The 72,089-nt window shown below is 42.7% G+C and overlaps 1 long non-coding RNA gene across 1 annotated transcript; it reads left to right on the forward strand.

Moving 5' to 3' along the window:
• The first annotated feature begins 2,643 nt into the window (after positions 1–2,643).
• On the forward strand, positions 2,644–39,757 carry LOC141133573 (uncharacterized). Its single transcript, XR_012243096.1, has 3 exons — positions 2,644–2,889; positions 32,907–33,038; positions 39,575–39,757. It is a non-coding gene; the product is annotated as an uncharacterized lncRNA (long non-coding RNA).
• Positions 39,758–72,089: the final 32,332 nt, after the last annotated feature.

Raw genomic sequence — 72,089 nt, forward strand, 5'->3', positions numbered from 1 at the left:
GGTATAGTGTCCTATCACTGGTGTCAGTGGGAGGAATAGTGCCCCATGACTGGTGTACTATTCCTCCAAATTACACTGATGGGGCACTATTCCTCCTACTGATACCAGTGACGGGACACTATACCTCCCACTGACACCAAAGATGGGGTACTATTCCTCCCAATGACACCAACGGTGGGACGCCATTCCTCCCACTGACACAAAAAATGGGGCACAATTTCTCCCAACGACACCAATGATGGAGCACTATTCCTCCCACTGACACCAGTGATGGGGACCATTATCGGCTCTCCTCTCATGCGTGTGAGGAAAGGAATGCCTATAACTGGCACGTTTGTTTATATTTGATCAGCTGTGATTCGACACAGCTGATCACATGGTAAAGGGCCACTGTGATTGGCCCTTCACCCTGATCTGTAACCAGCTGTGTCCAAAGGACACAGCGATCACAGAGTGTGCTGGATACGTGCCCCAGGAGGTGCACGGGGAGCGTGGTTTTGGAAGGTTGTCCATGGATGCCCTCCCAGAACACGAGAGCCATGCTGTAGTCATCTTTCGGCTGTAGAGTTGGTCTGAGCCCAGCCCAACCAAATATTTACTGAGCCCGATCTGGATCCAGCACTGTGCCCATAAGCAGCAGCTCTGATCTATCCCTCTCCCTCCTCAGTGGAGCCATTGGCTCCTGCTGCTGTCAATCAAATACAGTGATCAGGGAGCAGGGGGCAGGGCCAAAGTGTGGCTTGGGAGCAAGCCCACAGGTATGCCACTAGAGGAAGCAGATTACTATGGTGACACATGGAGAAGAGATGGAGACCAGAGCACTGGCAGGGAACCCAGAAGAGGAGGATCAGGGTTGCTCTGTGCAAAGCCATTGCACTGAGCAATGTTGCTAAAAAAAAACAAAAAAAACCTTACAATCACTTTAAAGTATATTTCCATCACACTGCAATCAAATTTGAAAAAGAAAACACTATTTGTTTGATATGTGTTCCCATTTACACAGCATACCTATTTTTTTTTTACAGTGAGGGAAAAAAGTATTTGTATTTGATTTAATTTTTTTGGTAGGTTTATTTTAACAGAGAGAGAATAACAACAAAAATATCTAGAAAAACGCATTTCAAAAAAGTTATAAATTGATTTGCATTTTAATGAATTAAATAAGTATTTGACCCCTTCGCAAAACATGACTTGGTACTTGGTGGCAAAACCCTTGTTGGCAATCACAGAGGTCAGACATTTCTTGTAGTTGGCCACCAGGTTTGCACACATCTCAGGAGGGATTTTGGTCCACTCCTCTTTGCAGATCCTCTCCAAGTCAGTTTGGAGGCTGACGTTTGGTAACTCGAACCTTCAGCTTCCTCCACATAGTACAGCGTTGTATGATCACGCAATTGTTAGTTAAAGTAACATAGTGCTGTATAGCAAAAAAGTCTCTGGCTATAAAGGGTGGTAAATTTTTTGGAAGTCAATTGGATAACATACATTTTACTGTGCAGGCAAGTGTGAAAGTAGCATTAAAGGGTTAGTGGTGTTTAATTAATACATAACTGCATTCATGAGTAGTTTTTATATCTGCGTGTTTATCTTTAACTTCCGAAGATGCCTTATAGAATGGTGATATGTGTACATTAAATAAACTACTCTATGTAAAAAATGTCATAAACATCTGCCAAGGGATTCCATGCCGCATGATCCATGTATAACATTCCAGGCTGGGAATTCTATCCTGTGTTAAAAACAGGAAAACATCATCTTGACAACATATGTGCACAGCACCAAAGAGAAGGGACTCCACAGCTGATATAGTGGGTGTTGCTTATTCTCTGTTTTCAGGAAAACATGCCTCTGGAGAAAAAAACATCCTTTTACTTTCATGTGGGTGTTAATTAAAGGATGACCCAGCATAATCTTGTAGGGAAGTTTATCTGAATAGGGAGAGAGCTAGGAAAACAGAGGTTGGTTCCTGCTTTCAGATCAATTCAATAATAACTTTCACATTGACGCCTCCATTCCATTTTAGCAAGAGATCCATAGACGGATCTCTTGTTGGGTCAGATCAGAATGGAAATGGATGTCACTTATTATCTTGGGATGGAGGAAAAGCAGACCCATGTAATCCCTATGGCTGCCGGATATAAACACATCTGGCCAGGTCCACAAAAGCAGACATGGACCAAACTTATTGCATCCGTTTGTGATCTGTCTAATCACAGGTCAAAAATGGACTGACAGAACACCTTTTAGTTCACCTTTACCACAAAACTGCCTATGCGGATAAGGGGCATCTGCAGGGCCGTCTTTAGCGCAGGGCAAACGGGGCACTTGCCCTGGGCCCAATCTTTGTTGGGGGGCCCGCGCTAGCCGTGAATTGGGGCCCCGATGACAGCTTTGCAGAGTGCGCAGAGGACACGGGAGGATGTATTCCGTGCTAACCAGCTGAGAGGGGGTGGGGCCGGGAGCTCCACTGACGCTCTGACCCCGCCTACGTGACGGCTTGTAGTGAGAGCCAGTGATCGGAGTGGGAGTGTCATTGGAGTTCCCGGCCCCGCCTCCTCTATACTGGCTGGTGAATACAGAGGTCCGGGGGCGGGGCCGGGAGCTCCAATGACACTCCCACTCCGATCACTGGCTCTCACTACAGATGCGAGTACACAGGCTGCACGTGGGCGGCGTCAGTGGAGCTCCCAGCCCCGCACCTCTCAGCTGACTAGCGCGGGAATACATCCTCCTGTATCCTCTGTGCGCTCTGCAAAGCTGTCATCGGGGCCCCAATTCATAGGTGATGCAGCCCCCAACACAAAGCATCAGTGGAACTGTTGTAGTGAGAGCAGAGAGTGGAAGCCCCGCCCACACACCTGAATGTATGTAGTGAGTTTGGCTGGCCAGGTATGTCTTTACACCCATAAAATGCCTGACTGCTGAAACCCTGAGCTGTGTTATTCAACTGTAAAGCTGTGCATTGCTGAAAGTTCTTTGACCATCTCCTGTATAATGTCTGCAGTCTCTGATTGTCTCCTGCAGTATGTCCGCAGTCTCTGATTGTCTCCTGCAGTATGTCCGCGATCTCTGATTGTCTCCTGCAGTATGTCCGCAGTCTCTGATTGTCTCCTGCAGTATGTCCGCAGTCTCTGATTGTCTCCTGCAGTATGTCCGCAGTCTCTGATTGTCTCCTGCAGTATGTCCGCAGTCTCTGATTGTCTCCTGCAGTATGTCCGCAGTCTCTGATTGTCTCCTGCAGTATGTCCGCAGTCTCTGATTGTCTCCTGCAGTATGTCCGCAGTCTCTGATTGTCTCCTGCAGTATGTCCGCAGTCTCTGGTAATCTCCTGCAGTATGTCCGCAGTCTCTGGTAATCTCCTGCAGTATGTCCGCAGTCTCTGGTAATCTCCTGCAGTATGTCCGCAGTCTCTGGTAATCTCCTGCAGTATGTCCGCAGTCTCTGGTAATCTCCTGCAGTATGTCCGCAGTCTCTGGTAATCTCCTGCAGTATGTCCGCAGTCTCTGATTGTCTCCTGCAGTATGTCCGCAGTCTCTGATTGTCTCCTGCAGTATGTCCGCAGTTTCTGATTGTCTCCTGCAGTATGTCTGCAGTCTTTAATTGTCTCCTGCAGTATGTCCGCAGTCTCTGGTAATCTCCTGCAGTATGTCCGCAGTCTCTGGTAATCTCCTGCAGTATGTCCGCAGTCTCTGGTAATCTCCTGCAGTATGTCCGCAGTCTCTGATTGTCTCCTGCAGTATGTCCACAGTCTCTGATTGTCTCCTGCAGTATGTCCACAGTCTCTGATTGTCTCCTGCAGTATGTCCACAGTCTCTGATTGTCTCCTGCAGTATGTCCGCAGTCTCTGATTGTCTCCTGCAGTATGTCCGCAGTCTCTGGTAATCTCCTGCAGTATGTCCGCAGTCTCTGGTAATCTCCTGCAGTATGTCCGCAGTCTCTGGTAATCTCCTGCAGTATGTTTGCAGTCTCTGGTAATCTCCTGCAGAAAGTCCGCAGTCTCTGATTGTCTCCTTCAGTATGTCCGCATTCTCTGATTGTCTCCTTCAGTATGTCCGCAGTCTCTGATTGTCTCCTGCAGTATGTCCGCAGTCTCTGATTGTCTCCTGCAGTATGTCCACAGTCTCTGATTGTCTCCTGCAGTATGTCCGCAGTCTCTGGTAATCTCCTGCAGTATGTCCGCAGTCTCTGGTAATCTCCTGCAGTATGTCCGCAGTCTCTGGTAATCTCCTGCAGTATGTTTGCAGTCTCTGGTAATCTCCTGCAGTAAGTCCGCAGTCTCTGATTGTCTCCTTCAGTATGTCCGCATTCTCTGATTGTCTCCTTCAGTATGTCCGCAGTCTCTGATTGTCTCCTGCAGTATGTCCGCAGTCTCTGATTGTCTCCTGCAGTATGTCCGCAGTCTCTGATTGTCTCCTGCAGTATGTCCACAGTCTCTGATTGTCTCCTGCAGTATGTCCGCAGTCTCTGATTGTCTCCTGCAGTATGTCCGCAGTCTCTGGTTGTCTCCTGCAGTATGTCCGCAGTCTCTGGTAATCTCCTGCAGTAAGTCCGCAGTCTCTGGTAATCTCCTGCAGTATGTCCACAGTCTCTGATTGTCTCCTGCAGTATGTCCGCAGTATCTGGTAATCTCCTGCAGTAAGTCCGCAGTCTCTGGTAATCTCCTGCAGTATGTCCGCAGTCTCTGATTGTCTCCTGCAGTATGTCCGCAGTATCTGGTAATCTCCTGCAGTAAGTCCGCAGTCTCTGGTAATCTCCTGCAGTATGTCCGCAGTCTCTGATTGTCTCCTGCAGTATGTCCACAGTCTCTGATTGTCTCCTGCAGTATGTCTGCACTCTCTGACACTCTCCTGTAATATGTGTATTAATGTGCCCCTTTACTTGCTCAATTATTTGGGATTGCTCCACTGCTCAGTGAGAGGTAATGATGTGCATTAACCTCTAGCAACCAATCAGCGAACAGTAGTGATCTGCTTTAATCTCTAGCAACCAATCAGTAAGTGATAATGATGTACTGTAACCCCTAGCAAGCAAGTGAGGGCTAATAATGTACATCAACCTCTAGCAACCAATCGGCAAGCAGAAATTATGTGTTGTAACCTCTAGAAACCAGCCAGTGAGCAGTAAGGATAGGCTGTAACCTCTGGCAAACAATTGCAATTGCTGCGTGATCTGCTGCAGTAAACTGATTTTGAGTCTACCTGCTATTTTTTGTATGTCTCAGAATGGAGGGGTGGGGCCCCAAGAAAATGTTTGCCCAGGGCCCAATCAAAATTAAAGACGGCCCTGGGCATCTGTACATACAAACTGTGCAGCTCTGACTAAAGTTGAATAAAGTCCTTGCTATAGGTGTAGGCCATTTACATACCTTATGAAACCTGACTGGAATACTCCCGGGATGTTGCCAAGTACTCCCAGGATGTTGCTAAGTGAGGCCTAGTCGTCACTGCTCACCTCCACCATCACAGGAGTGAGCTCTGAAATGTTGAGCTCAGAGCTACTGCTTCAGGGGAGACAAAGAGTGTGTGTGTGAGGGGGTTTGAATCAGAGAAAGAGCTCACTCCTGTGATGGTGGAGGTGAGCAGTGACGACTAGGCCTCACTTAGCAATGTCCTGGGAGTATTCCAGTGAGGTTTCATAAGGTATGTAAATGGCCTACACCTATAACAAGCTCTTTATTTATCTTTAGTCAGAGCTGCACAGTTTGTTTTTATCTACAGAGATGCCCCTTATCTTCATAGGCAGTTTGGTGGTAAAGGTGAACTATCCCTTTAAGGGTGTTCTGTTAGGCAATGTCCTGGGAGTACTTAGCAATGTCCTGGGAGTATTCCAGTCAGGCTTCATACGGTATGTAAATGGCCTACATCTATAACAAGGGTATTGTACATCTTTAATCAGAGCTGCACAGTTTGTTTTAATTCACAAACATCCCTTACCTGCATAGGCAGTTTTTTTTGTAAAGGTGAACTATCCTTTTAAATAAATACACCAAAGAAACAAGGGGGAATGTACAGCATTTTAACCACTTCAATACAGGGCACTTTTACCCCCTTCCTGCCCAGGCCAATTTTCAGCTTTTAGCGCTCTAATTTTGAATGACAATTGGACAGTCATGCAACACTGTACTCATATGAAATTGTTATAATTTTTTCCACAAATAGAGCTTTCTCTCACCACTTTATTTTTTTTTATTTTTTGCCAAACAAACGAAACCAAGACCAAAAGCTTTGAAAAAATAAACAACAACTTTTTTTTAGTTTCTGTTATAAAATTTTGCAAATAAGTGATTTTTCTCCTTTACTGATGTGTGAGGCTGCACTGATGGGCACTGATAGGCTGCACTGATATGCGACAATGATAGGCGGCACTAATGGTCACTGATAGGTGCCACTAATGGGAACTGATATGCACTGATGAGTAGCACTGATGGGCACTGATAGGCAGCACTGATGAGGAGGCACTGATAGGCAGCACTGATGAGGAGGCACTGATAGGCAGCACTGATGGGCTCTGATAGGCAGCACTGATTGGTACTGATAGGCAGCACTGATGGGCTCTGATAGGCAGCACTGATGGACACTGATTGTCACTGATGGGGCTGCACTGATAATCAGTGCCCTGATTATCTGTGTACATGTCCCTGGTCACACTTGCCAGTACCAGTTCCCCTGCCCAGCAAGTGAGGAAAGTACTGCTGATAACTGACAAGTCTGTTTTCAATAAGAACTAGGAGTCTCTTAGCAATGTCCTAGCAACCAGGCAGGATGGGATGATGTGATCTCTGGGAGTTTTTCAGTCAGACTTCAAAAGGTATATAAAAGGCCTACACCTATAGCAAGGGCATTATCCAACTTTGGCCAGGTGCACAGTTTTGTTTTTATATATAGGTATCCCTTACCTGCACAGATATTTTTTTTTTGGTATGATGAGCTATGCCTTTAAGGAAATAAGTGTTGGACCTTGCTTCGTGTTTTTTCCTCCATTTTACTGTGTTGCTGATCCTTCTGAGCCTATGACTTTTGGGAGCTCTGTGTAGTACATCCAGTTTTGTGCTATGCTGACCATGGCAACAATAGAAATTGTGACTGCGTTTGTGATGACAGAAGGGTTAGATCTTTGGGTTAGTAGTGAGCACTCCGGCTTGAATACAGCTTGTGGTTAGTATCTGGGTAGCTGGAGAAACATTGAGTTTTTCTTCCATTCTCTTGTGGTTTTGTGCTGACTTCCAGTTCAGAAATATAAGACAAGTCGGGGAACGTGACTCCAGACAGACATTGTTTCACTTTCTGTGGCTCCATTCACTTGCTCAATTGAAAAGATATAATTATAAGTTGTTTGAACATTTTGTTGAATTTGCACTGTTTTTATTGACTGCGGTTTCCTTAGTTACTAACCAGTGGCGTGTGCCGCCTGCCCACGGTTCTCTCCTATGCTGTGCTGAGGTAAATACAGATCTATGTTTGGATCTTTGCACTTGAAAGAACTTCTTTAACCACTTTAGCCCTGGAAGGATTTGCCCCCTTCCTGACCAGGCCATTTTTTGAGATACGGCACTGCATCCCTTTAAATGACAATTGCGCGGTCATACGATGTTGTACCCAAACAAAATTTATGTCCTTTTGTTCCCTAGAAATAGAGCTCTCTTTGGTGGTATTTGATCAGCTCTGCGGTTTTTATTTTTTGCGCTATGAACAAAAAAAGAGCGACAATTTTGAAAAAAAACACAATATTTTGTACTTTTTGCTATAATAAACATCCCAATTAAAAAACAAAACAAAAACAAATGTCTTCATCAGTTTAGGCTGATTCTCCTACATATTTTTGGTAAAAAAAATTGCAATAAGTGTAGATTGATTGGTTTGTGCAAAAGTTATAGCGTCTACAGAGGGATAGATTTATGGCATTTTTGTTATTATTTTTTATTTTTACTAGTAATGGAAGTGATCTGCGATTTTTATCGTGACTGCGACATTGCGGCTGACAGATCGGACACTTTTGACACTTTTTTTGGACTGTGACATTTATACAGCGATCAGAGCTAAAAATTGCCACTGATTACTTTATAAATGTCATTGGCAGGGAAGGGGTTAACACTAGGGGGCGATCAAGGGGTTAACTGTGTTCCCTATGTTTCTAACTGTGGGGGGATGGGATTGACTAGGGCAGGAGACCGAACAGTGTTCCGACTTAGTAGGAGCACCTGATCTGTCTCCTCCCCCCTGAGAGAACCAGGATTTGTGTGTTTACACACATGGATCCTGGTTCTCGCTCTGTCACGAGCGATCGCAGGTGCGCAGTGGTAATCGCGCCCGACAGGCATCCGGGGACATGCTGCGGGTGCTCTCTCCTCTGATGGCGCACGCGCGCCTGCTAAAGCGTCTTAAAGAGACAACGTACAGCTAAGACAGCTCGCGCAGGGAAGCTAACCTGCCGCATTATAACTGCAGTGGCTGGATAGGAAGGGGTTAAAAGACAGAGTAATTTGCACAGCACCGAGCACCGGGTCATTGCAGTCATTGTCAGAAAGTGCTTTTTTCTTGTTTCAGCATGCCATCAAAATGATGTTGTTGGTATAACAAGAAGATCAAGACTCAAGGCTACGTTCACCTTTTTCAGAAAATAGCCCACAGAGTGAAGAGTCCTTAGCAGAGGCTATTTTCTGGACGTTAGCCTTGGAATAGTAATGGTTATGCAGCACTACCTCCGTAGGAGTCGCTGATGTCCGGGTTCCACACTGCTGCACAGCCGTTCACAAAGCATTTCCTTCTTGCATTCAAACTCAGAAAACAGTCCTTTGGCTTGTTTTTGTTGTTTTTATTAGGGAATGATAACTTGGATGGGGTAGGGAATTATGGCATGCCCAACTTGAAAATGTTCAAACGCAAATCCAGGGAAAATTTCCTCCCTATTTACAGATTCCTCTTCTTCCTTCCTTCTGCACAAACTTGGTTCCCTTATATACAGCTCCTGCTGGTCACTCCTGGAGGAACTAACAGTCACTTGTTAGCTCAGCAACAGCCCATTTCAGGGTAGGAACTTGCCGTCCCTTTGGTAAAGTAGCACATGTGGAGTGAACAGCATCTCTCATCACCTTCTGCTTCCCCCGTAGACACTGAACACAGCTCTACTACTTGCAGAAATGCTAGCCCATAAGGCTGCCACCAGCCCACCTGGCTGCTTTCTTCTCCCAGTCCTCCCTACTGACACACACATGGAGATTCCTCAGGGCAAGGTTAGATGAAGACTTGACACACCGCTGTATTCAAGAAAGCACAGCTACAGCTGGCAATCTCTCCCCTTGTCTTTTCCTGCACCATGCTGATCTACTCACTGTCTCTCCTTGCTCTCTCTGCTGCCTCTCTGGCTCCAACTGCCTCCTGTGGTGGGATTCTTCCAGGCCAGACTTCTGCACTCCAGCCTGAGGTAAACCTATACTGACTATACCTCAGTTATGAATGGACAGAGTTAGTCATCGTTACTGTTCACTGACTGTCCATTCAGAAAAGGAAGTGCCAGTAAATGACATGTTCCCTGCAGCAGTTGGCGGGAGAGGGGAGGGGGGAACCCAGCAGTGCTTCAGGGGGGCAGAAGAGCACACAGGGGCCCAGGGGCAGCATGGCCAGGATAGGAGGGGTGGCAGGGCAGCATGTAGAAGAACCAATCCCCTCCATTTTCCTCCTGCAGCTGCTGAATGGAGAAGCGGTCTTTTATCGGCTGCAGTAGGAACATGGAGGGCATCGGTTTCTGTATATGCCACCGCCCCCAACCACCCCTCCTACCCAGGTGTACAGGGGAGCCGCACGGGCCTCCTGGAACATGGGGCCTGGTCAAATTGCGACCCCTGTAGGTATGCCCCTGCCTATACCTACAGTATACATACCAGGTAATTCTGATATGAGCCAAACCTCATATAGCAAGAGCCTTGCTCTTCGGGGCACTCAACAGAGCAGAGGAGCAGAGGAATGGGGGACCCAAAAAGAAGAGGATTGGGGCTGCTCTGTGCAAAACCATTGCACAGAGCAGGTAAGTATAACATGTTTGTTATAAAAAAAAAAAAACCTTTAGAATCACTTTAAGTATGAAGAAGGAAGGGGGGTTGGAGGCGCCAACTCTAATGGCACTGTCATATAATGTTAGTTTAATGCCCTGTACACACACAATAGGATTTTCTGATGGAAAATGTGTGATAGGACCTTGTTGTCGAAAATTCCAACTGTGTGTGGGCTCCATCACACATTTTCCATAGGAATTTCCGACACACAAAGTTTGAGAGCTTGCTATAAAATTTTCCGAAAACAAAATCCGTTGTCGGAAATTCCGATCCTGTGTACACAAATCCGACACACAAAGTGCCATGCATGCTCAGAATAAATTAAGAGACGAAAGCTATTGGCTACTGCCCGGTTTATAGTCCCGACGTATGTGTTTTACGTCACCGCGTTCAGAACGATCGGATTTTCCGTTGACTTTGTGTGACCGTGTGTATGCAAGGCAAGTTTGAGCCAACATCCGTCGGAAAAAATCCTAGGATTTTGTTGTCAGAATGTCCGATCAACGTCCGACCGTGTGTACAGGGCATAATACATACACTTACTGGTTCACAGGTTAACAGGGTGGTGGTGTCCATCAAGGGTTGAGATGTCCTGGGATGTGCTGGTGCTGAGGTGCAGGCTTCGGTGGCAATCTATGTATTACACTAACATTATATGACAGTGTCATTAGAGTTGGCGCCTCCAACCCCCCTTCCTTCTTGTTGCTTGCTAACAGAGGCTATGGACACCCTCTGAGGATGGCTGCCTCCTCTTTTTTATAAAAATATGAATTGATCTAGATGTGCTACTAAAGCTATTATTGCACCATTCTACTAAGGCATTACAATATTTGGAGCGCCGGAATCCCTTCCTTCTTTGAATCACTTTAAGTATGGGACGCGAACATGAATAATACTGTACACGTGTGTGCAATAATACATCATTTCTGACAGACAAACATGCAGCCTTCTCTCTCTTTCTACAACACACATATATAAAGGAATACAACTTATAGTTAGCACTTGGTGTTATTAGCTGACGTTATCAGGATAACAGTGCTGTAAATGAAAGTGCAAGCAAATTGCTACACTCTTCTGCTAGCAGCCAGACGCTGAAAAGGACTCCAGGGTGGCAAGCTCGCTAACATTCAAGACTGCCATTTCCGACAAGTGTTAGACTGTAATTTGCGGCTGTCTGCTGGTTTTGTACCCTGCTATTATTTTAAGACGCTTCTGTAACTACATTGAAATTAATAATTCCCTTTGTCTGATTGTATTTTAAGAAGCTTGCACCTGCAGCTTCTTCACTTGAAAAACGTCACACTAATAATAGGATTTTGTAATCACTGTAAAATCCTTCTCTTGGAGTTTTTTGAGGAACACAAGATTCAGATACAATTGGGTTATACTGCAACCAACAGGAGACTTTGGACACTGGCAATAAAAAAACAAAACAGAGACCAGTATTGTATAACTCCCAAAATACCTCAGTTTCATAACAAATTGCTGAGAGCAAGACTTTAAACATAGAGGGGTGGAACCTGTGTCCTTCAATGAATTCCAAGAAACGGTTTTTATGAGTACAATATTCCCATATCCTTTTTGGTTAATTGAGGTACAAAGGATTCAGAGGTAATTGGGACATCCAAATGCAGTGGTGGCTGGCCAACACAGCAAGCAAAATGCTTAGAGGCCTAACTGTAAATAACAAAAATAAATCTAGTAACTGAGTAAAGGTCAAAGACCTGCCTAAAGGACCCTATTATCTGGCATGAGATAGCACTTGAAATTTAAAGAACATGTAAACAGAAGATCAGAGTCTTCCTTGTAAATCTGGGAAACAGTACATGAAGACAAAAAAAACGAAGAAACACTCAAAGATCTAGTCGAATGTGCCTTGACAGGACTACTAGCCTAAATGATGTTCTGTCTGAGCTACGGAGAAATGGTGGAACAAAAAGCTGGTTCTGGTTTACAGGGACCATCGGGGATGACAAATAAAGGGAGTCAGTCTTTCTAATGGAAGCAGTAAAGAGGTAGACATACATAGCTCTAACTACATCTAGATCTAAACTTTCTAAACGAAGGGCTGGTTTGCTTGCCTTTGACGGAGCTGGACTGTGGTCAGTGTGAGTAGAAAATGTCCTGGGAGAAAATAATGCCCCATTGTTGGTAATAATGGAAGTAATAGTGCCTCATTATTGGTATGAGGGAAAGGAACCGTGCCCCATCATTGGTGTCAGTGGAAGGATTAGTGCCCCATTGTTGGTGTCAGTGGCAGAAATGATGCCCCACTGTTGGTGGCCACGGTTTGCAGGCCACTGGTATAGACAATGAAAGAACATCTTCTTATGGTACTGGACAGTAGGGTACAATGTCCTGGTTGAGATAAAAGGCTAAAACCACCTTAGGAAGAAAGAGATTTCTAGGTATAAATATCACCTTGTCCTTGTGTAAGACCAAAAAGGATTCTTTACAGGACAAAGCTGCCAGACAAATTGCTTGCAGACCAGGAATAAAACCTTATAAGTGAGCGAGGAAAGGGAACTACCCTGATAGGTCCAAAATGTTTATTTTTTAATTTTGAGAGAACCAAATTCCAATCCCACGGATTGATAGGTGAAAATACAAGAGGGAAACAAACGAAAGACACCCTTTACAAAGGTCCCAATCTTAGAATGGGAGGCTTGCGGTCTTTGGAATAAGATCACAAGCATTGAGATTTGCGCCTGGATGGTACTCAGGGCCAAATCATGATCTATACCTAATTGCAAAAAAAAAGTCAGGATATATACAACAGAATAAGGGAAAATTGTATCAAATACCGTATTTTTCCTTTCCTGACGCCAATCCATGGCATCATACTAGTGATAGAGCTCCGCCTCTTGACCACTCCCTCAGGACCAGTGAATAGCATAAATGAAAGGCCTAGTTAGGTCCCACCCCATTCTTCTTTTTTTTCACAGTCGCTGGATTTAGCGGCATGGCTGTTGAAGCCAGGATCTTGAGGGAGAGCGGCCTTTTTTTCTGAATCAGTGATTTCTATGATGTTAAAAGCTAGGAAGTCCACTTCCATTAAGAATCACCATCACACATAGAAGACATACTTTGCTTGGTGCAAGGAAAAGCTTTTTTCCTGACGCCAACATGACAGCATACTAGTGATTGAGCTCTGCCTCTTGACCACTCCCTCAGGACCAGTGAATAGCATAAATGAAAGTCCTAGTTAGGCCCCACCCCATTCTCTGTAATTAGCTACATACCGAAACGTACAAGGGTGGGACCGTATGCTGCCATGGTTTGGCGTCAGGAAAGGAAAATTAGGGTAAGTATTTGATACAATTTTCCATTTTCCTGACGCCAACATGGCAGCATACTAGTGATAAATAACTAGCTGACAGGGTAAGATCTACTTGTCAAACCAATCTTCAAATTAGGATGAGACAGAGGACTGAATAGTCCTACAAAGTCCCCCAATGACAAGGCCCCCGGGTCTATTCCGTCAAGTTTGAGTAGGATTGTTAGAACGACCACGATACCCCTCTACAGATGGGCACCATAGATTCTCTTGAATGTGCTGCCTATGAGGCTTCAACTGCTCTGGTATAGTGCTCCGCCGCCGCTGACAGAGGCTTGCGACCCCTAGTCCTATATGCACAACCAAGCCTGCTAGGATCCAGGAAGTAACCTCTTTCCCTTGATGATTACCAGCTGGAATGATAAAAGGTTTATTTAGATAACCTGAAAGGGACAATTGTGGACAGATACTACTTTAAAGTTCTGAAAATGAACAGTACGTGTGACTTTCCTGTGTGATGTTCTGGAAAGTTAGGCAATGTTCAGCTGTCTGTTAAATAGCAGGCTGTTGCTACGTTTGATGCAGGATGATCTACAAGACCCAACTCTACTCTTTCTGGAGAGAAAGGAATATGTATACAGTATCTCACAAAAGTGAGTACACCCCTCACATTTTTGTAAATATTTTATTATATCTTTTCATGTGACAACACTGAAGAAATGACACTTTGCTACAATGTAAAGTAGTGAGTGTACAGCTTGTATAACAGTGTATATTTGCTGTCCCCTCAAAATAACTCAACACACAGCCATTAATGTCTAAACCACTGGCAACAAAAGTGAGTACACCCCTAAGTGAAAATGTCCAAATTGGGCCCAAAGTGTTAATATTTTATGTGGCCACCACTATTTTCCAGCTGCCTTAACCCTCTTGGTCATGGAGTTCACCAGAGCTTCATAGGTTGCCACTGGACTCCTCTTCCACTCCTCCATGACGATATCACGGAGCTGGTGGATATTAGAGACCATGCGCTCCTCCACCTTCTATTTGAGGATGCCCCACAGATGCTCAATAGGGTTTAGGTCTGGAGCAATGCTTGGCCAGTCCATCACCCTTACCCTCAGCTTCTTTAGCAAGGCAGTGGTCATCTTGGAGGGATCGTTATCATGTTGGAATACATGTATATACTGTCAGCTGAGCTGAAGATGTCAGAGAGGAGTTGTGTATTTGGAGAGAGGAAGAGACACATAGCAGCATGCTGTGTGAGAGGATCCATTGCTGGATTGTGTACCTGCTGGGGTGAGCAAAACCATACCAGAGACTGTAGCTCTGGCTAGAGCCACGTACTTTGTCTATATATCAGCCTGTTGGCTAAAGAGACTAAACTTTCCTAGTTCTGCACCTGTGTGACAAGACAAGCCTGTCGTTTCTTCTGTTTGTTTTGCTGAATAAAGCCATTTTTATTTCACTGAACTGTCTGGACCGGCCTTTCACTGCTCTGATCCCCTACAATACATACACCTACACACATATACATACATACACATATGTATATCCACACATCCACATACATTTATTTATTTTTTTAACGTGTATATACGTATACACACACCCATATCACATATACATACATACATACATATACTCACATACCTACACACACATGCAACACCTGCAGAGGACAGCAGGGAATGGGAAAGGTAATGAAAGACAAAAGAAGAAGACATAGGTAAAAGGTATAGGCGACCCTGTATGGCACAAGGGGCCAAGAGAGAGATAAAGCATAGCTGGCCCCCCCATATTCCACAAGCGCTGCAGTTACCAATTTTAAAAGCAGATTTTGTTCCTAAAGAGGAAACACTGCAGGGGTCCCAATAAGACCCACAGAAGGGGCTCTCAGACTGTAGCGCATTTTAGCAGCCTGAGCGCTGGGACTTCACACTGGGAGAGGCTCAACCCAGCCGGATGCTGCACAGAGGCAGAGGGGGGCACATAGTACTGCTTACTCTTCACTGGTGCGTTGAGGTATGAGGAAAAAAAAGAAGAATGGGGTGGAGCCTAACTAGGCCTTTCATTTATGCTATTCACTGGTCCTGTGGGAGTGGTCAAGAGGCGGAGCTCTATCACTAGTATGCTGCCATGTTGGCGTCAGGAAAAAAGCTTTTCCTTGCACAAAGCAAAGTATTCTATGTGTGATGATGATTCCTAATGAAAGTGGACTTCCTAGCTTTTAACATCATAGGAATCACTGATTCAGAAAAAAGGCCGCTCTCCCTCAAGATCCGGGCTTCAACAGCCATGCCGCTAAAGCCAGCGCTGTGAATCAGGGTGATAAACTAGTCCTAGAAGAGTATGCAAAGCAATGCTTTCTGCATGCCTGCTCAACAGTCCAACATTCCAGGTGACATCAGACCCGCTGGTTGAAACGCACGCTGGCTCTATGGGACAGGGAGCAGTGGTGGCCATCTTTCTTTTGGTGAATTGCCAGACAATCCCTGGTGCCAGGTAGGGCACCCTGTCTGTAAGTGCATATATACTTTTATCTGTTTTTATTCAATAAAAATACATAGTTACGCTATGTTGTTTCCTCTGGTTTCTCTCCTCATCTGAGTCTCCTATTGAGATGTGGATCCACTACAGATGGTTGGTGATGGTATAGCAACCAAAAAAGCCTGACTAATACGCCTGAGTGTAGGCATGGTGGGGTACACAGGTGTCTAACACTCCCAGAAATGTTGAATGCCAACAAAGAGTCTGGAGAAGGCTGTGGCACTAGAAAAGTGGGAAGGAGAAAAATCTGTTAGGTGAACTTACACAGGCCCCCCTCCTTGCCTCCGCCGGTCCCGCTGACCTGGACCATGGCAATCTCTGGTTCTAAGCCCCGGTATATCTACACCAGTAGCTGGGGGCTTGGAAATCCTCTCTGCATCCATGTGTCTTCTGCATAGCTGACAGGATGTGCTATGTGGCTTCTGATTTGTTGGGGCCACCCATGTGACATGTGACGATGCTAACCAATTAGAATGTTCCAAAGCATCCCTCCTGACGAGAGACAATTTGCACATTCAGTTTAGGGGATTTCTAAGCCCCGGGCTCCTGGTGCGAATATACTGGGGCTTAGAACTGGAAATTGCCGCGGTCCAGGCCAGCGGGACCGGGGGGGGGGGGGTGAGGAGGGGGACCTGTGTAAGTTCCTGTAAAGGTGAACTTACCCTTTAAAGCAGAGTTCAACTTGTTTTTGTAGCTTCTGGCTTTTAATAAACTGAAAAAGTGTAGCTGCTGACTTTTAATAAACAGACACTCCCCTGGCCTACAATCCAGCAATGCAGCCGCCCAAAGTCTCACTCCTCTCCGCAGGGCCGTCATTGCAAGTGTGGGCACCCGGCTGTGACAATTTGCGGCTTCACAGCCGGGCGCGCACTGCACATGCGCGATTCACACAGCGCTATCGTAGTGCCCAGGCAATTTTCTGGGACCTGTGACATGTCCCAGAAGATTGCGGAGAGCGAGGGGCTGCCTAGGCGGAGAGGAGGAGTCACCGGTGAGAAGATGGAAAGAGGAAGCAGGATAGGAAGTACCTGTCAAAACCAGGTACCCACTCCCCCCCCAAAAAAAATTACATGCCAAATGTGGCATGTGAGGGGGCGAGGAGTGCTTAAAGTGAAAGTTACACTTTTGGGTGGAACTCTGCTTCTTCTTCTGCCAAGACCTTTTAGTTAGATGTTTTTAGGTGACTGACAAGGTTGTCTAGCTCTTGCTGAAATTTGATTTTTTTTTTTTTTTTTCTTATTTCAGAGAGAGGAAAAGCCAAGCATTATGTGATTTACGGTATTAATTTCTGCCTTTGGCCAAATTGATTTACTCCTACTACCTGTCCCTATGACACTTGTACAAGAAAAGGTGGAGGTCAGTATTCACCAATCCAATTTTGTTTTTTGGTGACAATAAAAGTGTAATGAACATGGTGTGCTGGTGATATCTTGGACTGGGATTTACGTTTTGGTGGCACCATCTCCATCATTTCACCACAGCATCCTTTTATAATTGGATCTGATGGCTGTATGAAGAGCGCTGGATATTTGTTTTTTATCACCAGTACAGGAAGACACAGACAGCGGTAATCACATTTTCAGAAGTTCTAACCCTTCCTCACAAAAAGAAAATGTGTATTTTTTGTGTCTTAGTTGGAAAAATTCTCCCCAACAGGGTCACAAATTGCATGAAAAACCCTTCTCTGCTCTATCCAAAATGAAATAAACGTTTGAACTGGAGTTGGGCTTTCAAGTGGCAGCTCAGTACAGCAGAAGATTATCTTGGATTGGTGCAATTATAGGCAGTTCCAAGCAGCCTCCAGTTCTGTAATTATCTAAACATCATAAGGACTGCCGAATTTAAAGCTGAAATCACAAGCTGTATGACATTTGTTGTTTTAGCTATTATTGCATTTCAAGAGATGTATCTTTTGTCGGGAAGAACTAACCTTTTTTTCCACAACAGGATTTCTGTGATAAGTTAAATAGCGGGGCTGGTGACTTACTTCCGATTGGAAGTCATTGATAAATATTTACATTACATTACAGTTCTTCTGTCACCGGAATCCCAATGAGGCTGTGCGTGCTGAGCTCCAGCTGTATTGATAGAAATTCTGATGAGGAGGTAGTGAGAGGTCAAACATTCTAACATAAATACGATCTGGCTTGCTATGAAGCCTGAGGAAACATGGAATCCTTCCTCCATTTATCCAGTCTATTATGCAACACGATAAACATCTCATCTTTGCGTAAACACGTTTTCCATGTGCACGGTCAGCTAAATGTTACTGTTCTAATCAGTGAAAATTAAATTGCAAAAAGGAGTAAAAAGGAAACTATTTTCAAGCAACTACGATGACCGTTGTGTAAGTGTAAATATTTTTTCCTGAGCAGCTAGATTAAAGATCACCATTAGACTTATGCAACAATCAAGCTTGCTTATAAAAAAAATGTATATTCCTCCCCTGATTTAAAGCGGTATTTTAAAAAAATAAAATAATTTAATGTATTTTTATTGGAAATTTTCAGTAAACAGTATACATTAAAATGATACTAAAGTCGTGTTTTTTTCTTTAAAAATAACAAACATGTCAAACTTACCTGCTCTGTGAAATGGTTTTGCACAGAACAGCCCAGATCCTCCTCTTCTGGGGTCCATAAATGATGTAGGTCACCGTGGCGACCTTACACGTAAGTGGGATCGTGTACCTGTGTTCGACAGGTATCCGTTCCCCCCAAAAAGGTGCCAAATTTGGCACCAGAGGGGGGAGGAAGCAGATAAGCAGAGCTTCCATTTTTGGGTGGAACTCCGCTTTAAAGTAGAAATTAGGATATACAAAATAGTCTTATAGCGTAACTATCAATTAAGGATGATCTCTGGCGTGTTCGCAAGCTGCACGTGCCAAGCCCGCCAGGAAGTCAGCAATGCACTGCGCTAATCACAGGCAGTGAGACATTTCCCAATCTCTGCAGCTGTCTCACTGCTTGTGATTAGCACTGCACAGTGCCGAGTTCCTGGCTCATCCTTACTATCAATAATAATAGTAATTCTACATTTCCATAAGTCAAGGTCATAATTAGACATAACAGAAACAATGTTAATATTACCTTAGTGATCAGCTATCCAACATGGAACAGGGGGAGAAAACCAACCTAAAGTCTGGATGACTCTTAGCTAGTTAGTAATATGACATAGGCTTACAGAATAATTATCAGTACATTTTGCGAAAATGTCTTATCCGTGTTTGAACATCCAGGGATAGCGGGGGTGTTCAGCCCCTAGGAAAAACACAGGTCGAACATAGCCATAGAAGATGCCTTTGACCTAGTTGGATGATCTAAGATGAGTACGTCAAGGAGCTGGAATTTTCAATTTGCCCAGGGAGTTGGTTAGAGAGGCCTTGAGATACCAGTCTGTGTACTGAAAAGAAGTAATCAACGACGCTCTTTCCGATGGAGTGAAGGTATATTCAATAAAGGAGCACCATCCCATATAGAACTGTTTGGTGTGGGTATAGTTCTGGGTTCCTGTGTCCAATTCTCCAAATCTCTTTGTAGAGAAGGGTCGTTAAATCTTTTTTGACTGCAGAGACGAGGGGGGGGGACGAGGTAGTCCATATTTTTGGAATGTTTTTTCTGGCCGCCATGAGACAAAGGTGAATCCATTGAGTAATATTGATGTTGAGTTAGCCCAAGCTCATTTGCCTAGATTCACTGTAACTGAATAGTAGTAGAAGGGGTGTTTTGGAGATGTGTATTTTGGTTACACCCTGTACAAAATTGGTTATTTGGTCCCAGAAAGCAGAGATCGAAAGGCATTGCCAGAATCTATGAGTTTTAAAGAGGTATTAAATCCAAAACCAAAAATATAATATATTACAGCTTACAAATCATTAGATGTGGTGGTTCCATTCATGTTCTTTTCTTAGGCTTTTTTCCCTCTGTTTTTACATGGTGATCTTGTCAGTAACACACCTCCTGTATTAGTGCCTCCACTCTGAATGAAGGCACACAGGGGGCACCTTTGGACAGCACCATTGTCAGTCTGCAAGTAGTGTTAGATGTACGAGCAGCAGAGGCGTAACTAGAACCTTCAGGGGCCGATGCAAGAAACCATGAAGGGCCCCCCTGACCTCCGGCCAGGGCCCTTCCCACTGATCCCAAGGGCAGCAGGACCTGGATAGGAGGGGCGGCATATGTAGCAACAAATACCCTTTATTTTCCTCCTGCAGCCACTGAATGCCTATGGGATGGAGAGGAGGAGATGCAGGGTTTTAATGGCTGCAGGAGAAAAATGGAGGGGATTTGTTCCTCTATATGCCCCCCCATCCAGGTGTACAGGGGTAACATGTGCACCATTGCAACTGTGACCCCTGCAGTTACGCCCCTGGGATGAGTGGCAGTGGTGGTGGTGGGGGATGGAATCAATGGCAGCAGTGGTGGTTGGCTGGGGATAGGATCAGTGGCAGCGGTGGTGGTGGGGGGATGGGATCAGTGGCAGTGGTGAGGGAGAGATGGGATGAGTGGCAGCGGTGGGGGGAATGGGTTCAGTGGCAGCAGTGGTGGTTGGGTGGTGGTGGGATCAGTGGCAGCGGTGTTGGTGGTGGGGAGATGGGATGAGTGACAGTGGTGAGGGGGGATGGGATCAGTGGCAGCGGTGAGGGAGAGATGGGATGAGTGGCAACGGTGGGGGGATGGGTTCAGTGGCAGCAGTGGTGGTTGGGTGGGGATGGGATCAGTGACAGAGATGGTGGTGGTGGGGGATTGGATGAGTGGCAGCGGTGAGGGGGGATTGGTGGTGTGGTGGTGTAGAATCAGTGGCGTTAGTGGTGGTGGTGGGTGGTATTAGTGGTGTGGGGGGAATCAGTGGCAGTGTTTATATTGAGGGATAGGATCAGTGCCACTCACTTGCAGATCACTTGGGGGGTGAGGATGGGCGGAGCGGGCGGGGACTGTGCAGTGTGCCCGTGAGTGCGGGTGGTGAGGATGGGCGGAGAGGATGGGCATAGTGAGCGGGGACTGTGCCCATGAGTGCGAGTAGTGAGGATGGGCAGAGTGGGCAGAGAGGATGGGCGGAGCGAGCGGGGACTGTGCAGTGTGCCCGGGAGTGTGGGCAGAGAGGATGGGTGGAGCAGGGCGGGGACTGTGTGCCCGTGAATGACCAGTGTACTATCTCCCGGGCTGCGGCGGTCCCCCCTACAGTGGCGGAACTCAAGGGCCCAGTCGCAAGTGCGACTGCTGCAACCCTGGTAATTCCACCACTGACTAGCAGATTTAGATAATAGACACTAACATATTAAAGCCACACTCCAGCTAATACTTTATAAGCAGTTACAGCAAAGAGTTTTGTTCCTTTTGGGATAAAGGTTTTACATGAATAAATAAAAGCTGATCATTGTAAGCACCCCTGTCAGTGGTGAATGGTTTGTCTCATTTCTGCAACTGATGCATTTTCTGTGCAGCTTGTTCGTTTGAAAAACAACAGGCTTACTGGCCAGATCATCAGAGATGAAAATAGAAGAAAGCAAGCCTAAAAAAGAAAAGGAATGCAGCCCTCTTATCTAAAAAATGGTAAGCTGCAATATAATATATATTTGCTTTTGCATTTACTACCACTTTTATTTTGTTGGCTTTGCCTAAGATCAAAAGGTACCTGAAGTCTGAGGGCTCATTCACTCCTGTACATGTGTAGAAATGAAGAAACGTGTGTTACAGCATGGACTGTGATACATTTCTTCACACACCGATGTGTGTTGGTGCAAATGCAATTTTTTATTTTTTACTTTGTTTTTTTTGCATGTGGCCATTTTGGTTTGTTTTTTTAGTCCTTTGGAAAATGGTAGTCTCTCCTGAATCATATATTGTCAAGTAATTTATATCCTTAGACAATGTGGCCAGGAAGGCTGCAGCTTAAAATGTATAAATATGGGGGCAGGAGGCGGAGCCTAGCGGAGCAGACATGCATTGTTAGAGCTCCACACCGCTGAGGAGAGAAGAGAAGGACAAAGCGGAGCCTGCAGGCTCAAAAGGTATCCATTTGAACCTTTTTGCCCCAGGGAACAAACTGTGAAAGTTTGGGCAGGAAATATGGTACTGGGAGGAAGCTGTGGCAGAAATAAAAATCACCTCACAAAGAGCTCACAGGCACTCACTGCAGCTGAAGCAGCTCCAGTCACCTCACAAGATACAGCATCAGGGCGCTCTCACAGACAGAAAATGTCACAGCAAGACTCTCCATTTGAGTCAGATACAGAACAAATCCTCTCACAAACTTCTCCACAAGCCTCCTCAGCATCCCCAGTAATATTATTACAATTTGAAAAGATGCTTCATAAGGCTTTAAAACAAACCTCAGACCAAATAACAAAAAGCCTAACCAAAGAAATAAGAGAGCTGGGAAACCGCACCGCAGCCTTAGAAATAAAAATGGATGAAATTGAAATTACAACCCAAGAAAATATAACAGAATTGGAACAATTAAAAAAAGAGAATTTAATACTTCAAACTAAGCTTGAAGATTACGGAAATAGAGCCAGACGTTCAAACTTGCGCATAAGGGGAATACCTGAAACTGTGACAGACCTGCAATCTACTATTACTGCTCTATTACAAGAACTAAAGCCAGATATCCCTATTGAACGTTTAGAACTGGACAGAGTACACAGAGCCCTCACAGCCAAAAAGAAAGATGGACCCCCACGTGATATAATCACAAAATTTCATTATTACAGAACGAAAGAACAAATACTAATTGCTGCAAGAGAAAAAAAGGAACTTAATTTTCAAGGACACAATTATCAAATTTTTGCTGACCTATCCCAACTTACTATTACTAAAAGACGATCCATGAAACCCCAACTAATGGAACTGCAAAGCCACAACATTATGTATCAATGGGGCTTCCCCTTTTCAGTCAGATTTAACTACCAAGGTACAATTTACAGAAGCAGATCAGCAGATGAACTACAACAAACCCTTTTAAAATTAAATCTGACAGAACCCACAAGCAGCAACACCCCCACACGCAGAAGAATGGCATCATCTTCACCTTCAGGCAGCACCCAGAAAATTTCAGAACAAAATGGGAATCATCATTCTCACAAAAGAGGCCGTTATGCCACATCATCCATGGACCAAGAAGATTCAATGGACTGACATCTTAATTCCTGATATCTCTTCATTTATTATACTAAGAGATGGTTCTCTATAAAAAACCTGTATTTATAACTGAATGTAACTGCATTCTGATAATCACACACTGTGTGCGATCATGTTATATTCCAGTTATATTTCTTATTACTTCTGATTCATATAGCCTTAGAATATATAAGTGAAATAAGGAATTTCTTGTTCAGTTATATATTATCAGGTAATAACAATAGATTTATTACTTTTTAGGACAAATATGTTCAATAATCCAGAAGTAATGGAAGCTTTTTCTTTCTTTTCTTAAAACAAATATATTATTGCCTAACTAGTTCCTAGAATTATGTTTTTGTTTATTCTAATCTGAAGCAATACAACCTCAATTTTATGAGTTAACATATCTAAACAGTTACATATGAATAAAATATGTAATTGTTTACTCTAAAAGGGTTAAAATCCCAAAATAATTCAAACTATCTTCATCAATACCAATGTTATTAACAGTACCTTTCTAACTGAATTATTTAGCCTAGGGTAAAACTAACCATATACAACCACCCTGGAATAAATAATTTCAACAAAAACTATATTCTGCACTCCAATTAATGAAACATCATTTTGATGTCTTTTGACATAGCACTTCTCTCCTGTAAGCGGAAGATCCGTGTACCCCCATTAGCCCTCCTCATTCTCCCAACCATATTATGTGGGAGTGTGACGAAGGCACTTATTCCCCCGAGAGAGATATTTATTCTCTTTCACGGGTAAATTGTGATTACTTGCAAAAAATAATTTATACAATGTATCATCTAATCTCATATGTTTTTTGTTTACTCTTTACTCCAGAATTCACTGGTTTCTTTCCTATCTTTTCATCTCTTCAGTCCACACAGGTTGATCTGCGCAGTCAGCTCTGCATAACAAAAAGTAAGTCAAAACTATTTGATCTGTTGCCATGGCACCACTGAATATACTCTCCCTGAATGTTCAGGGAATAAATGTCCCTCAAAAAAGGACCAAAGCCTTCCGTACTTTCCATAACAAGAAGGCTCACATAGTATGCCTCCAAGAAACACACTTCACCAAAGATTCTACTCCAAAATATATTTCTCCTTTTTATCAACAAATTTACACGGCTTCTGCCTGTACCAAGCAAAGGGGAACTCTAATTGCATTTCACCGATCCACACTATTCACCTTATCATCAGAAATTAAAGACCCAGAAGGTAGATACCTGATACTCATGGGTTATATAATGGATACAGCAATCACGGTGATTTCCTACTACGCTCCTAACAAACAACCTACACCATTCCTCTCACATATATTACAAGTGATTAATACACACAAAATAGGAACAGTGATAATGTGTGGGGATTCGAACCAGGTCCTCCTCCCATTTCTAGATAAATCACCTTTTACACCATCCAAAATAACCTCTAGATTACCTTTTTCTCAACTTCTTTCCAAATACAATCTGGTAGATTCATGGAGAGAAAGTAACCCAATGAAAAAGAAATTCACTTATTTCTCGCACCCTCATCAAACCTTCACCAGAATAGATCATATTTTTCTAACAATAGGAATGATACCAGAAATTATTGCATCAGATATAATTCCGATTCCGTGGTCTGACCATAATGCAGTATACACTACTATAGCCTCAGCCATACCAAAAGCGCATGACCCAACGTGGTACTTAACGGACATAATGCTCAAACACCCACTACATCAGATGGCCATTGAACAAGCTTTAAAGGAATACATATCAATTAATAATACAACAGACATCTCCCCAATAACACTGTGGGAAGCTCATAAGCCTGTCTTGCGTGGTACAATACAAAGACAAATGGCACTATTTAAACGGGAACGCAAAAATCTAGCAAAAAAACTAGAACTCAATTTTAATGCAGCCTACATATCATTCCAAGATAATCCATCTCAGAGTACAAAAGCTCATCTGGAAAAATCTAGATTGGAATACGATCTATTTCTCACTGAGTCAGTTGATAAATCCCTCAAACGCTCCAAACACAATTTCTACATGAATACAAACAAACCAGGTACATATTTGGCTCGGGCATTAAATTCAACTAACAAATCTTTCAAACCAATACGTTTGAAATTATCAAAAAATGTTTATACTTGTAATCCAGTTAAAATAGTCCATAAATTTCACTCACATCTCGCAACTTTATACAAGACAAACAATGAATTTAATCCTACAGAGGCTGAATCCTTCTTCTCAAAAATAACCTTACCTGAGTTATCTCAGAATCAAAAAAGCAGTTTGGATGAGCCTATAACTATAGATGAAGTTGCTAACGCCATAAAAGACCTAAAACTTAACAAAAGACCAGGCCCAGACAGCTACTCGGCTTTATACTATAAAACATTCTCAGAAATACTCTCTCCCATTCTCACTGAAACTTTTAACAAACTTCTAGATGGACATTCTTTTCGGCAAGAAACACTAATGGCAATTGTTTGTATGATCCCAAAACCCCTTTCTGATGATACTTCCTGTGTGAATTATCGGCCTATCTCTCTGTTAAACCTTGATATTAAATTATTAGCAAAAATAATAGCAAAACGCCTCAATAGCATTATAGGAAAATTAATACATAGAGATCAAGTAGGCTTCATGCCAAATAGACAGGCAGGCGATAATATATGCAAGGCAGTGTTATTGGCACATATTGCTAAAAAACGGAAAATCCCTTTATGTTTTCTATCTCTCGATATTAAGAGGGCATTTGACACAGTATCCTGGCAATATATGCAATATTCATTACAAAAATGGGGTTTTGGACCCCACTTTTTAACATGGATCAAAGCATTATATAATAAACCCAAAGCCTATATAAAATATGCTGGATACAAATCTGATGCCTTTAATATCGAAAGAGGTACCCGACAGGGTTGCCCATTATCTCCCTTATTATTTGCCCTTATACTCGAACCCATGGCCCAATACATCAGAACAAACCAAACTATAACTGGCATTGAAGTAGGAGGTATCACACACAAATTATGTATATTTGCAGACGATATATTACTTTTTCTATCATCACCACAGGTCTCTGGTCCTAACTTAATACCAGCTCTTGATGGATTTGCAGCCCTATCCGGCCTTATGATTAATCCCAAGAAATGCCTAGTGCTTAATATTTCACTCACAAACATGGAGTTGATCCCGGCTAGGGCTGCACTCCCATTCACATGGGCAGAAAAATCAATCCCATATCTTGGAATTCATTTAACAGCATCTCATTCTGACTTATTCTCAACCAATTATCCTCCTGTATTAAGACAGATCACAAATCTAATAAAACAATGGTCGCAACTTCCTTTATCCTGGATAGGGAAGATTAATGCAATCAAAATGACTATTCTACCCAAATTGCTTTATCTATTCAGAGTCCTCCCTATTCCAATTCCTTCCCATTTTTTGAGAATAGTACAAAAAAGAGCAACTTCGTTTATATGGGGCTCTTCTAAACCACGTATACCTATACACACACTACATCTTCCCAAAAATAAAGGAGGCCTGGGATACCCTAATTTTACTAATTACTACAGAGCAGCACATTTGGCCAGTCTGTCCAAATACCATGCAAAATAGGAAATCCCATTATGGGTATTTATAGAGGCTTCAGAAAATGACCCTCTATTAATATCAAACTTATTATGGCTTGATCCTAAAGACCGCTTTAAAATTCATAATCCCATAACTAAACACTTCTTATCTCTCTGGGATAAACTAAAAACCAAATATCAGTTACAATCTCCACACAATCCTCTCCTTTCTTTTATCAGAAATCCGGCCTTTTATCCGGCATGGATCTACCCAAATTCTTTTAAAGCTTGGACAACATCAGGCATTCAGACACTAAATGACTTCATAGCATCTAAATCATTCCTTTCATTCCCATCGCTTAGAGAAAAATATGATCTACCAAACTCTGAGATATTTAGATATCTCCAAATCAAAAATTTCTATACACCATTCCTAAAGGGGGATACACCATTATCCCAATTATCCATTTTTGAATCAATCTGTACAAAAGATCCATTTGCTAAAGGTACAATTTCATCACTTTATAATCAATTATATGGAGTACCAAATCTTAATAGACCCTCTTACGTTCAGAGGTGGGAGGAGGACCTGGGACGAACTTTAGAAGACACGGACTGGTCTAACATATGGCTCACATCTAAGTCATCTTCACCCAACATCTTAGCACTGGAGACAAATTATAAAGTTCTAACTCGCTGGTACCTTGTACCCGCTAGAGTGGCAAAATATTCACCTAATACCTCAGCTCTTTGTTTTCGAGGATGCCCAGAAATAGGCACATATTTACACATATGGTGGACGTGCCCAGTAATCCAAACCTTCTGGAAGGAAGTCTTCGTGATTGCATCTAAAATATTTAAAAAAATAATACAACCAGATCCTTATATAACTTTACTTAATCTAAAACCGGAATGGTTAACACTCTCTCAATTCAAACTTATGATCCAACTAACAACGGCTGCAAAACAAACAGTGGCCAAGGCATGGAAATCTCCTACATTGGTACTAGCAGAAACAATTCACAGAATGAATAATACAATGTCCCATGCTAAGATGGTAGCCATCGATCAAAATCAAATTCCAAAATTTGAAAAACTTTGGCATCCTTGGATAAAACAACAGTTCCTGTCAAACTTCAATGACTCTGTCCTGTTGCCATGGTAGCAGATTAAATGACTTACAGAGACACCCATTCTAAGGCTTCAAAGAGAACTAAAAAGAATAATAAACTGACGAGCGGGACAACCTTGTGGACCGTACCTCTGCCTTTCTACCCTTTTTCTTCTTTCTGTTTCCTTTTCTCCACCTTACGATTAAAGCTCATTATCAGAATTTATTTGACCTATATACACTCTACCTGTAAACAATATGTATAGTAGGTATAAATCATTTAAATACCTACAAAAGTAACTAAGGAAATGATATATATCTTTAATTTAGGTTTACGTGAACCCAATGTTTAATATTTGAAATTTCATGATATTTACCTATATAAACCCTACTGTAAAACAATGAGCTTACTTTATAGATCCTTGTAAACTTACTTTATGTATCTTTATAATATTGTATACTCAATAAACTTCTTTTGACAAGGAAAATGTATAAATATAATCTCTTCAAACATATGAATCGCTAATATTGATTTATATATTTAACAAATACTTGTAATTAAAGTGGTTGTAAATCGTTAGGGTTTTTTACCTTAATGCATTCTATGTATTAAGGTAAAAAACCATTGTGTACCCCCTCACTCTCCTTATACTTACCTGAGCCCTATCCAGTGCTGTGCATGAGAGCAGCAGCTCCCCCAGCTCTGTCCTTCCTCACTGCACAGATTGATAGCACAAACAAACAAAAGATTTCCCAGCACACTTACCGACCAGCCTGCAAAAGAACCGAATTGGCCCTGTCTAAAGCCTGGTTCAACTCTCTGCATTGAAAAGAACTGTCAGCTCCAGTCGGAGCCGCTGTACTAACTATGCAAAGTTAATACAGCGATCTCCCCTGTTGTGCTTCACGAGCTGTTGTGTTCTGACAGGGGGACAGCCCACCTCTCACCAGAACACTCCGATCAGCGCTCTCCGCCATTGTCTGACAGCGCTGATCTGGAGTCGGTAAGCTATTAATTATTTAATTTTTAAGACAGTGTTAAGCCTGGTATACGCCATTCATTTTTTTTTCGTTCAACTCAGCGAGTTGAACAAAAAAAAGCTGACAGCTCCGGTCAGAGCTGCTGTACTAACAGTCTGATATTACTATAACGATCTCCCCTGCTGAGCTATTGTGTTCTGACAAGAGGACGGCCCCCCGCCAGAACACTCTGGTCAGTGCTCTTAGCAATTAGCTGAGAACACTGATCAGGAGATGGTCTGCCGCTGGTTTTCCAGCATACATGGCCAACAGAAGCTTCTGCTGGACCAGCTGCCCTACACACGGGCCGAATGTCGGCTGGTCATTAACCACTTGCCGACCAGCCGCCGTCACTATACGGCGGCAGGTTGGCACGATCCTGCAAACCGTCGTAGCTGTACGTCGGCTCCTTTAAACGGGATATCAGGCGCGCGCGCACTCGCTACACTGCGGGGGTGCTGATGCTCGTGACCGGTGGTCGCGATGACCGCCGGCCACGCGCAATCACGGGCACGAGAGGCAGAACAGGGACAGTGTGTGTAAACACACAAATCCCTGTTCTGTGAGGAGAGAGATGCAGTTTGTGAGTTCCTAATAGCTAGGAACCACAATCCGTCATTTCCTATAGTCAGTCCCCTCCCCCTACAGTTAGAACACACACTAGGGAACACAGTTAACCCCTCGGTCGCCCCCTAGTGTTAACCCCTTCCCTGCCAGTGACATTTATACAGTAGTCAGTGCATTTTTATAGCACTGATTGCTGTATAATTTTCAATCGTCCCTAAAATGTGTCAAAAGTGTCCGATCTGTCCGCCATAATGTCTCAGTCTTGATAAAAATCCATTACTAGTAAAAAAATGAATAATAATAAAAATGCCATAAATCTATCCCCTATTTTGTAGATGCTATAACTTTTGCGCAAACCAATCGACATACGCATATTGCGATTTTTATTACCAAAAATATATAGAAGAATACATATCGGCCTAAACTGAGAAAAAAAAATTGCTTTTTTTTAAAAAATTGGGGCTATTTATTATAGCAAAAAGTACAAAATATTGTGTTTTTTTCAAAATTGGCGCTCTTTTTTTGTTTATAGCGCAAAAAATAAAAACCGCAGAGATGATCAAATACCACCAAAAGAAAGCTCTATTTGTGGGAAAAAAAAGGACGTCAATTTTGTTTAGGTACAGCGTCGCACTACTGTGCAATTGTCAGTTAAAGTGAAGCAGTGCTGTATCGCAAAATATGGCTTGGTCATTGAGCAGCCAAATCTTCTGGGGCTGAAGTGGTTAAACGGCCCATGCCGCCTGACATTCAACCCCTGTGTACTAGGCTTAAATGCCTAAATATGACTAGGTATCTGCCTCTTATAGTCTACTGTGTAGCAGAGTTAGAGAGGGGAAAGTAGCACAAGGAGCCAGTCAGGTATTGTACAGTGCTCATATGTACATTTAGCTTCTTGCCTGGAGTTTACTTTTAAAGATACATTGTGCATTATACTGAAGCAGCATCCGCACATACAAATGCACATTTGTAACAGTGCAACAGTCAAAGAGATTGCCTTGGGGTCAATATTAGTTTAAAAAGAAATGTGCTCGCTGCAATTACTCTGAAAGAACATTTTATATGGAAAAAAATATGCCAAAAGCTTTTCTTTTTTGTGAAAGCAAACATATTAAACTTGTGGGAAAAGAAAATAGAACACGACCAAAGCTGGAAGACAGAAGCCGATCTGATAGAAAGAGTCGTGCAAGAAATTCATGAAAACCCAAAGGCTTCTTAAATATATTTGCTTGACCTCCTTTACTCTCTTCATCTTCCAATTTTTTTTTACAGCAGAATATCTGTAGTGCACTTCACAGTACAACCACTAATACCCATGATTTTTTTTCATCTTTTTTTTTTCTATATATAATATATTGGTTGTTCACTTGAAAAATGTGAAGAGTGAAAAGTCTACCCAAAACTAACAATTGTCCATTTTAGGATAATAATAAATTAAACTTCTGTAAAACCTGTAGATATAAGTTAATGTGGGTGAGTGGCTATTAAAATATAGAACCGCATCCCATATTACAGAACATAATAGAAAAAGAAATAGTGGGACTTTTCAGGTGCCATATACCAGATAACAAAACTACATTAAAAGTTCATTATTTATTAGACTTCCCCTGAAAAAGCCCAGTGGGCAAAACATGTTCGGAACTATCATCTCAATACTGCTATGGAATTAAAGTGACTGTAAAGTCAGAAGGTTTTTTATCTTAATGCATTCTATGCACTAGGATAAAAAAACCTTGTGTGTGCATCAGCCCCCCCAATACTTTCCTGAGCCCATCTCGATCCAGCGATGTTGCAGGAGTGTCTCGGCTGCCCGGGACTCTCTCTCCTCATTGACTGTGATGGCAGCATGGCGCCATTGGCTCCCACTGCTGCTATGCAAAGTCAGTGAGCCAATGAGGAGATAGAGGGGGCAGGGCTGAACTGTGGCTCTGTGTTTGAATGGACACCTAGAGCAGCAGCTCGGGTGCCCCCATAGCAAGCTGTGGGGGCACTTGGCAGGGGGAAGGGTCCAGAAGCACTGGCCAGGGACCCAAGAAGAAGAGGATTGGGGCTGCTCTGTGCAAAACCATTACACAGAGCAAGTAAGTATGACATGTTTGTTATTTTTAAAGAAAAAAAAAAAAACTTGAAACTTTAGTATCACTTTAAGGACTACAAGAAATGTTTCATGATTGTATACGGTTTTATATGGATACAGTATTTTATCACAATTTTCTAATAAATAATGCATTTTTAATGTAGTTTTGTTATCTGGTATAGGGCACCTGAAAATGCTGATGTGTTACTTGGCCCAAGCACATGTGAATGAATGCTTGTACAACAGGGACCTTAGATTGTAAGCTCCTTCAAGGCAATGAGCGATGTGGATGTAAAGGACTGTAAATACATGTAATAAATAAATAAAGTGCTAAGAAAATATCCGAGCTGAGCCTCCAGTGGCTGAAAAGGCAAAGAAGAAAATGTCCTAAGTATGCAAGATGTAAGTATATGATTAGGTTCCCTCTTAAAACAGTAATAAACCCAAAAGCAAACATTTATTATATTGTGGTTTACCAATTCTTGGATGTGAGATCTGTAAGTTTTCTTTTTTTTTTTGGCTTTGTTTCTTCTATATTCTTCTGGAGACACAGCCAGTAAGTTTGCTTGTTTTTCAAAAGAACAAGCTTTCTTCCAGATGTATCAGTTTACAGGGATGGAAGTTTAGCTTCAGTTTGTCAGTGTATTTAAAACTACCAGTACATTTAACACTACCCCCCCAGACTGACAATTCTGCTGTCTCCTGTGCCCCCTATGTCATTCATCCAGAGTGGAGACACTCTAATACAGGAGACTTGCCAGATCACCAGGTGATCAGGATTATGTTAAACTGTTTGGTACTTTTTATTTTATTTTAAGTTTTGGTATGAAAATGAAGGTGGCTGCAACATTTGTTCAAAAAAGTATTCTTTTTGATAATACAATCTAAAGTTGGTCTACCGGGTCCAGTTCAGTGGTAGACATTAGGCAGTATTTATTGGATGGATGGCGGTTGGTTATTGAGCAAGTGGAGGAGAGGGTGGGCTTGGTTAATGGGACATATAATATGGGGGGGGGGGCTTGGTTAATGGGACATATAATATGGGGGGGCTTGGTTAATGGGACATAGAATATGGGGGGGGGGCTTGGTTATTGGGACATAGAATATGGTTTAGGTAGGAGGTGGAAGATCAATTGGAGGGTCATTATTTAATAGTCTGGTTTGATACAATTGTACTGTAGATTGTTAGGTATCAAGTGTTTGGTACTTGCATTGTTTCAATAAAAGCATTAGGGGAATGCTGGTTTTGATGTCAGAGCTATGTTGTAGATCCTGATACATGCACTTACTTTGATTTTAAAAGCCCCATATTGTCTGGAAATCAGCTTTATAATGTATTTGCAACCAAAATTGGGATAACACCTACTTTATATTTGTCACATGCCCCCATTCACATAACATAACTTAAAAAAGAAAAATGCAGTTTACCTTTTTTAGATACTCTGGTCTGGAACCTCCAGCAAGGAATAATCCTACATTGTTCACTTTGTTTATGAGGGCGCTGTCCGGCTGTGTTTGCTGTAATTAACCCTGTCTATATTGTTCAGGCAGATCTTCATTATCAGTGCAGACCTACCATGCCTCCCGCCCTCTGCCCTACTGTGAATTCAACAGCAGCAGTAGTGACTGCAGGCAGACAAGTACACACAGAAGAGGAGTCCACCCACTGTTGTGTTAAGGTAGGACTGTGAAGGGGGAGAGTTGTAAATGCAATGGGCACTGTTGTTGCAAGGAGGGACTGTATTTGGGGGGAGGGAGCTATGATGTGAAGGGAGGTCTGTGATTGCAAAGGTAGCTGTGATGTAAGGGGGCGATGTGAGAGGGGGGAGCTGTGATATGGGGGGGATGCTGTCATTGCAAAGGGGGCTGTCATGCAAGGAGGGGGGTAATTGTGATGTGAGGAAGGGGGGGCCTGTATTATGGAGAAGACTGTGACGTAATGGGGTGGTTTGATGTGAGGGGGTCTGTAAAAGCAAGGGGGGTTTGATGTAGAGGGGGGCTGTGATGTGATGAGGGGGGCTGTGACTGCATAGGGGACTGTACTGTGAATTGGGGGAACTGAGAAAACTGATATAAAGGATGTTGTGATGTGAAGGAGGGAACACTGATATAAAGGTGACTGTGATGTAAAGGAGAGGGGGGGCTGTGATGTGAAGGATCAGAGTCATAGAACAAAAATGAGATTCATACCCCTTCACAGGGCCATCTTTATTATTGATTGGAATTTCACTCTCCATCCCAACATCCCAAAAATTGGTCCAGGCTCACTAATTGGTTGCTGCACATCCTTACTGCTCACTGATTCGGTTACTAGAGGTTACTGCACATTAATACTGCTCACACATTGGTTGCTAGAGGTTACTGAACATTATTACCGCTCACTGATTGGTTGCTGGAAGTTTCAGCCTTTTATCCATTTTTATCCTTTAAGCATCCATTTATTTACAACACATGCCAGCAGAGAAACAATAAGTGCCATACTTACGCACCAAAAACACGTCAACAGACACAAAATATATATCTATGTATCTGCAAAGTGTACCATTGCAAAAGGTCATTGATATAACAATTTATTTGACAAAATGTCGTATATACATGTAGAATCTGGTACAGTGATGAATTCATATTCCATAAAACGGCAAAATGCATATCACATCATTACATTACATGGAGTAATAAAATGTCGAAGCCCCGACGCGTTTCGACCTATGTACGGTCTCTTCAGGGGGCACATCTGAATCTATAAATACAAATATTGAAAATAATATATGATTTTCTAAAAAAGATCACATTAAATAAAATAAAACATAATGATGGGTTTTACCGTAGAAGTGAAATAAGCATATCTAGTGGGGACATTGGGGAGCCACTGAGGGGTCCGGGCGGTGCGCGGGCCATCCCCAACCCCCACCCGGTGTAAGAGCTAGCCCCCAGGGGCTTACAAGGAGCCACACTGATGCACGTCCCCCCGGGGGAGCGGGAGACCGAACACCTGCAACAGATATCCATAAACAGCACATTAGAGAATTAACATATTTGTGTATAAGTCATCGTAATAAATATTGATTTGAATTATATATATATGGAGACCAAAAAATGTGTGTATGTTTTTAAAGATGGTAGTTGAATCGCAAAATTAAACAAATGAATAATCAAGTTGAATTAGTATTGCTAGCAACCCAAATAAAATGTGCAAGTAGTGTGCTATAAGTGAAAAAGGGAATCCTTGGGAAAGTGCCTAATGAGAAAAATCCTAGTGTGATGGTGTGATGAGAAAAAATCTTAGTGTGGTGGTGTGAGAGACCTAATGTGATAGTGTGATGGACCATGTGTTGGTAAAAGTGTGGGATAAAAACACAAAACAGACCAAACAAATAAAGTGAGAAAAAAATATGATGAAAAACCAACAAAATGGCAGTGTGTGAGAAAAGAAGAGAAGTGAAATGAGATAACGTGACTATGAAACATAAGAGATTTACCTTGTGTTGTTGTATAAGGTATGTAAGACTGGTTGGCTTGGCAACGACCAAGCTGCAATTATTAAAAAACAAATACTGTTTGTCCTGGCCAGCATGGAAGGACTGTTAGCTGGTAGACATTAGGTCTCCTAATATATGTAGGCTAAGGCTGATGGAATAATCACGTGCAGGTGCCCAGCTCCCCCACCCATCCAGGACGACGGCGTGTGGGCCGCCAGCTACAGCCCACGTGTGGCTCCCTCGGCGTCCCGGAAGACCGAACGGTCCCGACCACCGTCGTCACCTCCGTCGCAAAACGCGTGACGTCATGACGGCGCGCGCGCGCCGGGCCACGCACGCGCACACCGCCATAGACACTCCGGAGGTGAACACGGGACGCCGCCGGCAGGGTGAAGCTCACCACGGCGCCTAATGAAAGGCGCCAAGCAGAGCAAACATGGGGGCGTGCGGATGATCCACACGCCCCCACCCTGCCGGGAAGTCTCAAGGAGGCCATGCTCCACCCCAGGGGGGGGAGGGGGAAAAAAGACCGCACCCACCGGGACCCAACAGCGATCCCCCAAGTATGAGAACCACATATAAATTAGCATTTGACATAATTATGAGATGTACCAAGAAAACAATAACAATAAATGTTTGCATATGTTAGACAGGAGCAGTGTGCCAGAGCCCTAACTCCGGACTTCTGCATATGAGCCAATACAGTTACAGTCATAAACTGCCATATGAAAAATTAAATATCATGCAGTACAGGGGTCAGTTTCTCCTGGTGCATGGAAGGGGAAAGGATTGAATCGCAAACCAATTCCCCCTTGATTAGAACAAACTGTGTTCAAAAGTAGTAAATATATTACAATTAAATTGGTAAATGCAGGAATCCGAAGGTGGCATAAGACACACTGCTACCTGTTTTTGTTCTCAGGTATGTCAAAGCGGGGAAGGGTGTTTAACCACCCATGGAAAATTGTAATAAAAGGGAGACATACATAAAAGAGAAGAGAACAAGGGAGCTGCACACCCCGAAATAGATAAAAGACTTTTTGGATTCCCCTAATTGGGCTTTAAAGCAGCAAAATGTACCATTGCAAAAGGTCATTGATATAACAATTTATTTGACAAAATGTCGTATATACATGTAGAATCTGGTACAGTGATGAATTCATATTCCATAAAACGGCAAAATGCATATCAAATCATTACATTACATGGAGTAATAAAATGTCGAAGCCCCGACGCGTTTCGACCTATGTACGGTCTCTTCAGGGGGCACATCTGAATCTATAAATACAAATATTGAAAATAATATATGATTTTCTAAAAAAGATCACATTAAATAAAATAAAACATAATGATGGGTTTTACCGTAGAAGTGAAATAAGCATATCTAGTGGGGACATTGGGGAGCCACTGAGGGGTCCGGGCGGTGCGCGGGCCATCCCCAACCCCCACCCGGTGAAAGAGCTAGCCCCCAGGGGCTTACAAGGAGCCACACTGATGCACGTCCCCCCGGGGGAGCGGGAGACCGAACACCTGCAACAGATATCCATAAACAGCACATTAGAGAATTAACATATTTGTGTATAAGTCATCGTAATAAATATTGATTTGAATTATATATATATGGAGACCAAAAAATGTGTGTATGTTTTTAAAGATGGTAGTTGAATCGCAAAATTAAACAAATGAATAATCAAGTTGAATTAGTATTGCTAGCAACCCAAATAAAATGTGCAAGTAGTGTGCTATAAGTGAAAAAGGGAATCCTTGGGAAAGTGCCTGATGAGAGAAATCCTAGTGTGATGGTGTGATGGTGTGATGAGAAAAAATCTTAGTGTGGTGGTGTGAGAGACCTAATGTGATAGTGTGATGGACCATGTGTTGGCAAAAGTGTGGGATAAAAACACAAAACAGACCAAACAAATAAAGTGAGAAAAAAATATGATGAAAAACCAACAAAATGGCAGTGTGTGAGAAAAGAAGAGAAGTGAAATGAGATAACGTGACTATGAAACATAAGAGATTTACCTTGTGTTGTTGTATAAGGTATGTGAGACTGGTTGGCTTGGCAACGACCAAGCTGCAATTATTAAAAAACAAATACTGTTTGTCCTGGCCAGCATGGAAGGACTGTTAGCTGGTAGACATTAGGTCTCCTAATATATGTAGGCTAAGGCTGATGGAATAATCACGTGCAGGTGCCCAGCTCCCCCACCCATCCAGGACGACGGCGTGTGGGCCGCCAGCTACAGCCCACGTGTGGCTCCCTCGGCGTCCCGGAAGACCGAACGGTCCCGACCACCGTCGTCACCTCCGTCGCAAAACGCGTGACGTCATGACGGCGCGCGCGCGCCGGGCCACGCACGCGCACACCGCCATAGACACTCCGGAGGTGAACACGGGACGCCGCCGGCAGGGTGAAGCTCACCACGGCGCCTAATGAAAGGCGCCAAGCAGAGCAAACATGGGGGCGTGCGGATGATCCACACGCCCCCACCCTGCCGGGAAGTCTCAAGGAGGCCATGCTCCACCCCAGGGGGGGGAGGGGGAAAAAAGACCGCACCCACCGGGACCCAACAGCGATCCCCCAAGTATGAGAACCACATATAAATTAGCATTTGACATAATTATGAGATGTACCAAGAAAACAATAACAATAAATGTTTGCATATGTTAGACAGGAGCAGTGTGCCAGAGCCCTAACTCCGGACTTCTGCATATGAGCCAATACAGTTACAGTCATAAACTGCCATATGAAAAATTAAATATCATGCAGTACAGGGGTCAGTTTCTCCTGGTGCATGGAAGGGGAAAGGATTGAATCGCAAACCAATTCCCCCTTGATTAGAACAAACTGTGTTCAAAAGTAGTAAATATATTACAATTAAATTGGTAAATGCAGGAATCCGAAGGTGGCATAAGACACACTGCTACCTGTTTTTGTTCTCAGGTATGTCAAAGCGGGGAAGGGTGTTTAACCACCCATGGAAAATTGTAATAAAAGGGAGACATACATAAAAGAGAAGAGAACAAGGGAGCTGCACACCCCGAAATAGATAAAAGACTTTTGGATTCCCCTAATTGGGCTTTAAAGCAGCAAAATGTACCATTGCAAAAGGTCATTGATATAACAATTTATTTGACAAAATGTCGTATATACATGTAGAATCTGGTACAGTGATGAATTCATATTCCATAAAACGGCAAAATGCATATCACATCATTACATTACATGGAGTAATAAAATGTCGAAGCCCCGACGCGTTTCGACCTATGTACGGTCTCTTCAGGGGGCACATCTGAATCTATAAATACAAATATTGAAAATAATATATGATTTTCTAAAAAAGATCACATTAAATAAAATAAAACATAATGATGGGTTTTACCGTAGAAGTGAAATAAGCATATCTAGTGGGGACATTGGGGAGCCACTGAGGGGTCCGGGCGGTGCGCGGGCCATCCCCAACCCCCACCCGGTGAAAGAGCTAGCCCCCAGGGGCTTACAAGGAGCCACACTGATGCACGTCCCCCCGGGGGAGCGGGAGACCGAACACCTGCAACAGATATCCATAAACAGCACATTAGAGAATTAACATATTTGTGTATAAGTCATCGTAATAAATATTGATTTGAATTATATATATATGGAGACCAAAAAATGTGTGTATGTTTTTAAAGATGGTAGTTGAATCGCAAAATTAAACAAATGAATAATCAAGTTGAATTAGTATTGCTAGCAACCCAAATAAAATGTGCAAGTAGTGTGCTATAAGTGAAAAAGGGAATCCTTGGGAAAGTGCCTAATGAGAAAAATCCTAGTGTGATGGTGTGATGCGAAAAAATCTTAGTGTGGTGGTGTGAGAGACCTAATGTCTACCAGCTAACAGTCCTTCCATGCTGGCCAGGACAAACAGTATTTGTTTTTTAATAATTGCAGCTTGGTCGTTGCCAAGCCAACCAGTCTCACATACCTTATACAACAACACAAGGTAAACCTCTTATGTTTCATAGTCACGTTATCTCATTTCACTTCTCTTCTTTTCTCACACACTGCCATTTTGTTGGTTTTTCATCATATTTTTTTCTCACTTTATTTGTTTGGTCTGTTTTGTGTTTTTATCCCACACTTTTGCCAACACATGGTCCATCACACTATCACATTAGGTCTCTCACACCACCACACTAAGATTTTTTCTCATCACACCATCACACCATCACACTAGGATTTTTCTCATTAGGCACTTTCCCAAGGATTCCCTTTTTCACTTATAGCACACTACTTGCACATTTTATTTGGGTTGCTAGCAATACTAATTCAACTTGATTATTCATTTGTTTAATTTTGCGATTCAACTACCATCTTTAAAAACATACACACATTTTTTGGTCTCCATATATATATAATTCAAATCAATATTTATTACGATGACTTATACACAAATATGTTAATTCTCTAATGTGCTGTTTATGGATATCTGTTGCAGGTGTTCGGTCTCCCGCTCCCCCGGGGGGACGTGCATCAGTGTGGCTCCTTGTAAGCCCCTGGGGGCTAGCTCTTTCACCGGGTGGGGGTTGGGGATGGCCCGCGCACCGCCCGGACCCCTCAGTGGCTCCCCAATGTCCCCACTAGATATGCTTATTTCACTTCTACGGTAAAACCCATCATTATGTTTTATTTTATTTAATGTGATCTTTTTTAGAAAATCATATATTATTTTCAATATTTGTATTTATAGATTCAGATGTGCCCCCTGAAGAGACCGTACATAGGTCGAAACGCGTCGGGGCTTCGACATTTTATTACTCCATGTAATGTAATGATGTGATATGCATTTTGCCGTTTTATGGAATATGAATTCATCACTGTACCAGATTCTACATGTATATACGACATTTTGTCAAATAAATTGTTATATCAATGACCTTTTGCAATGGTACATTTTGCTGCTTTAAAGCCCAATTAGGGGAATCCAAAAGTCTTTTATCTATTTCGGGGTGTGCAGCTCCCTTGTTCTCTTCTCTTTTATGTATGTCTCCCTTTTATTACAATTTTCCATGGGTGGTTAAACACCCTTCCCCGCTTTGACATACCTGAGAACAAAAACAGGTAGCAGTGTGTCTTATGCCACCTTCGGATTCCTGCATTTACCAATTTAATTGTAATATATTTACTACTTTTGAACACAGTTTGTTCTAATCAAGGGGGAATTGGTTTGCGATTCAATCCTTTCCCCTTCCATGCACCAGGAGAAACTGACCCCTGTACTGCATGATATTTAATTTTTCATATGGCAGTTTATGACTGTAACTGTATTGGCTCATATGCAGAAGTCCGGAGTTAGGGCTCTGGCACACTGCTCCTGTCTAACATATGCAAACATTTATTGTTATTGTTTTCTTGGTACATCTCATAATTATGTCAAATGCTAATTTATATGTGGTTCTCATACTTGGGGGATCGCTGTTGGGTCCCGGTGGGTGCGGTCTTTTTTCCCCCTCCCCCCCCTGGGGTGGAGCATGGCCTCCTTGAGACTTCCCGGCAGGGTGGGGGCGTGTGGATCATCCGCACGCCCCCATGTTTGCTCTGCTTGGCGCCTTTCATTAGGCGCCGTGGTGAGCTTCACCCTGCCGGCGGCGTCCCGTGTTCACCTCCGGAGTGTCTATGGCGGTGTGCGCGTGCGTGGCCCGGCGCGCGCGCGCCGTCATGACGTCACGCGTTTTGCGACGGAGGTGACGACGGTGGTCGGGACCGTTCGGTCTTCCGGGACGCCGAGGGAGCCACATGTGGGCTGTAGCTGGCGGCCCACACGCCGTCGTCCTGGATGGGTGGGGGAGCTGGGCACCTGCACGTGATTATTCCATCAGCCTTAGCCTACATATATTAGGAGACCTAATGTCTACCAGCTAACAGTCCTTCCATGCTGGCCAGGACAAACAGTATTTGTTTTTTAATAATTGCAGCTTGGTCGTTGCCAAGCCAACCAGTCTCACATACCTTATACAACAACACAAGGTAAATCTCTTATGTTTCATAGTCACGTTATCTCATTTCACTTCTCTTCTTTTCTCACACACTGCCATTTTGTTGGTTTTTCATCATATTTTTTTCTCACTTTATTTGTTTGGTCTGTTTTGTGTTTTTATCCCACACTTTTGCCAACACATGGTCCATCACACTATCACATTAGGTCTCTCACACCACCACACTAAGATTTTTTCTCATCACACCATCACACCATCACACTAGGATTTTTCTCATTAGGCACTTTCCCAAGGATTCCCTTTTTCACTTATAGCACACTACTTGCACATTTTATTTGGGTTGCTAGCAATACTAATTCAACTTGATTATTCATTTGTTTAATTTTGCGATTCAACTACCATCTTTAAAAACATACACACATTTTTTGGTCTCCATATATATATAAAATTCAAATCAATATTTATTACGATGACTTATACACAAATATGTTAATTCTCTAATGTGCTGTTTATGGATATCTGTTGCAGGTGTTCGGTCTCCCGCTCCCCCGGGGGGACGTGCATCAGTGTGGCTCCTTGTAAGCCCCTGGGGGCTAGCTCTTTCACCGGGTGGGGGTTGGGGATGGCCCGCGCACCGCCCGGACCCCTCAGTGGCTCCCCAATGTCCCCACTAGATATGCTTATTTCACTTCTACGGTAAAACCCATCATTATGTTTTATTTTATTTAATGTGATCTTTTTTAGAAAATCATATATTATTTTCAATATTTGTATTTATAGATTCAGATGTGCCCCCTGAAGAGACCGTACATAGGTCGAAACGCGTCGGGGCTTCAACATTTTATTACTCCATGTAATGTAATGATGTGATATGCATTTTGCCGTTTTATGGAATATGAATTCATCACTGTACCGGATTCTACATGTATATACGACATTTTGTCAAATAAATTGTTATATCAATGACCTTTTGCAATGGTACATTTTGCTGCTTTAAAGCCCAATTAGGGGAATCCAAAAGTCTTTTATCTATTTCGGGGTGTGCAGCTCCCTTGTTCTCTTCTCTTTTATGTATGTCTCCCTTTTATTACAATTTTCCATGGGTGGTTAAACACCCTTCCCCGCTTTGACATACCTGAGAACAAAAACAGGTAGCAGTGTGTCTTATGCCACCTTCGGATTCCTGCATTTACCAATTTAATTGTAATATATTTACTACTTTTGAACACAGTTTGTTCTAATCAAGGGGGAATTGGTTTGCGATTCAATCCTTTCCCCTTCCATGCACCAGGAGAAACTGACCCCTGTACTGCATGATATTTAATTTTTCATATGGCAGTTTATGACTGTAACTGTATTGGCTCATATGCAGAAGTCCGGAGTTAGGGCTCTGGCACACTGCTCCTGTCTAACATATGCAAACATTTATTGTTATTGTTTTCTTGGTACATCTCATAATTATGTCAAATGCTAATTTATATGTGGTTCTCATACTTGGGGGATCGCTGTTGGGTCCCGGTGGGTGCGGTCTTTTTTCCCCCTCCCCCCCTGGGGTGGAGCATGGCCTCCTTGAGACTTCCCGGCAGGGTGGGGGCGTGGGGATCATCCGCACGCCCCCATGTTTGCTCTGCTTGGCGCCTTTCATTAGGCGCCGTGGTGAGCTTCACCCTGCCGGCGGCGTCCCGTGTTCACCTCCGGAGTGTCTATGGCGGTGTGCGCGTGCGTGGCCCGGCGCGCGCGCGCCGTCATGACGTCACGCGTTTTGCGACGGAGGTGACGACGGTGGTCGGGACCGTTCGGTCTTCCGGGACGCCGAGGGAGCCACACGTGGGCTGTAGCTGGCGGCCCACACGCCGTCGTCCTGGATGGGTGGGGGAGCTGGGCACCTGCACGTGATTATTCCATCAGCCTTAGCCTACATATATTAGGAGACCTAATGTCTACCAGCTAACAGTCCTTCCATGCTGGCCAGGACAAACAGTATTTGTTTTTTAATAATTGCAGCTTGGTCGTTGCCAAGCCAACCAGTCTCACATACCTTATACAACAACATAAGGTAAATCTCTTATGTTTCATAGTCACGTTATCTCATTTCACTTCTCTTCTTTTCTCACACACTGCCATTTTGTTGGTTTTTCATCATATTTTTTTCTCACTTTATTTGTTTGGTCTGTTTTGTGTTTTTATCCCACACTTTTGCCAACACATGGTCCATCACACTATCACATTAGGTCTCTCACACCACCACACTAAGATTTTTTCTCATCACACCATCACACCATCACACTAGGATTTTTCTCATTAGGCACTTTCCCAAGGATTCCCTTTTTCACTTATAGCACACTACTTGCACATTTTATTTGGGTTGCTAGCAATACTAATTCAACTTGATTATTCATTTGTTTAATTTTGCGATTCAACTACCATCTTTAAAAACATACACACATTTTTTGGTCTCCATATATATATAATTCAAATCAATATTTATTACGATGACTTATACACAAATATGTTAATTCTCTAATGTGCTGTTTATGGATATCTGTTGCAGGTGTTCGGTCTCCCGCTCCCCCGGGGGGACGTGCATCAGTGTGGCTCCTTGTAAGCCCCTGGGGGCTAGCTCTTTCACCGGGTGGGGGTTGGGGATGGCCCGCGCACCGCCCGGACCCCTCAGTGGCTCCCCAATGTCCCCACTAGATATGCTTATTTCACTTCTACGGTAAAACCCATCATTATGTTTTATTTTATTTAATGTGATCTTTTTTAGAAAATCATATATTATTTTCAATATTTGTATTTATAGATTCAGATGTGCCCCCTGAAGAGACCGTACATAGGTCGAAACGCGTCGGGGCTTCGACATTTTATTACTCCATGTAATGTAATGATGTGATATGCATTTTGCCGTTTTATGGAATATGAATTCATCACTGTACCAGATTCTACATGTATATACGACATTTTGTCAAATAAATTGTTATATCAATGACCTTTTGCAATGGTACATTTTGCTGCTTTAAAGCCCAATTAGGGGAATCCAAAAGTCTTTTATCTATTTCGGGGTGTGCAGCTCCCTTGTTCTCTTCTCTTTTATGTATGTCTCCCTTTTATTACAATTTTCCATGGGTGGTTAAACACCCTTCCCCGCTTTGACATACCTGAGAACAAAAACAGGTAGCAGTGTGTCTTATGCCACCTTCGGATTCCTGCATTTACCAATTTAATTGTAATATATTTACTACTTTTGAACACAGTTTGTTCTAATCAAGGGGGAATTGGTTTGCGATTCAATCCTTTCCCCTTCCATGCACCAGGAGAAACTGACCCCTGTACTGCATGATATTTAATTTTTCATATGGCAGTTTATGACTGTAACTGTATTGGCTCATATGCAGAAGTCCGGAGTTAGGGCTCTGGCACACTGCTCCTGTCTAACATATGCAAACATTTATTGTTATTGTTTTCTTGGTACATCTCATAATTATGTCAAATGCTAATTTATATGTGGTTCTCATACTTGGGGGATCGCTGTTGGGTCCCGGTGGGTGCGGTCTTTTTTCCCCCTCCCCCCCCTGGGGTGGAGCATGGCCTCCTTGAGACTTCCCGGCAGGGTGGGGGCGTGTGGATCATCCGCACGCCCCCATGTTTGCTCTGCTTGGCGCCTTTCATTAGGCGCCGTGGTGAGCTTCACCCTGCCGGCGGCGTCCCGTGTTCACCTCCGGAGTGTCTATGGCGGTGTGCGCGTGCGTGGCCCGGCGCGCGCGCGCCGTCATGACGTCACGCGTTTTGCGACGGAGGTGACGACGGTGGTCGGGACCGTTCGGTCTTCCGGGACGCCGAGGGAGCCACACGTGGGCTGTAGCTGGCGGCCCACACGCCGTCGTCCTGGATGGGTGGGGGAGCTGGGCACCTGCACGTGATTATTCCATCAGCCTTAGCCTACATATATTAGGAGACCTAATGTCTACCAGCTAACAGTCCTTCCATGCTGGCCAGGACAAACAGTATTTGTTTTTTAATAATTGCAGCTTGGTCGTTGCCAAGCCAACCAGTCTCACATACCTTATACAACAACACAAGGTAAATCTCTTATGTTTCATAGTCACGTTATCTCATTTCACTTCTCTTCTTTTCTCACACACTGCCATTTTGTTGGTTTTTCATCATATTTTTTTCTCACTTTATTTGTTTGGTCTGTTTTGTGTTTTTATCCCACACTTTTGCCAACACATGGTCCATCACACTATCACATTAGGTCTCTCACACCACCACACTAAGATTTTTTCTCATCACACCATCACACCATCACACTAGGATTTTTCTCATTAGGCACTTTCCCAAGGATTCCCTTTTTCACTTATAGCACACTACTTGCACATTTTATTTGGGTTGCTAGCAATACTAATTCAACTTGATTATTCATTTGTTTAATTTTGCGATTCAACTACCATCTTTAAAAACATACACACATTTTTTGGTCTCCATATATATATAATTCAAATCAATATTTATTACGATGACTTATACACAAATATGTTAATTCTCTAATGTGCTGTTTATGGATATCTGTTGCAGGTGTTCGGTCTCCCGCTCCCCCGGGGGGACGTGCATCAGTGTGGCTCCTTGTAAGCCCCTGGGGGCTAGCTCTTTCACCGGGTGGGGGTTGGGGATGGCCCGCGCACCGCCCGGACCCCTCAGTGGCTCCCCAATGTCCCCACTAGATATGCTTATTTCACTTCTACGGTAAAACCCATCATTATGTTTTATTTTATTTAATGTGATCTTTTTTAGAAAATCATATATTATTTTCAATATTTGTATTTATAGATTCAGATGTGCCCCCTGAAGAGACCGTACATAGGTCGAAACGCGTCGGGGCTTCGACATTTTATTACTCCATGTAATGTAATAATGTGATATGCATTTTGCCGTTTTATGGAATATGAATTCATCACTGTACCAGATTCTACATGTATATACGACATTTTGTCAAATAAATTGTTATATCAATGACCTTTTGCAATGGTACATTTTGCTGCTTTAAAGCCCAATTAGGGGAATCCAAAAGTCTTTTATCTATTTCGGGGTGTGCAGCTCCCTTGTTCTCTTCTCTTTTATGTATGTCTCCCTTTTATTACATATATCTATGTATCTATATATAGACCTATAGATATCTATAGATCTATATATATTATAAATTACAGAAATCGCAGCTGTCCCCACACCGGCAACCACTCACAGTCAGAACACAAAACACGTAGCGAGTGTGTGGGTACAGGAAACACAGGGAAATCGCATGGTCAAAAGCACAATGCAACTTCCCTGTAGCTACAATTAAAAAAAGGTGCAGGCACCTTTTTTTCCTTGAAAATGCAGGCACAGCTCCCCATACAAATAAATGGACTGTCTTACCCAGCAGATGCGGGCCTCAAACCCACTCCAGTGTGAGCCTAGCCTTGGGATGCAGGGCAGTGTACATGTCAGTAGTAGGTAGGGCACGGTACAGAGGTAAGTAGTATGTAGGGCAGTGTACAGATAAAAGTAGGGCAGAGGACAGGAGATGATAGGACAGAGGATAGGGGATCAGTAGGGCAGAGGACAGGGGGCAACAAGACAGTGTACAGATGTCAGTGGGATGTAGAGCAGTGTATGGAGTTCATTAGAGCAAAGGGCAATTTGCAGGGTTTAGCAGGGCAGAGGACTGGGAGACACCAGGGCAAAAGACTGAGCGTCACAAGGGCAGAATACAGGGGGTCTAGAGGGAACAGTACAGGGGGGGTCAGCATGGCACAGTAAAAGGGGTCAGGAGAGTGCAGGGAGTGAGGGCAAAGTACAAAAGGTTCAGGAGGTATGGGGATGGGAAGGCACAGTAGGGGCGTCAGGAAGGTACAGTACAGGTGCTGGGAGGGCACACACCAGGGGCTTTGAGGGCACAGTACGGGTGTCAGGAGGGTACAGTACGGGTGTCAGGAGGGTACAGTACGGGCGTCAGGAGGGCACAGTACAGAGGTCAGAAGAGCACAGTATGGGAGTTGAGAGGGCATAGTACGGGGGTCAGAAGGGCACAGTACAGAGGTAAGGAGGGCACAGTACAGGGGTCGGGAGGGCACAGTATGGGCATCAGGTGGGCACAGTACAGAGGTCAGGAGTGCACAGTACAGGGGTGGGGAGGGCAAGGTACAGGGGTGGGGACAATACCGGGGTTGGGGAGGGCACACTACGGAGGTCAGGAGGGCACAGTACAGGGGTGGGAAGGGCACAGTATGGGGGCTGGGAGGAAACACACGGGGTCAGGAGGGCACACACTAGCTAGGGGGCAGTAAAATCCTGGAGGCAGTGACAACCTGTAATTAACCCATTCATTTCTCCCAGCGCTACATGAAAAAGATGCCATCTTCCCATTTGTCAGCAAACATGCAGCACTTCTATGCTAAGCTGCAGTAACTCAGCAGACTTAGCATAGAGTTGCCTGCAGATGAGTTTACCTCCACAGTCCAGACACACTAGCTCAGGACTCGGCTTATCTCCTCAGTGAGCTATCACACCACATTCTTCCCAGCGGGCGTGATCTCATAGGTCGGGCACATCCCCATCCCCCCGTCCTACATCCAACAGGAGGCTTCATCTTAGGGATGTCCCTTCGTTCAGGAGAGTGCCAGTCTGTGCGGACAGTGGACAGCAATCCCCAGTACAGTGATCCGCGATGTGCTGTCCCGACCGCTGCTTTGATTTTTAGGAGCTTTCTAACAGTTGGAGAGTATGGGCAGCGCAGTCTCTAGGGGCAGCTGCTTTGGGCCCCCAACAATGACTGGGCTCTGGGCAGCTGCCCCTTTTGCCCAGCGGTAAAGACAGCCCTGCCCCTTTGGAAAGAAAATTTTACTGACTAGACATCCATGACGTTTAATTCAGTACCCCCAGTTTAGAGGCTGGACTTCTTGCATTGTATGTTAACGAGGACAGACTTGGGATAGGCTCACTCTAACATTGTTGAAAAAAATTTAAATCAGTCATGACACCTGCTACTGAGAAACATCTAAAAGGTAAGAAATATATACAGTATATAAAAAAATAGTCATGGTGTGTTCATGGGAACATACTGTATAACAAACATGTAGCACTGACCCCCGAAGGAGCTGCTGATTTATTTGGGCCTGTACTCTGCTTTGTTTCCCCTTTGAATTCTCTCAGTCCCCCCTGACACAGCTGTGGTGTAATAGTGTGCAGTCAAGACAAAACCTTAAAGGCAAGTTTACAGTACACAATGTAATATACCTGTTTGTCTTTACCTTAGCCTCCACTTGCTTGACGATGCAAAGGGAAACAACACTCACACAGTTGTACTTAAATACCAACTTTGTTTACTGTAATTGCTTTAAAGTAAGACACTACAATGGTTGCACTGTCAGACCAACGTAGGCTGACAGTCAACTGACTTTACTTACAAAGATATTATACAGATGTAAAGTGTTTGAAATAACTCGTTGGTAATGTGCTGAAGAACATAGGATAAATGACAGAGTGAATTGATCTTACTATGAGTACTATCCTATCCTAGGCACGCTTTGCAGCTATAATTGAATCAGAGACTAATTTAATAAAGTATAGTGCAACATTTAGGGAGCTCCCATACTTAATATCACAGTACCCTCAATATGGTAAAGAAACACAAAGCCTTGTGTTTTATTAAACAGTCCTTCTTTTCTTCTGCTAGCAAAGAATAAAGTGAATTTGTAATCCAAGGGTTAATGACTCTTGATCAAAGTAGGCTGAAATAGAGAATCAAAGTTCTGGCCCGGCAGCACTGCAACTATTTCGGATGCCAATGACACAGTACTAAATCTTTAATGAGGTACAGGCCCGAAGCCTAATCTTAACTCAGTCTAATCCTCTTGACTTTGCTTGTAGGACTATGGGTCCCAGCAACTCTGTATTGTACAGATGAATGTGTAAAAGTACATCAAGAAGCATTTCGGCAACAGCCTTCTCACCCAACCAGGACAGTATTGTCAGAAGGCTCCGCTCTAATGTACAGGGTTCTGTCTCCGGCCGGCCGTCACCTCTGCATTGCTCCGCTCCACACAACGAGACGCTCCGACACTCTCTGATGACTCCGACAGGCTCCTCTGGCTCCTTCCCAGTTTTGCCCCACCATCAGCCCAGCTCACAGGTGTGGCACAATATTGCTGCTCGGATTGCTCTTCCGTGGAGGTAGGCCGCGCTGCGCTGGAGACCTCACACAGATCCTCCCAGGCTGGCCATGAGTGTCCAAGAGACCTAAGATGGCCGCTCCTAGCCTTTTTATAATCTTCCCACAATGCAGTTCTGTTCTCCTGATGTTCATGGGAGTTAATGGGTATCATGGGTAGGTCAAGTTAATGTCCAAATGTAAACAAACAAAACACTTCCATGTCATCTTCTTAAATGATAGAAAATAAAGATGCAGTCATTTCATATTTTGGCCGCTAGATGGCGCCAGATGCTAAGCTACAATATAACATTAATTTATATAGCTAATGTGACCGCTACAAACATATAGTGGGGTTTTCTCATTTGACTGCAAAAGTGGATACACATTTGAAGGTTGATCCTGTAGTACAGCAAAAAAAAAGGTGAAGGATCTACAACAGATACAAAAATGTATTTCTGCCCCTGGTATTAACATTAGTTTATTTTTTCTTTTCTTAATCTAATTATTTACTTTAGCTTTACTTTGGCTTGAGTGCTTATTTACCTCATAGGATGGATGACTCAAAATGAAGGTAGCAAAATATACAAATATATTTGTATGGCTCACGGTGAACTGAAACTATTCAGTGTGTCACTACAGATTTCCCATAATTACAACAAGCTTAAAAGTTTCCAGAGTTCTATTTACAATAAAGTGATCCAAATTTGAGCATTGTCGTCATCATGTCTTCGTTTCCAAAGTGTGTGTCATTCTGGCTGAAGACCTGGAGCGGTTTGACAGTGAAGTCTGATGAGATGTGGGTGACATGGGAACTCAGATAATAGGTCATGTAAAACATACTGTAGCATTAGACTTTTACATACCGTATCAACGTTCAGGCCACAAGCTAAACGATTGATGTAAACCAATCAAGTGCATAAATTAAGCTAAAAATCAATTACAAGGCAAACATAACTGTGATCAATGCTCCATACATGTGTACCAATCAATTTTTTTTTCATGCACAACTGATCAACTTGGGTTTATCTAAAACTGTCGCTCATCGCTATGCCACACCATTTTTGTCTCACTCAATCGATGTCCAATTCAGTTGTTTTGCCAAATCAAACATCCATCGTTCAGTTTTATCACACCAAGTATGGCTACCATTGCATATATTCCATGTTATCTGAACAAATGTTGAATTCCCAGACCAGCAATGCTTGTCTTTTTGTCAAAGCAATATTAACGTCAAAAACAAAAATGTACACACGACTGGACTTTTCGTCGGAATGAACTCCGAAGGAATTTTTCGATGGAGTTCCGACGGAGTTCCGCTGAAACGGCTTGCCTACACATGATCACACCAAAGTCAGTTCATTTAGACGTACACCACATATGACGGAACTATAAAACGTAAGTTCAATAGCCATTGCGCCACCCTTTGGGCCCCTTCTGCTAATTTCGTGTTTATCTCGTTTTAGTAGAAGTTTGGTGAGAGACGATTCGCGCTTTTTCAGACTCATGTTTTTTCAGATCGTTTAACTGCTGTTCAGTTTGTGCATGTGGGGTTTGCATCTGCTTTTCAGTGCGTGTAGTCAGTTCACATTTGTTCATTCAGTGCGTTCTTATCTGCTCGTTGCTGATTTTCAGCTCGCTCTTCACAGGCCTTGCTGTTCTTCAGTGCATTCTGTTAAGTATGTTCTGACCAGCCAACCATTTTGAAGCCATGTTGTGGGTAAGTACTCATCGTAGAGTTCCTGCTATGCTTGGGCTTGGTGTTGTAGTTCATTCTTCGACCCAAGCCCAGTTCATGAACAGGGTGGGGAGGAGTTCATGGACCAAGAATTGGTTGCTCCAGTGTGACCAATTCTGTCACATGCCTTTGCTTTGTGAGATCCGTGAGAATAATCCTGACGATTTCAGGAACTTTCTCAGGATGACGGACCCCATTTTTCACCGTTTGTTGGCTTTGCTGACCCCTTATATCAGCAGGCAGAATACCTGCATGAGGCAAGCCATCACTCCGGAGCAGAGGCTAGTCGCCACGTTGCAGTGCTTGGCGACTGGGAGAAGCCTGCAGGACCTCAAGTTCTTGACAGGCATCTCCCCCAGGGTCTGGGGATCATTATCCTAGAGACCTGTTCTGCTATCATTCAGGTCCTGCAGAAGGACTATATTAAGGTAAGATGTATCATTTAACATCACATTCTATTGTATTTAATGTTTGCTAATGTATTGTATTTCTTCCCAAATCCCTAATTCAATTTCAATCCCTAATTACCATGATTGCAATATGCTGTGAATGTCCCCTTTGTCCTCATGCATGCTGTAATCTTTTAATGCTCCTTTTTTGGCCTTCATGCATATTTTTCTTCACTAACCTCCCCAGCATGCTATACTGGGCCCATATCCACCTAGTCTAGTCACTTAACAATGTATTTTGTCAGCTCCATTGTAGTGCTTTACCCTAAACACCCCCTAAAATGTGTCCAAATGGTATGTGTGTCCTTAAATTAATTTATAAGCCCCCCTTAAAATGTGTCCAAATGGTATGTGTGTCCTTAAATTAATTTATAAGCCCCCCCTTAAAATGTGTCCTAATGGTATGTGTGTCCTTAAATTAATTTATAAGCCCTCCCCCCTTAAAATGTGTCCAAATGGTATGTGTGTCCTTAAATTCATTTATAAGCCTACCCCCCCTTAAAATGTGTCCAAATGGTATGTGTGTCCTTAAATTAATTTAACCCCCCCCCTTAAAATGTGTCCAAATGGTATGTGTGTCCTTAAATTAATTTATAAGCCCGCCTCCTCTTAAATTTTAACAATGGGCCATCAGAGGGGGTGAGGAATCTGATAAGTGGGCCTTATATTTTGGTCTTTAAATAATACTTAAAATAAATGTTATAATGATGTTGGCCAAGAATGTTTTTTGTGTAATCTGCTTGCAATGTTATGTGCAAAAGTACTTAGATTGTGTTTTCTTGTTTGACTCCCCAGTTTCCTTCAACGCCACAGGAATGGCAGACTGTGGCATCCCATTTTACCACCCGTTGGGACTTTCCCAACTGTGGAGGGGCTATAGATGGGAAGCATGTCCACATCATGCCACCACCCCATTCGGGGTCATACTATTTTAACTATAAGGGGTTTCATAGTATTGCATTAATGGCGGTGGTGTTGGCACAATATGAATTGCTGTATGTGGAAGGACTCCCCTTTGTCTTCATTGCAGATGAAGCCTTTGGTCTGGGCGAGCACCTGATGAGGCCATTCCCCCAAAGGACCCTCACCCCGGAGAGGAGGGTTTTTAACTACCGGCTGGCCAGAGCGAGAAGAGTTGTTGAGAATGCCTTCGGGATGATGGCCAGCCGTTTCCGCCTGTTTCTAACAGCAATCCATATGGCAGAATACAAACTAAATCATATTGTCCTAGCATGCTGCATCCTGCACAATTTTTTAAGAAACTATTCAACCAATTATCTTGCCTCAGTTGGGCCTGAGGCCGGACTTATTTCAGAGAATTCTCTGACGGGCCTGGATACTGGCCGTACTGGCTTGGCCCCCCAAAAAGCCAGTGAAGTTCGGGAGAAATATGTGAATTATTTTACGGGTAGGGGGGCCATTGCTATGCCAGACAATGTGTAAAACTTTTTAGAATAAAAACAAAAAAAATGGTAAATTCTCAAAATTTTCTTTATTGCTTGTGTTTGTTTTTGGATGTATCCTAGGTTCTCCTGGTGCACTTGTAGTGCCAAGTGGATTTTCCTTTAAATAAGCCCCATTGTCACTGTAAACACAAAATTACTTACAAAACTGGTTTTGAGCATTGAAAGAAGAAGCCACACATTGTTGATTAGCAAACTTTTTAATCAGTGCACATTCACATGTGCGTTTATAAATTTTTACTTTTTAAAAATATTTCTTTTTTTAACAATATATACATATATTTAAAATCTTTTTATTTTTTTTTACAAACAGGCATGTTTTAAAACATAACATACACACAACTCTGGAACTTACAAAGTTCAACATCTATAAAATGAAGGCAATATCAGACATTATAGTGTCAAAATGTCTTGATATTGCCATCAATCAGATGGGGTGATGTCACCCCTGTAAAAGCCAAATTTTGAAGATGCACACAAATTGGAATTCCAAATGGGTAATGTCAACATGTGCTATTTCCCATCATGGGGGATCAATGGATGTGTTTTGTGGGTGCAATCCCTTCCTCTCACCTACTAGCATTATGAGGAAGGGGTTGCACCCACAAAATGTGTACATTGAGATCCCCTGATGGCAGATAGCACATGTTGACACACCGTGTGCATCTTCAAAATTTGGCTTTTGAAATTTAAAAAACTTAAAATCCCAGAATGTGGGCATCTAAAAAGGAAATGAAGAACATGATCGATTTCATTTTAGGTAAAAAGGGAATAGATTCTCCCCAACGCATCGATCATGTTCTTCATTTCCTGCTGCATGTTGTCCAGGCAATTGCACATGTCATCGATCACCCCATTCTAGGCCATGATCTGGGCAATGAGGGTTTGGGCGCTGCCGCTTGTAAATGGTTCCGCCGCTTGTAAATGGTTCCGCCGCTTCCCCTTCCACAACCAGAACATCACCTAAAATAGATGAAAAAACATGTATTTAGAAATATGCAGGCATACATAGATTACTTGAAGCTGGAGTGTCAGACACGCACCTGGTGGGGTGCCCATGTCGCCCACTTCCTCCACAACTCCTTCCTCTATATCCTCGGGGGGGGGGGCTGGGGCTAATTCATTCAAGTTTCAAAGACAACTAGACAACAATATCCTAAACTTCTTTTAATAAGACAAATTAGCTAGACCAAAATGTAGTTAAAACCTTACATCAACTAAATACATTGTATATATTTTCAAACGATGTTTCCTACTAAACGATGTTTTCTACTTTACTGTGTAAGGAAAAGCACATGGAGCAGCATGCAAGTTAATAATCATAATAGGAACACACGACAAGTACTTACTTTTTTGAAGCACCTTCTTGATTTTGCGATACTGACCTGGCTCCCTCAGTTTTATGTGGGACCAGCGCTTCCTTAATTGTTCTTTGGACCGTCGTACTCCAAACTTGTGCTCCACTGTGTTCACAACTCTAGTCATGATTTCGTCCTTTCGCAAATTGGGATGGGTGTACGGACCATGTTTCCCATCATAATCCTCCCTGCACAAGATCTCCACCATCTCCACCATTTCATCAAAGGCCATGTTGGTGGCCTTAAATCTCCTCCTCTGGGATCGGGACGTTTTGGGCTCCGGGCTTTCCTCGTTACTGGAATCATTAGCACACACCTGCTGTGTCTCCACCATGTTGTCCTACTGCGCACCGTAGAGAGAAGGGGCGGGGAATATTCATGAAAAAGAATGTCAGGGGCGGGCAACGCGGGCGGAGTTTCATGCATGGGCAGTGTATATAAAGCTAAACACGTGTCGTACGTACGTACGTTCTGTGCGGGGTGGAAAGAGGAACGTCCAAAACTAAGGTAAATTTTAAACATTTGGGAACATCAGTGGCCTATACTGCTTAAAGATTGAGACCTATATTGGGATAAGATTATGAGAGTTTAGGCTGACATTAGTGTTTTTGTCTTGTGTATTGTCTTACAGAAAAAATTAACAATAAGTTTAAGAACCCAGAATTTCTGTCCACATTTAGTGACAAGTACAGGGAGATGAGGAATCTGTGGGAGGTCAAACACAGTACATATTACAATAAACAAGTAAGGAAGGCAACACTGGAGACACTTCTGGGATTTGTGAAGACTTGGATCCCAGAAGCAGACGTGAAGTTTTTGGAACTTAAAATTGGGATCTTGAGGAACATGTATAGGAAGGAGCATAAAAAGATTCAGGCTTCCCTGAGATCAGGAGCATCAGCAGATGACATATATGTACCCAAGCTGTGGTACTTCCAAAAACTGCAGTTTCTGGACAACCAGACTGAAGCCAGGGAATCTCTTTCTAGCCTTCCCTGCAGCCTTCCCTCCACCCTTCTCTCCACCCCAGCAGAGGCTGACGAGGAACAACCTGGGCCTTCCATCCTGGAAGAACCGGATGTGCCCAGCTGGAGCCAGGTATATTATTTTTCAACAGATTTATTGTCCTAATATTAATGATGCTAACTAGATGTTCTAATTGATTACCTACTAAGGATTTTATCCAAAAAATGATGTATACATATCAATTGACAGAAGTGGCCAAAAATGTTTGTCACCAGCTTGAAAAAATGCTGGGGTTAGAATGATACTCTTTTATATGTATTAACATTGAATTTGCAAGTCATGAGCTGAAAATTGTGTGTGATTGATGAACCAAAAACTAAAACTATGTCCCTTTTTTATACACCGGATGAGCTCAGCCAGGAGGAAGGTCTGGAAAGTGGCAGGCAGGAGGAGGCCGGGCCCAGTGACAGCCAGGAGGTGGCCATGCCCAGTGACAGCCAGGAGGTGGGCGGGCCCAGTGTCAGCCAGGAGGTGGGCGGGCCCAGTAGGAGCCTCACACAATCCAAGGTGCCTCCCCTCCGCCTTCAAACAAAAAGGCCCAGGAAGGGGACTGTGATGGAGGAGGCATCACTGCGCCTCATTAGGGAAGCAACGGATGTCCTGAGGAGCCCCCCGATGCTGAAGAGGCCTATGGCTGCTATTTAGCCACCAGGTTGCTAGAATTGGAGAAAGGCCAACGCCTCCTCTGTGAGGGACTTTTTGCTGAGGCCCTTCAGAAGGGGCTGAGGGGCCAGATAACTGAGAACAGCCACATATATGATCTTACCCCTCCTCCTCCTCCTGCCACAAGTCCACCACCAGAGCCACAGCCTCCAAGGAAGGGTGCAGGGAAGGCTGCAGGGAAGGCTGCAGGGCAGCGTGGAGGGAAGGCTGCAGCTAAGAGAAGAAAGTGATGACCTGGGTTCAGTCTGGTCTGACAGAAGACGCAGGCTGGTGTAGTACCACAGCCTGGGGACATATATGTCATCTGCTGCTGCTCCTGATCTCTGGGATTCCTGGACCAGATTGGGCCCCCTATTATATGGACTCCTCAAGATCCCAATTTTTTTTTCCCACAGATTTTATGTGTGCCCTGGGGCCAAAAGCCTTCACAAATTCAAAAAGTTTCTACAGCGTTTCCTTCATCTTGATTTTTTTACCCAGAATAAATGGATATTTTATTTTCAGAAAATGTGTTTTTATTCAAATACATTTCTAAAAGATAATGTCTAATAAACAAGGGACACCAACCTCCTTGAGGTTAAAAAAAAAATTAAAATAATAATGTTATTGTGGTAACTTGACACACCAAAAAAAAAAAATTTGGAGATCACTAGAAAATAATTTAAAATAATACTAAAAAAAGATCTTGATGAAATAAAAAATAATGACTATAAAAATAAAAAATGCTTTTAAAAAATACAATATTATTCATGAGATCTGGAGAAATAATCCAGAAATCAGTTTATGAGAACTCTGTGTGAATATGAGCAGCAAAACAACTTCATTCTTCTAGCATTATAAAGAAGAAAAAAATGCGCTGCATTACATGATCACAGAATTTGCAGCATGAGGAATGTGCTAGCTCCAATACGAACGCTAGTTTTACCACACTGAGCACTTCCATCTCGTACTTGCTTCTGAGCATGCGTCGTTTTTGGTCTGTCGGAACAGCATACAGATGAGCGGTTTTCCTGATACGAACTGGTTCCGGCGGAGTTCCGTCAAAGATTTGAAACATGTTCTATTTCTTAGGTCCGTCAGAATTTTCGACAGAAAAGGTCCGATGAAGCCCACACGATTGGAATGTCCGACGGAATGATTCCGTCGGACCTTTTCTGCTGAAAAGTCCGGTCGTGTCCGGTTGTGTGTACGCGGCATTAGATGCAATGGCTGCATTTGGTTTCTTTTTTTTTAGAGTTTTTTCCTTTATTTTCACCTGGTGATCCAGCCAGTATGCAGGTGGGGTCTATATTGGGAGGATATATATAGATATATAGTCTGAGTATTTAACTAGAGATGTTACTGAATTTTACGGCTTCACTTAGCGGAGGATTCAGTTTGTGTGGATTCTACAAAGATGTGCTTCCTGAGTACAGTGGTAAGTGCAAAAAAATTTTGGTTTATGGATGTTCCAGCATGATCACACGGGATTGCTATAATATATTCTGTCATGACATCAGGAATATATGTAAGATGGAAACAAAGAGCATGCTGTGTCTTCTATCTAAAAATAACAACAGAGCAAGCAAAGGGAAATTGTAATATTGCCAAGTCATTGAGATATATTTCATGCCAGCTGGACCAAGTACTCAAGGGTTCACTCAGCTGTATCAGATCAGTTGCTTTATGAAAGGTGCTCACAGCTTGTTTCTTTATTCTGTGGACCAATATATATCATATTATTCAGTACATCATAAGGGGATTCTTCATTGATGTCTTTTATTCAAAGGCTCTACTTATCAGCATGCACCGGCTCTACGGCTCTGTACCAATCACCAGAGTGCAAGAAATATAAAAGGAGCCTGTCATGCACTATTCCTTCTCAACTGGAACCTCTCCCTGCGCTAGGTACAGTACCTCACAAGCTGGTTCCTGTCACTGACCATTCACAGGGTTTTTTGGCTGGGCGGTGTGGTTGTGTGGCGGGGGTAAGCTAACTTGCTGCCTGGCTTACCGGTGCCCATCAATGCTGACCACTAAACTCACCTGCCTGCCCCACTGACCTACCTACCTGACACACACTGATCTACCTACCTAACACACTGACCTACCTACCTGACATACACTGACCCACCTATCTGACACACACTGACCTACCTGATATACACTGACATACACGCACTGACCTACCTACCTGACATGCACTGACCTACCTGACATACATGCACTGACCTACCTACCTAACATACACTGACCTACCTGACATACATACACTGACCTACCTACCTGACATACAATGACCTACCTACCTGACATACATACATTGACCTACCTACCTGACATACATACAAACACTGACCTACCTACCTGACATACACTGACCTACCTAACATACACTGACATACACTGACCTACATACACTGACAGTAGTGACACACACTGATCTACCTGAGCAGGAGACTTCATGTGTCCTGCAGTAGCAGCTCAGCCATGGTGTGCGGTGCGCGCCCATCTTCACAGCAGCCAGCCGGAGGAGAGGAGGAGAGCCGAGCGGGGATCTCACTCACTGCATTGTAATTCCCACCTTCTGGAGCCTGCAGCGCCTATGATGGACGCCACACGTCCCGCGGTCCCACCATTGGACCAGTGGGACGTCCATCAGCATTGCAGGCTCCAGAAGGCAGGACCTGCTATGTGACTCGACCGCACTTGGTGGCGCCTCGGGATAAGATCGGTCCACTCGGAGGAGCTCGGGGCTATAAATAGAACGGTGCCCACACGAGACTTGGGACTTTTCAGGATCCACTTGGGGCTTCAGCCACGGTGAGCGTCCCCTGCTGACGCCACTACATTGTACAAAATCTCTAAGGAACCGAACCCCTTATGAGGCTCCCCTTCCAATGCAACAATGGCACTATGCTACCTACAGGTGGGAACTGGGAAGGCTAACCGCACCTGCCTACAAGTAAGTATGTTAGTTTTCAACTTCCTTTAACAGATCTAGCTGTCCAGACAAACTAATAGTTAGAGGTTTGAAACAAACCTTTTACCACTGATAGGGGTGCTTACAGTCTCATTTCCTCATTGTGTGTACCCCACTTAACAGTAACCTAACTCCAGACTGACAATAACCCAAGAACATGAGTAACACACTTCCTGATAAGATTGTTAGAGATAGGGCCATCTGAGCAGACAATCCGCACATCCATCACAAGTAATCCCTGTATTGTGTGTAATATGTTTATTTTCTATGCTGTATTTTTCTGTAATACCCCATTCAATGAAAATACCTCATTATGACCAGAAGGACCTGTGATTACAGGAAATAAACATATTAGACACAATAAAGGGATTCTTTGTATTGCCTGTGTGAATGCTCAAGCATTTGCATATCAAACTTTTTTTTCAGAAATAGACCCATGTATTTAGAAATTGAAAATATAGTTAAGGTCTGGGGAAGTGGGGTAGTATCTCAGTGCTGTTTATTTTGTTAGCGGATCAGAGCTCTAAACTCCCCTATCAACTAGCCTGGCAGGCTGACCTGGGGAAAACTTTAGATGAGGACGTTCGGTCCAAGTGGTCGACCATGGTGCACAAGAGAATTATAAACACTTGCCTGGTGGAGGCGAATTATAAGGTATTGTCACAATGGTACCTCGTTCAGACGCTGTTAGCCAAAATCTATCCAGACGCATCATTTCTCTGCTTCAGGGGGTGTGGCCAGGAGGGTACAATGCTCACATTGGACATGCCCGAAAGTCAAACGGTTTTGGATAAGAACTTTCAATTTGGTTTATTCGGTGATGACTGAATATACTCAAAAACATTAAGACAGCCTTATTTTCTGATCTATCGAGTGAGCTACCTAGAACTCTCAGAATCCTCAGCTTTTTCATCTTCCTGTCAGCCAAGACCACCATAGTGCAAGCATGGAAAACTCCCGTGATAAAGTTAGCATTAGTGAAAAACAAAATTTCCTGGATCACGATAAATGAAAAATTGACTAGCATCATTCGTGACCAACAACATCACTTTGGAAACCCTGGATTAGATATCTCCAGTCACCATGGGGGGTGGGACAGAGGAAGGGGTCAGTAGTCTGGAGCATGGTGATTGACTGAAAATCTCTTATTTTTCTCTTTTCTTTCCTTTTTCCATTCCCTCATACAATTTCTAACTTTGCTCTGATTCTGGTTTCTACATGTTTGATAGCGGGCTTTAAGGTTACCCCAAGCCTAGCTTACAGTGCCTTGAAAAAGTATTCATACCCCTTGAAATTTCCCACATTTTATCATGTTACAACAAAAACCTAAATGTATTTTATTGGAATTTTATGTGATAGACCAACACAAAGTGGCACATAATTGTGAAGTGGAAGGAAAATGATAAATGGATTTCAAATTTTTTTACGAATAAATATGTGAAAAGTGTGCATTTGTATTCAGCCCTCTGAGTCAATACTTTGTAGAACCACCTTTCGCTGCAATTACAGCTGCAAGTCTTCTTGGGCATGTTTCTACTAGCTTTGCACATCTAGAGAGTGACATTTTTGCCCATTTTTCTTTGCAAAATAGCTTAAGCGCTGTCAGATTGGATGGAAAGTGTCTGTGAACAGCAATTTTCAAGTCTTGCCACAGATTCTCAATTGGATTTAGGTCTAGACTTTGACTGGGCCACTCTAACACATGAACACCCTTTGAGCTAAACCATTCCATTGTAGCTCTGGCTGTATGTTTAGTGTCATTGTCCTGCTGGAAGGTGAACCTCCACCACAATCTCAAGTCTTTTGCAGACTCTAACAGGTTTTCTTCTAAGATTGCCCTGTATTTGGCTCCATCCATCTTCCCATCAACCCTGACCAACTTTCCTGTCCCTGCTGAAGAAAAGCATCCCCAGAACATGATGCTGCCACCACCATGTTTCACGGTGGGGACGGTGTGTTCAGGATGATGTGCAGTGTTAGTTTTCCGCCACACATAGCGTTTTGCTTTTAGGTCAAAAGGTTCCATTTTGGTCTCATCTGACCAGAGCACCTTCTTCCACACATTTGCTGTGTCCCCCAATGGCTTCTCGCAAACTGCAAACGGGACTTCTTATGAATTTTTTTCAACAATGGCTTTCTTCTTGCCACTCTTCCATAAAAGCCAGATTTGTGGAATGCACGACTAATAGTTGTCCTGTGGACAGATTCTCCCACCTGAGCTATGGGTATCTGCAGCTCCTCCAGAGTTACCATGGGCCCCTTGGCTGCTTCTCTGATGCATGCTCTATTTGCCTGGTCTGTTATGTTAGGTGGATGGCCATGTCTTGATAGGTTTGCAGTTGCCATATTTGCCATACTCTTTCCATCTTTGGATGATGGATTAAACAATGCTCCGTGAGATGTTCAAAGCTCGGGCTATTATTTTCTAACCTAACGCTGCTTTAAACTTCTCCACAACTTTATCCTTTGGCCTGTCTGGTGTGTTCCTTGGCCTTCATAATGCTGTTTGTTCACTAAGGTTCTCTAACAAACCTCTGAGGGCTTCACAGAACAGCTGCATTTATACTGAGATTAAATTACACACAGGTGGACTCTATTTACTAATTAGGTGACTTCTGAAGGCAATTGGTTCCACTAGATTTTAGTTAGGGGTATCAGAGTAAAGGGGGCTGAATACAAATGCACGCCACACTTTTCAGATATTTATTTGTAAAAAATGTTAAAAAAACATTTTATAATTTTCCTTCCATTTCACAATTATGTGCCACTTTGTCTTGGTCTATCACATAAAATCCCAATAAAATACATTTACTCTTTTGGTTGTAACATGACAAAATGTGGAAAATTTCAAGGGGTATGAATACTTTTTCAAGGCACTCTATATTTGGTAATGTGTTTTTATTATGGCCTAATGTTGGCAAATTTGGTTCTATTGCACAAGAGTCCCTCCGCGGGATTCTTTCTCTTTCCCTCCTTCTCCCCTATGCTTTTTGGAATAATATAAGCATAATAGCTTTGAATTGCTAGTGTTAATACCAACATTGTTATGCTCACAATGAACGGTCTTCCTTGATCAGTGAGTTCTAGGCATCTCACACATTTTCATCTTGTTCTTCGGGCAGAGACGGTCATGGATAGTAATTTGGATACGATATAGTTGTGCAATGACCAGAATGTAATGATTTGACACTTACTGTTTTAAAACTGCTATTGAACTTGTACCTGTGTTATCAAGAACCTTATTATCTGTCAAAAATGTCTCTTTGATAAAAATCATTGGAACTTTTGGGATGTACAAAATCAAAAACACGGTCTTTTAATTTATGGTTTTGGGGTACATTATACCTGTTTCCTCATGCTTGTGAAAGACATAAAACCTGGCCCAGGTGTGATAGATGCGTTCCAATACAACAGTTTTAGTTACTGGTTTTAAGGATTCTTGTGCTGACATTTTTGGAGCTGAAACTTCCTCACACAAACCTACCACATCACTACTGTGAAAACTGGGGTGCTCTGATACAAGAGTAATGATTAGTTCTTTTAGTTGGCAGCTCTGCTGTCCACACCCCCCTCCTGTGTCCATCACTGTGATGGGTGACCTAACCAATGGCACAGAGCTGAACGCAAGAAGACATGGGCAGAGGTGGTGACCACAATGTGTTTACAGAGAAACAAGTGCAACATGAAAACACCTGGTGGTCTCCACTTTACAAATGAGGAGAGGAGAATCTGTAAAAGAGTAGAGTCCTGACTCTCTTGCTGTCCCCATGTGACAACGCTAGATGCCTCAATGGACAATCACTAAGCATCAGCGTTGTCCAAGTGTGCTTCTCACACTTGGAGGTACTCCATATCAAGTAAAGTATTTTCATAAAACAGTGCTTAAAGACAAACTTTAGCCAAACAGCAATGCACACCGTTGAGATACACACACTGTATGTAAACTATTTTAATTCAGTTAGCAAATCCCAAGCAAACTCCACCACTCCAAAGGCTTCACTTACTCCCTCCATCATGGGGCTTTCCCAGTGCTGATCAAAAGATCCCATCCACCAGCGGATCACGCTCCAATGACATCCACCTTTATTGAACCATTAGTGGCTGACTCGTAGCATCGTAGACCCAGTTTCAGTTGACCAACCTATGCTGCTTGTAGTAAAGAATGAAGAGTTAAAAAAACTGACCGCATTTCAAGGCTGAAAAGACAAAATGACAAACCCTTGCTCCCATACACTTATTTGAACTGTGTATTTAGCGGTTTGCCTGGAGTTCATCTACAATTGACTGGGTTTAGAAACAGAGGCTCATCAAGCGTTCTTAGTGATAATTACCCCACGCTGCTTGTGATAAAGACTGATGGTAGCAGGAAGTTTTCTACATGCTGTTCATGAAGTCTGGAAAGGAAACATTACTTTTATATGTGTTCCGTAGCCAGAAATCAAGATATCAAAGGTTCACTTTGATATAATCAAATTAAAAAAGAAACATCACCATTTGTTTGAAAGGAAATAAATAACTACAAAACCTTCACATAGTCCATAAGGCTGACTGAGTCTTTGTAGGACAGGATGTACCAAAAGATAGTCTGTTTACATGAAAAGATGGACGCTTTTGATAAACAAATTTACGATCAAATAAAAGATCACAGACATACAGATGAATTAAATGTATCATCAAACAAAGCTTAAATATCAGCCTACATGAATATGAATGAACTATGATAATAGCATGCTGATTAGATATGTGAAGGGATTAAACAATGCATTTACAATCTATGTTCCTGTTTGAGATTTGCAGTCATATGTTTGTGAAAAATATAAACAGAAAATGAAATCAGCATGTGTATATTCCAATAAAAGTATTTGAATATTGGAATTACCTATGGAAGTGATTGGCAATTGTCTGGTTCAGGAAATGTGGTGAATGTGGCAGACTGGAGTTTCCGGAAAACTTGGGACGCATTCGCCTCAGTTATTAGACTTTTTGATATCTAAGATGGTAGATGCATGTATATATCAAACATATACAAATATTTTTACATAAATATACAGTACCATGAATATTTGGTATATTTATTTTCTGCCAGAATGTCGAGCTCTAGGCACATCTGCACCTGTTTGCCAGGCTAATCTTAGCTGTTTTGCTGAAAGAATCCTGTTGGTAACAGAGCACAATAGCTCAAGCTCACATTTTATACACAATTTGACCTCAACTCCTATCCCCTAGCTACCCACTTTAGAGTTTCAATTGTATAGAGTCATTATGCTTGCTATTATTAAGATCCTGTGTCATGAGTGTGCCCTGTATTACATGTTTTTTTTCTACAATAAAAATTGTATATAAACTGTTAAAAAAACAGATATCAAACATCAGTTAAAAAGGATAAAAGCTTAAAGGAAAAAAAGAGTGAAAGTGGTCCCAGCCATTATAATTTTCCTTTCACTATTCACATGTAGAGTTTTGTTGCTACTAGCTGTCTTATCAATTTAACAGCACATAATGATAAAAGTGTAGCTGTATTTTATTGAAAAGCATTACAGTAAATTGCTAATGATAATAGTGTATCTTGTATAAAGAATAAGCCATTCTACAATCAGCAGGCCTGTATAGGTTCCAGTTTCTTGCTGACATACTTTGGTTCCTAAAGCCCTCATTAAAGCCTGTCCTAATTTTCATCTGGGAAATGAATCTGCTGCTTATTAACTGCTGAGGCAGTATGACACAGTGCCACCTTCTCCATCCACTAGCTGAAGGCTAGGGCCAGGCGTAAATTACACCTTCAGGAGACATGGCAGGTCAACCAAAAGATTAACATCAGAATCAAGACTGGCTGGACTTTTCTGTCAACTGAGATCACATGACTCAAATTCCTAAACCAGGCTTTCTCGACCAAGGTTCTGTGGACCCTTAGGGTTACTTCAAAAGTTGCTAGGGGTACCTTGAGCAGTGAGTACCAGTGTATTGATCTCCGACCTACAATGACCACTGAAGTGAGGGGGCAATTTAGCTTTGACATCCAATGTAAGGAGTCACTTTTACATTGATTGACAACATAAGGGGCTTTTTTTTCTACCGAGCACCAATGTAAAGGGGCATTTTTCCACTAAATACCAATGTAACGGGGCACTTTCCCACCGATGACTAATGTAATGGGACACTACAATTTTCACACTCATGTGTATTTCATTTCCAGTCATTATTTTTGTTTCATTTCATGATTTATTGTCATATGAAGTAGGTAAGTTGTATAAATGAATCCGCTTTGGTTGTCAAATACTTTAAGGATTTCCTCCAGAGGTTACTAGAGGTTCCTTGAGCAGTGGCTGCTAGACCTCCCATTTAATGGTGCCTGCCTAATTCCAGGGCCAATGTCGCTTGGCAGAGGCAGCTGCAGGACACCATTTTTTTTTAGCTGTCTGTAAGGGTGGCATTCTGGCCACTAGTGTAGCTGGCCACCAATGCAAACAGCATTTTCCCACTGACCCCCCAATGAACTGGTTTTAGCAGGTGTTTCCCCAAGACCTAAAAATTATTTCAAGGGGGGTTCTTCTGGGGTAAAAAGGTTAAGAAAGTCTGCTCCAGAGTAAAGAGATAAAGAAACAATGTCCTAGACCAGTTTTCAAAACTGCGGCCCTTTGCTTGCCTTTATCCAGCCCTCAGGGCACTTTTTCTCCAACTGATACCAACAATGGGGCATAATTTCTGCTACTGACACCAACAATGGGGCACAATTCCCTCTAATAATACCAATGATGGGGTACTATTCCTTCCACTGTCACAACAATGGAGCCCTATTCTTCCCATTGACACAAATGATGGGGCACTATTCCTTCCACTGAACAATAGGGCACTATTCTTCACACTGACAGAAATGATGGGGCACTATTCCTTACACTGACACCAATAATTGGGCACTATTCCTTCCATTGATACTAACAATGGGACACTATTTATCCCACTGATACCAATAATGGGGGAACTATTCCTCCCACTGACACCAATGATGGGACACTATTCCTCCCACTGACACCAATAATGGGGAATTATTTCTCAAACTGAAACCAATGATGGGGCACTATTCCTTCCAATGGCACCAACGACAGGGTGCTATTCCTCTCCCTAATACCAAAGATACGTTGTTTACTCCCACTGATGCCAGGAGCCCAGGACAATTTTTACTCCCAATAGCCACAGTCTGGCTCCTCTAAAGTCTGAAGGACAGTAAACTGGCCCTTTGTTTAAAGAGTTTGGAGACCCCTGTCCTAGACCTTCACTATGCACAGCACTGAAAGGATCCTCTGGGAAAAGCAAGTAACTCAGCACTCCTTTTATCCGTTATCTACTCCAGTTTCTGTAGCTTTAGGTTTCTGTTACATTATACCAATAGCAAGAAGCAACATGTTGCATATTGGATGGTAGAGTCTGACTGGCCCTCTGGATGGAACAGTTCTTTCTCCCTACAAACATGCATATATAGACTGAGTGTTTGTTACGGTTCTTGTTTGCTTCTTGTAAAGGAAATCATAATAATTTAGAAATAATTTCCATTTGTTCCAGTAGAGCTGTGCAAGCTGAGATCTTCATGTCTGACTAACCATCATTAATTAACAAAGGTTGATGGTGGGTTTATACAATAAGCATGGTGGAGAATACAAGATTTATGAATATTATAACACTTTCAAATGAAATGGTAAACTCCAGTCATTAACCTTGTCTTTAAACCCTTTACTGCTCATTACACGTGTACTTTCTCCACGTGTTTCTCTTGGCATACACAGATTTTCAATTATAACATTTGCTGATTGTCTGCTGGGAATGAGTACATATTATGATTTTAATAACTCATTATCAGGCTTTTGATACTTGTAATTAGATTTCTAATCACTGCCATGAATTTATTGTGCAAAATCATAAACAAGTAGCATCTACTGCTTTACGGTAACACGGTACGGTAAAGACAGTTTACAGTAACAAAGCAAGTAAAGCTGAAAAAAAAAGAAAGAAGTTCATAAAGCTGATCCTATTTTAATACTGTTGACCCAGAAGATGGCAAAATAAAATAGGTAGTTACAAAAAGGAGATTCATGGGGATACTTCTTGATTACTATACACTTTTCAGATTAATTCCTTGAGTCAATCCAACAATAAATGACTAATGACATTGTTGGAGATGGCACTTCCATTAAAAAAAAAGTGTCAAATCCACATTTTAAATCATTGCTAAAAGCTGTTCTACCTATAAAATATTTTGTATATTCATTTTCCCACTTACTATTAAGTTACCATTCTTTCCTATCTGTCTGCCCTTGCCCAGTGTTTAAAATCTTGTTGGTTGCCAAATGTAAACCGTATATACTGTACATGGAGCCTTGTTCAAATATTTGTACATGCACCCATACACACTTATATGTACACAAACCAGAAGGTATCTCTACTTTAAAGTGATACTAAACAGAGAATTGCCATAATTCATTCACAAAAATCATATACTGCATAACATGCCACTGTTTTTTTGTTTTTTTTTTTAAATCCTGTAAGTACTGTACTCCATTCCTGCAGCGCTGTTGTGTGTTCACAAGATATTTCCCTTTTGCCACCTGCAGGGAAAGACCTTTGGGAAGGGCTTCCATCACTCTGTTGAAATAGGCTCTCTACAGTGTGAGTCTGTGTCTGCACAGATCTGATTGGTGCTGCGGTGGTCACATTATTAAAAAAGTGCAATTCAAATTAAATTATTAAATATGAAAAAATAAAAATGTTTTACAGCTTCTCGTAAATCTTTGTTGAACATCGAGCGTGTATTTTTTTTCATTAACCACTTGCCCTCCAGAAGATTTACTTTAAATTATTTCATGACCAGGCCATTTTTTGCTTTTTGGCACTGTGTTACTTTAACTGACAATTGCACGGTCATGCAACGCTATAACAAATGAAATATAAATATTTGTTTTTTCCCCACAAATAGAGCTTTCTTTTGGTAGTATTTGATCACCACTGGGTTTTTTAATTTTTCCGTTATAAATTTAAAAAAAAGGAAACTACTATAAAAAACATCAAATAAAAAAAAAAAAAAATTCTTCATAAATGTAGGCCAATATGTATTCTGCTTCATATTTTTGGTAAAAAAATCCCAATAATCGTATATTGATTGGTTTATGCGAACGTTATAGCGTTTACAAACTATAGTATATATACAGGAATTTTTATTTATTTATTTTTATACTAGTAATGGTAGCGGTCAGCAACTTATAGTGGGACTATGATAATATGGCGAGCAATCTGACACTAACTGACAATTTGTGGGAACCAGTGACACTAATACAGTAATCAGTCCTAAAAATATGCAGTTACTGTACTAATGACACTGGCTTGGAAGGGGTTTACGATCAAAGGGTGAAATGTGTGCCTAACCAGGGTTTATGTGTGTACTGTGAGGTTCTTTTACTTAGGGATGTGCTGGATTTTATCCCCTGCTTTGCAGGGAAACAAAACCCCGCACATCACTGCTGACAGGACAGAGCTCTGCATTGTTTACATTGACAGTTCCATCCTATCTTTCTCCTCATTGATCAGAGGGTGTGGGCGGTAAATCACTAGCTAGCATCCGCTGAGCGGCTCGAGCTATGGCTAATCACAGTACAGCTGGCACACCTGCGGCGCGTGCGCATCTGCCCTACTTGAAAGTGTCAGATCACGTACTAGGTACATGATCTGGCACAGGAGAGCTGCTCTACTGCCGTACTTATACGTGAGTCAGTCGGCAAGCAGTTAATATGGTGTTGGTGGAGTCAAGAATGATTGACACTACCTTTCATTTTGTTCAGACGGCATCTGCATCCAAGGCTCTTTTTTACTTTACAGGTATTAGCAATTACATTTGATATATATAAAGTGATTGTAAAGCTTTGTTTATTTAAAAAAAAAAAAATAACAAACATGTTATACTTACCTCCACTGTGCAGCTCATTTTGGACAGAGGGGCCCCGAACACCGTCTTCTGGCTTCTGGGGTCCCTCTGCGGCTCTCACGTCTCCTCCCCACATCAGGTAACCCCCTAGGAGAAGCGCTCTCCTGGAGAGTTACCTTGCAGGCGCGCTCCTGAGTCCATCATTCGGTGTCCATAGCCACTGAATGTATGACTCGGCCCTGCCCCTCGGCGCCCACGTCATTGGATTTAATTGACAGCAGTGGGAGCCAATGACTGCGCTGCTATCAATCGATCCAATCAAGAGCCGAGAACCCCGGGCAGAGCAAGAGCGCGTCCCCGCCGGATGAAGTTCCAAGGCTCAGGTAAGTAAAACGGGGGGGCTGGGGGGCCAGTTACTGCCAGGTGTTTTTACACCTTAATGCATAGGATGCATTAAGGTGAAAAAACACAAGGGTTTACAACCCCTTTAATATTGATTTATATTAAAACGAAGCTTTTGTGAGTTTATTAGTGATTGTAATTATTCAGCATACCATTTCCCACCCCCAATAGGAGGACATGGAGGAGCAGGAAAAGAAGGGAGTATCATTTACCACTGTGTATACCCCACATGTGTGACTCTGTAGTAATGTCAGCTGTACAGAAAAGAAAAAGGAGGAAATGAACAGTTTAGAAGGGAACTGAAACTGGAGCATACTTAGTAGATGACTACTACTAACGGCTGGTCTATACAATCTCAGGCTGCAGTGGGGACACAGAGAAGATTGAAGGGACAGCTGTCGGCAGCATCAATCAAGTATATTTCATTCTACACAAAATGAATGCTTTAGTGGCTTTGTGAGTATGCCTACTCTATTATATAGCATATAATAAGAGGGCTAATGACACTTTAACATAAGGTTAGGGCTAGGATAGTCATTACATATTGAGAGCTATAATAGTGGTCGCGTACCTAAAGCATGAGTAGAGCCAACCACACTGGGAAGGTCTCTGTAAATAACCCATATAAAGAGATTCTCCAACCGACTGGCATGCTCAGACGGAACCCCCATACTTCTCTCATGACAGGTTTGCCTAAATCATACCTATAAAACTCACTGAAAGAAAATGGTTGATTAATACCATAGAAGAATAGGATAAACTGGAAACGAAGAGAACCTGTAGTGAGACAAAAATGGGTGATGTTCATGGACTGGTCAAAGCCTAACTCCAGACATTTTGTTTTATAAATTATATCCTTTGGAGGTGTTGTAAATAAAAAAGCAGTCCATGCTGCAATACTTACCTCCTATCCAGCGCTGTACTTTGCAGTACTTTTTTCACCACAAGATTTCCTCAATCTTTCGCAGTTGACTAACACCCACCGTCAATTCACCTGGAAGACTGGGAAGATACCGAATCATACTGTATATGTAAAGTCACTTTTAGAGTGTTGTGTGTTATTTAATACCCTTTAGGCTTTCTATTTTGGTGAATTTTGATACAAAATAAAATGATTTTTACACCATACTTACCACCTATCCTAGCCACATGTGCCACCTGTATCAAATGAATTTGGGTTACAGACGGTGAAAACATTAAACATAGTGAGCGGGCATAAGGAGGAATAAAAAACATTTGAGCGTGCCTCTGTAAATTTGACAAGCATTGAACAGGAGCCTTCTGGTCAGGTAATGTAGTTCTGTGCTTCTGGTATTGATTTGCAGCTATAGATCTGTTCTGTATCATATCATGACCCAACTTTTTTCACATAGAAAAATTCATCATCTTGACAGCTAATTATCAACATCTCTTTCTTTTTATAGATTTGCTGGGTCTGAGGTTTGTAAAAGATGTTTATGGTTTCAAACATAACTCTGTAACATATCATCTAATCACATCATTTTGCCATCTTTTCTTTTATTGTAATTGATTTTGATTGTGGAAATGCTGTTAAGGCCTTTGCGGAAAATAGGCATTGTAATGGGAAAAAAATGCTGGATGGGTAGTGAGCCCTGTGGAATTAACCCCTCTAAGCACGGGTCCACTGTGAAACCATACAAGACAGTGGAACTGATTTAATTAAGAAATTACTTTAACATGAAAATTGTTAAATGGAACACACAGAAACAGAAAAGTAAGTAGCCAAGGATGTATTTCGGAGTCAGTTGTTTGCATCGTAGGTGACTCACTGCACTGTATGCATTCACACAGTAGAATAAGGAGGATGACATCAAATATGTGCAACTGGTGGTGATTTCTGCAGGGGTGTCAGACTGTTCTAAAACTCCATTCCTGTCAAGCATCAATCGCTTACTCTGACAATTAAAGCCCATCTGCAGTTATACCAAATCCCTCCCACTCATCATGCTCTTACCCATTCTTAAAGTTTAATAAAAAAAATCGTCTATGACACCATTTTATACTTAAAGTGTTACTAAGCCCACAACAGTAAAATCAGCCTGTATATGCAGTAAAGTATGCTTGTTATACTCATTGTGGAGCCTAAGGGTTTAATCATCTGCATTGTGTAAAAAGGCAGTTTGATCCTGTCTCCTCTGATCCTCCCCTTCTTCCAGAGTCCCCAACATAACTCCTTATAGAACAGAGGCTAGGGGACAAGCTGCACATGCTCAGTTTGGTGTGTATTGCTAGAGAGTTTTTTTTTTTCCTGGGAGGGTGCATGTGATCAGCACAGGGCCAATCAGCACTGTCCAGACAGAAGGTCAGGGGTCCTGCAGCCTCATAGGACAATCAGTGGGATGATTCACGTGAGGCCCTCCAGGCTGGACACGGTTGTCCCCCACTTTCCTAGGAAAAGTGCCTTAAAAGCAGTGAACCAGGGGAAGGGATTACTGCACAGGAACTTGTCCCTTCATACACAGTCAGTGATAGTAGCTTCGACTTCTATTCTTAGACCCCTTTCACACAGGGGCGTTAACGGTTAGCGGTAAAGAGCCCCTAGTTTTAGCGGCGCTTTACCGCTGTTTAAGCAGCGCTTTTTGCCCTCTAGCATGTCGCTTTTAACCCCCACTAGCGGCCGAAGAAGGGGTTAAAAGTGCCCATGTTGTGGTGCTTTCTAAGCGCTTTTCAGGCGCTTCGGAAGCACTGCCAATTTATTCCAATGGGCAGGAGCGGTGTAGGAACACTGTATACAGCGCTCCTACACCTCCGCAAAGATGCTGCTTGCAGGACTTTTTTTCCCATCCCGCAAGTGCACCACCCCAGTGTGAGAACACTCGGCTTTCACACTGGGGAGGCATGAGAGGCAGTTTTCAGGCACTTTACAGGTGCTATTTTTAGCGCTAAAACGCCTGAAAACTGCATCAGTGTGAAAGGGGTCTGCATCATGTTTTAAGGGCCCTTTCACACTGATTAGTTTTCAATATCCTTTGGAAAACTGCATGAAAAAATGTATTTCTTTTAAATCCTATGGAAATTCACTGCAGATAAGCTGCATTTCGAAAAGTCCAGACATCTACAAAGATGGAATGAAATGTAAGCGAAGGACATACATG

Source organism: Aquarana catesbeiana, linkage group LG01 (genome assembly GCF_042186555.1).
Source record: "Aquarana catesbeiana isolate 2022-GZ linkage group LG01, ASM4218655v1, whole genome shotgun sequence".
NCBI classification, from domain to species: domain Eukaryota; kingdom Metazoa; phylum Chordata; class Amphibia; order Anura; family Ranidae; genus Aquarana; species Aquarana catesbeiana.